Below are 72,089 nucleotides of genomic sequence, written 5' to 3'. Positions count from 1 at the left end.
AGGGAGGTATGTCTCAGGTCATTCACACCAGCATGGACAATGACGGAGTCATATTTGTACTTGCTTTGGAGTGACTTGAGTGCGTGTGTTTTGTGGCAGATCCTAGCTCCCGATAGGCAGCTCACAGTCACCTTCTCCTTGTTCAGCCTGGTCAGCGGGACATCAGTGTGTCTAACTATAGAGTCACCTATTACTAGTGTATCAGGCATGGTGTTTGGCCTTAAGGGCTGTGATTGGTTGACACACTGATTTATTGAAGTATGTGTTGCATGTGTTTTGTTTTGAGGTGGTGGATTTTTGGATGTTTGCTTTGGGAGCCTCTGTTGTTTTGGTAACGTCTAACTCCTCTAGTGCATACTGCAGTGTTTAGGATAAACCATTTTTTTTCATCTTACTTTTAAGCATCTATTGCAAGACCACAAGTTATTGGAGAGCCCACATTCTGCCTCACAGTAGTCATCTTGGGATTAGTGTTTCTGTTTTCTCCTGGTGAGAGGAGTGCAGTTACATTATTTCCTGGAGACTGCTGATCACCAGAAAGCTTAATAACTGCTTTATATGTGACAGCTTGGAATCTGTGATTATATTCTGATCCTGGTGAGAGTAGGAGCACAGTGCATTTTTTTCTGACTGTTTCTGGTTGGAGAGTGAGTCTCTTTGCTTAATGTACCTGGTTAGTCTGGTTGCTATTTGAGTCATCTACCAGAAAAAGGCTACAAGCCTGCAGACCCTTGCATCATCTGGGACAAGACTGTGGATCATCAAACAAGCTGTGGCCTGCTTCTCTTCTTCGGATTGGTGCTAACATTTTGCTTCTGGTGAGAGAAGAAGCAAAGGAGTATTGTATCCCAACAGAATGAAGCTGTGCTGAGAACAGCATTAGTAGTAGCCAGGCAGTAGCCATTCATGTGAGTCCCCTCTTTTCATCATTCATGACAAGCTAATTCTTTATTTTCAGTAAGTACTGCTTGATTTCTCCCTAACTTCAGAATATCTGCCTAAATACTTCATCCTTAAATTTTCAGGGTCTATGTATTGGTTTCTCCTCGAGTGTTTGGCAGTACTCTGTACAGACTCAGACACTTTGAGTAACATTTTTCCTGTAAAAGGCTTCAGTACTTAATATAGTGATCTCATACCCAGGCATGTCTAAAGGTCAGTTCTCTGTGCTTTCTCCTGTCCACCTGGTGAACTTGGCATCCTGAAGCAGTGTAGCAACTGCCTCATGTACACAGACAACCCCCTCCTCTTACCTCCCAACACTATGAATTGTGAGAGATGCACATATATAGCCAAAGTGGAAGCCAAGCACTCTCCAGTCAAGACTGGATTAGCCAGTCAAGAGGAGAAGGATAACACCTGTGTCACACCACATTCAACACATAGCTCTCCAGAACATACACCACCACGACCGTCACATAGTAACACAAAACACACACCTACATTTGCGGAGGCTCTCAATAAAAATCTGCCCAAACAACAGAGACCTCTGAGGCAGCAATGCAAACAACCACTACATCTCAGCACAAGCCATGAGACACAGCTCACATAAACAGTGTGCCACTCAACCAAAGCCCATAAGGCAAAACAACTTACCCAATACACAAGTCATAGGTGACTCAATAGTAAGGCACACTGATGTCCCACTCACTAGGTTGAATAAGGAGAAAGTTATGGTCAGCTGCCTGTCAGATGCCAGGATTGGTGACATAACGCACGCACTTAGGTCTTTCCACAACAGGTACGAATATGAGTCTGTCATTGTCCATGTTGGTGTGAATGACCTGAGACGTACCTCCCTGGACTACATGAAAAAAAACATAGAGGAGGTCTCTGATCTTGTAGCCCAGGCAAGTATGACCCTAGCTCTGAGTAGCATCCTACTGTCACCCAGAATGATACCACAGTACAAGCAGAAAATGATTGACTTCAACAATTGACTAAGTTTCTGGTGTCATTCTAAGGGGATCCAGTATCTGTCTGCCTGGGATGATATGATCAATAGACCTCGATGCTTCACCAGAGATGGCCTGCACCTGTCACCTTAGGGATTCTAGGTACTGGCCAAGGCTCTTGCCACCCCTATAGTGCCTTTTTTATACAATGCTCTGAAGACAGAATTACCACCATAACAGCCACAAGCAAACGAAATCTGAGCATTATGCTACTCAACGCTAGAAGTCTAAATCTCAAAATGCACTCACTCGAAGCACTCTATATAATGGAGAACATCGACATATGTGCAGTGATCAAGACCTGGTTAAAGGCTCCAGAGAGCACCCCAGCACTACCAGGCTATAATTCATACCACACCTTTCAGCCCCTAAACCTGGACTGAAGCACTAAAGGTGGTGGTGTCTCAATATTCATAATGCTCACCTCCAGAATAGTAGCCCAACATAACGCATCAGAGATAATTCAGGTACAACTAACACTGGGTAAAAGTGCAATCCAGGTTGTAGCCTGCTATAGATCCCCACTATGTCCCAAAACTCTCAGTTCACATTCCTAAACACACTGGAAAATATTAGAGTACAACCCAATACACTTATACTGGGAGACTTTAACTACCCCTCCATTAACTGGAAAAATGACTCTTGTACCAACCCACCTGCTCAACGTTTTCTGGAATTCATTAATTCCAATGCACTGGAGCAACTTATTCTTACCCCTGCCAGGGATAGAAACATCCTTGACCTGGTCATTACTAACATGGGTGACCGTTGCTCTACACCAGTAATCAACTCCTCCCTAGTCAGATCTAACCACAAGCTAATCACCATGGATATCCACATCCCACCCTCACCTCCTCCCTAAATGAAACTACCATAAAAAACTTCTCTAAAGCCAATTTTGGGCTTCTAAAAACAGAGGTGGCTAACTTCATGACACCCATGCAAATGGAAAATAGGTGCATGACTGCTGAATCATACACCGATGCACTGTATGAGCACATACACAAGTGCATGGAATGGGCCATACCAAACAGAACCAAGATGCTCTCCTTCAAAAAAAGGAAGCCAATCTGGTGGTCCTTCATTATAACCAAACTATACAACAGAAGGAAAAAACTGTTGCAGAAAAGACTGAAGTCCCAAGACTAGAAAAACTCCTTTGTTCGCCTCAACAAAAAATTGAGATCCCTCATCAAATCCTCTAAAGCTAGCTATGAGAACAAAACTGCTGCATATTCTAAAGACAACCACAAGGCATTCTATAGTTATGTCAAGAATCTACATGGCAATACTCAGATCTGCTCTGAGTTACAGCACAATGGCAGTACATATACAGAACTAACTGATATTGCCAACATATTGGCTGACAGGTTCAGTGCAAACTTTACCCCCTTTTCACCCCTAAAGGGCCTATCACAATACCTGAGGAATGCCAAGTCCCTATTATCAGGGCTACACAGGTAAAGACAGCACTGTCCAAAGCCAAGAATACAGCTGCCATGGGACCTGATGATATCCCTGGCTGTGTTCTACATGAGCTACAAAATGAATTGGCACCACACCTGAGTACCCTGTTCAATCACAGCCTCATTTCAGGCTCTGTTCCTACCGAATGGCACACTGCTATGGTCATCCCACTCCGCAAAGGGGGAGCGACTACAGATTCTGGGAACTACTGCCCCATTAGCCTGACAAGTCTGATATGTCAGGCTATGGAGCGCAACATCACGGACCTTCTAAATAAGGACATAGGGAATCTCCAAACTCTGAACACCACGCAGTATGGGTTTGTGAAAGGTAGATCATGCCTGCTCAACCTGATAGACTTCTTTGAGTCTGTCACCAGAGCTCTGGATGAGGGCAAGGTAGTTCACACAGACTACCTAGATCTTGCCAAGGCCTTTGACACCATCTCTCACTCAGGAATCATAGATAGACTCACTAAACTAAGCATAAACCCCTATGTAATAAGATGGCTTGCCAACTGGCTCACTGATAGAACCCATACTGTGAAAGTGGGGTCTATATTAGAAGACCGAAGGCGCATTCTTTCAAATGCGTCTTGGTCGAACTTAAAAGGCTAAAAATGCAAAATATTGAAGCGGCTGCTAAGCAAATTCTTTTCCAGGGAAATAATTTGCTTGGCCGCTTCAGTACTTTGCCATTTTCGGCACTGTAGTGCAGTCTCGGAGTTGGTATATTTAAGTAGGGGGGTGTGGGGGGCAAAGCCCCCCACTTAATGTAATGTTTGAAATTGATTTTTATTTATTTATTTTTTTGTTTTTTTTGTTTTTTCCCTTGGAAAAAATTGCTGTTCTAACACTTCAACATTGTAAGCTTTCACTTACATAGGGTCAGTCAATCACCATTCGCTTTTTAAGCATTCAGTGATTTAATATAGACCCAAAGTAGCGGACACCAAATCTGACTACCGACCAGTTACAAGTGGAGTCTGACGAGGAATGGTCCTAGATCCTCTCCTGTTTGGCATCTACTACTCTGAAGTTCAAGCCAATACAAAGGGACTTTGGCTGACAAAGTTCGCAGATGATTGCAAACTGGGAGCCATTATTGATTCTCCAGCTGACATAGACATTCTACAAAAAGGCCTCACTGACACCAATGACTGGTGCCAGAACCATGGCCTTAATCTCAATGCCAAAAAGGGAATTTTCATTCCCTTTGGGAAAAATTTGGTGCCCATGAACTATCACATAGGCGGTAGTACACTAAACACCGAAGGTTTGACAAGAAACCTAGGTACACAGGTTAACAGCAACCTCTCCTTTGATCACCACATTACCACTGTAGTCAGAAAGTCCTTCTATGTGGCACATCTCATTAGAAGAGGTTTCTCATCCAGGAAGAAAGAGGTCAGTATCCCTCTCTACTCGTCCCTCATTAGGCATATTATAGAATACAACACCCCATTTGGTATGTACCACACTAGACACTTACAACAACTGGAAAGGCCATAAAAATACCTCACTAAGAGGATCTTAGGCTTTAGACACATGCCCTATACAGACAGACTCAAAAAACTCCAGTTATACTCTGTCTGTTATCATCTACTAAGAGGCGATCTGTGCTTGACCTACAAAGCCATGTTTGACCCAGAGTTGCTAGATATACTACACCTAAAGGAATCCCAAACCCTCCATGCCACATGCTCCAGGGACCTTAACCTCATTACCACAATAAACAGAACATGCTGGAGGGACAAGTTCCTAACCCAGAGACTTCCCATACTCTGGAACAAACTTCGCATTCACGTCAAGCAGAGCACTTCACTGGCCCTCTTTAAGAGAAATCTTGATGATTTGGTGGACAATAGGAAGTTCACCCCGGGAATCACTTCAGTGGCCTTGCTTGGCAGGGGCACTGGGAACTAACTTTGGGCAGCATGATGCCAGGGAATCTTCTTGGGCTAGGCTTAAATAGGCTCCAAGGCCATTTGCCTGGTACACACCTATGAACCTATAAGCAGGCTATTATGTTACATTGCCAATGCTCACAGACTTGCCAATGGTTTGGCTGACATAACACAGGTATATGTGTATGTGACTACAGATATCAGTCATAAATGTGCTTAATGCCCAGAAGAACACTGTACAGTTGAATGTTAATAATTCAGTATATCACATTCATTTCAACACTCATGTCTGCAACAGTACTTTACTATGCACATGCCCTGTATAGGTCTCTTAGATTTACAAGACAAACATGTATCATACTCATATTCACAGGAAACATATGGATATGGACAACATCCAGGTAAGTGGCCTAGCAGTGTCACAGTCACAGCTGTTAGACAGACACCCCAGCGGTTATCATATGTCAGCTGTCCTTTCCCAGGGTGAGTCAGGCTCCTGAGCTGTGATCCTACCTCACAACCGCTTAAAGCATCACATCTGGACAAAGCCTAAAATGATGGGGGGATAAATAGGGAAAGACTTTAAATATTCCTGTTACAAACTTAGAAACTTTGTAGAATAATACATTTTGCATTACCGTGAATATTCTTAAGGATGTGGTGTCTTAAACTCAAGTGTTTGTCATTATATGATGACATCAATCCTAATCCTCAGCTATTTGCCAGAAAAGTACAGATTTCAGGAGGAAAAGACAAAAAACTATGATGGGAAAATCTGGACATTCTGTGAAGATCTGTACGGTTGAGAGGTATGGCTGTGATCACTCCCACTGCAGAGAGGGCCAAATGCTATGGCCATAGCAGCTATTCAGCAGGACATTAGTACAGCAAGTCTTGTTGGGACATATATTCTACCAAATAATATTTCCCATATCTGAGTTGTTGGCTGTCTGCTATCTACCTGCATTCACCTTTACTATAAGCTTAGTTAAGGATAAACTCCCAGTGTTATAGATAGTACTGAATTTTATGTTTTTGCTTATTTACTTGTTCACTGAATATTGTGTGGTCTGTCTGCCTCTCTGCAGTGTATTGTTGTGTTCACTTCTTTTGACATTTGGTTTTAACCCTTAGCCTAGAGGGCTTCTCTGTGCTTATAAGTGTTAGCCAGATACCTGAGAATTTAATTTCTGCTGAAATATCTTGACTTGTTGGCTGGCTGCTATCTACCTGCATTCAAGTGTATTACAAGCTGAGTTAAGTACAAACTCCCAGTGTCATAGATAGCACTGAATTTTATGTTTCTGTTTATTTATTTATTTTTTGTTTCATTGAACATTGTGTGGTCTGTCTGTCTCTCTCTCGCTCTCTGCAGTTACCTTCCTACAAGCGTACAAAATGGTGTCAGTTTATTGTTATTTTAACTACTTTTGGTATTCAGTTTTACCTCTTAGCCTAGAGGGTTTCTCTCTACTTGTAAGTGTTAGCCACATATCTGAGAATTTAATTCATGCTGAAATATGTGAGTTCTTGGATACTGCTATCTACCTGCATTCAACTGTATTACCAGCTGAGTTAAGTATAAACTCCCAGTGTTACAGATGGTACTGAATTTTATATTTCTGTTTATTTATTTGTTTAATTGAACATTGTGTGGTGTGTCTGTGTCTCTCTGTAGTTACCTTCCTACGAGAGTACAAACTGTTCTCTGTGCTTATAAGTGTTAGTGAAATATCTGAGAGTATAATTTCTGCTGAAATATCCCAGTTGTTGGCTGGCTGCTATCAACTGTATTACAAGCTGAGTTATGTAGAAGCTCCCAGTGTTAAAGATAGTATTGCATTTTATGTTGATGTTTATTTATGTGTTTCATTGAATATTGTGTGGTCTGTCTGTCTCTCTGCAGTTACTTTCCTAAAAGTGAACAAATTGGTTTCAGTTTATTGTTGTTTTCACTTCTTTTGATATTCGGTTTTAACCCTTAGACTAGAGGATTTCTCTGTGGTTGTGTTACCCACATAACTGAGAATTTAATTTCTGCTGAAATATCTGAGTTGTTGCCTGGCTGCTGTCTACCTGCATTCTAGTGTATTATAAGCAGAGTTAAATATAAACTCCCAGTGTTACAGAGAGTAGTGAATTTTATGTTTCTGTATATTTATTTGTTTCATTGGATATTGTGCGGTCTGTCTGTCTCTCTGCAGTTACATTCTTACAAGTGTACAAACTGGTTTCAGTTTATTGTTGTTTTCACTTCTTTTGATATTCGGTTTTAACCCTTAGACTAGAGGATTTCTCTGTGGTTGTGTTACCCACATAACTGAGAATGTAATTTCTGCTGAAATATCTGAGTTGTTGCCTGGCTGTTGTCTACCTGCATTCAAGTGTATTATAAGCAGAGTTAAGTATAAACTCCCAGAGTTACAAATAGTAGTGAATTTTATGTTTCTGTTTATTTATTTGTTTCATTGAATATTGTGTGGTCTGTCTGTCTCTCTGCAGTTACCTTCCTACAAGTGAACAAACTGGTTTCAGTTTATTGTTGTTTTCACTTTTTTTGATATTCGGTTTTAACTCAGCATAGAGGGTTTCTCTGTGCTTATACGTGTTAGCCACATATCTGAGCATTTAATTTCTGCTGAAATATCTGAGTTTTTAGCTGGCTGCAATCTACCTGAATTCAATGGCATTACAAGCTGAGTTAAGCATAAACTCCCAGTGTTACAAATAGTATTGAATTTTATGTTTCTGTTTATTTATTTGTTTCATTGACTATTGGGTGGTCTGTTTGTGTCTCTGCAGTTATCTTCCTACAAGTGTACAAACTGGCTTTAGTTTATTGTTGTTTTCACGTCTTCTGATATTCGGTTTTAACTCTTAGCCTAGCGGGTTTCATTGTGCTTATAAGTGTTAGCCACATTATTTTATTATTTATTATTTTACATTTGTTGACCGGGCTAGTCTAGCTGAATATATGTCCATTTTCAGTAGAGGCCCGGGCAGAGCCATAGGGAATTAAGCAAAGTTTTAAGATGCTTCTTGAAAGTATTTAAAGAGGTAATTGTGGTAATTTCACTTGGAAGCTTGTTCCCGGCAGGTGCAATACAGTTGGCGAACAAACTGTTCCCAGCTTTGTTGCTGGATTTATAGGAGTCCGCTAGAAGCTTGGTGGCAGAGCATAAGGAAGAGATGTTTTATAAGGAGTAATAACAGAGCTAAGTATAGTAGTATTAGCAGGCTGATAGAAGATTTTGTGGGTGATGGTTAGTTGCTGTAGTAGAATTTGATTATGAAGTTCTAGCCAGCCTAGTTGTTTAAGATTAGAGCAATGATGGGTACGAAAAGGGGCTCCTGTTGCAAATCTGGCTATATTGTTATATGCTGTTGCGAGTTTATTGAAATTAGATTTAGATAAGTTTGTAAAAATTGGTGAGGCATAAAGAAGGGTAGAGAGCAGGTGTGTTTGTGCTAAAGTACTTCTTGCTAAGGTTGTAAGGTAGGGTTTAAGCCTATAGAGAGATCCAAGTTTCCTACTGACTGACTTGACGGTTAAGTTAATATGGGAATCAAAGTTGAGATTGTGATCTATTGTGACACCAAGAAGTTTGGTGGTGGGGTCAGGGGATATTATAGTGCTATTGTTAGAGGTAATATTGAAGGTAAAAGAAGAAGACTTTTGTGTAGGTGTGAAGAGTAATAATTTAGTCTTTTTGGGATTCAGTAATAGGCAATATTGGTGGAACCAGTTTTCGGCTGCTGAGAAGACTTTTTGTGTAGTAGCATGAAGCTCAGTTGGGGAGGGAGCTGAACATATCAGTGTAGAATCGTCTGCATATTGTATACAGATGGATTGTGGAATGGACTTATTTAGGTTGTTAATAAAATAGAAAAGATGAGAGGTCCCAGTATTGAGCCTTGTGGTACTCCTATTGTGATAGGAAGAAGAGATGATAAGTGATTTTTCCATAGTACTGCTTGCTGTCGATTGTCTAAGTAGGAATTAAACCACTGGATAGCCTGAGAGTCTAAATTGAAGGATTTAAGGATATTTAGTAAGAGAGGATGGTTGAACATATCAAAGGCCTTAGAGAGGTCTAAGAAAAGAGCTGAGGAAAGTAGGTTATTATTCCGATTTTTATTAATATTGTCAGAGAATGACAAGAGAGCAGTGGTGGTACTGTGATGAGGTCTAAAACCGTGTTGGCAATCTGCTGGGGGATTGTTTCGGAGGAGATGGTCAAGTAATTGCCTATGAACACATCTTTCCATGATTTTAGCTAGTGGAGAAAGTAAAGCTATGGGACGGAAGTTTGAGACCTCGTTAGAGTTACCACCCTTGTGAAGTGGAATGATATGAGAGACCTTCCAGAGAGTAGGAATAGTACCTTCAGTGATGGTTCGGTTAATTAAAATGGAGATAGGAAAGGCAAGTGCTTTGGCTCCTATTTGTAGGTACTCAGCTGGGATAAGGTCAGCTGAGGGGGTACAAGGTTTAAGCTTTGTAAGTAAGGTATAGATGAGATCTGTTGAGACAGGTTGCAGTTTGAAAGAGGGGGGTTCATTGTTTAGGGAGAGAGGTACTTGAGTGGACTGAAGAGATAAGGTTGATGCCAGGGTAGTGACAGTGTCTGAGAAAAATGAGTTGAAAGTGTCAGCAATTTGCTTGGGTGTAGTTTGAGTGAGGTTAGAAGGAGTGGGTGTTTTGGAATTGCCTGGGTGTAGATGTTTGTTGATACCGGCCCAGAATTTCTGAGGATTTTGATGCTGTGTATGTTGGAATTTCCAGTAGTAATTTTTTTTATCTTGGAATATTAGTTTCTTTGTTTCGTTTCTAAGTTGTTTAAAGATCAGGTGGTCAGCTAGGTTTTTGGTAGATCGCCCTTTGTCCCAAGTCCTATTTCTAAGTAGCATTTTTTGTTTGGTTTCTTTAGATAGCCAAGGAGCAATCTTTGCTTTGGTTTTTATTAATCTTGTGGGGGCATGGTGGTTGAGAATTTGGAGGAATTTGTTGTTAAAGTATAAAACAGCGTCATCAAGAGGTAAGTATTTTAGGGGAGACCAATTGCAAGCTTTGAGTTCTAGTTGGAAGTTGGCTTGCTTGAAATTAGTTTTGCTCCTGGTAGTTCTGAGTTGTATATTATTGGCAATAGGGCTCTTTCGTCTGTTGATGAAAGTGATTAGATGGTCACTAATATTATCAGATAGTGTTCCTGTGACATAAGTCATGCGGTTGCTATTAACTAGAATCCAGTCCAGGGTGCTCTGTTTAGAACTTGTTTTATTTATTCTTGTAGGGACGGTAATAGTTTGATTAAAGCCATAGAGGTTTATATGTGAAGTGGGTATTTGGGAAATACAACAATTCCAATCAATATTAAAGTATCCTAGCAGTATAGTTTCCTGAGGGAAGGAGGTTGAGGGCCAGCTGAGAAGGTTTTCAAGGGTATTAATGTTGTTACCTGGTGGGATGTAACAGCAAATAATATAAATGGATTTATTTGTATTAATTTGTAATTTGGTGATTAAGATTTCAGTATTACTTAGTGCGGGTGGTTTGATATCTAGTAGGGTAACCAGTAGTTCAGTTTTGTAAAGTACCGCTACACCTCCACCCTTTTTGATATTATGGTCAAGTCTAATGATGTCATAACCTGGTGGTAGTATGTCATTGTCCTTGGTGTTTGTCTTTAGCCAGGTTTCAGTTAGGCAAAGGATATCAAAGGAATATAGATCAAGAAGGGCATGTAGTTGAGTTATTTTATTATTCAGGCTGCGAATATTAAGGTGGGCTATCTGTAGAGAATTGGGATTGGTGGTAAGACTTGAATAAGTAGCTTGGTTTATTGAGGGGATAGTAGGGTGGTAGGGGTTTGGGTCTGGATCTGGTCTGAAAATTTAATTTCTGCTGAAATATCTGAGTTGTTGGCTGGCTGCTATCTACTTGGATTCAACTATATTACAAGCTGAGGTAAGTATAAATTCCCAGTGTTACAGATAGTACTGAATTTTATGTTTCTGTTTATTTATTTGTTTCATTGAATATTGTGTGGTCTATCTGTCTCTCTGCAGTTAGTTTCCCTGCCCTCCCTCCCTGTTCTTGTTGTGATATTAGTCTTGGTGGCTTTGGAATTGCCTGCCTCTCCTGTAAATTTGTGTTTGAATACTCCTCCTAGTTCCATTTCATTTGCTCACTCAACTGAGCACAGTGTGATCATATTTTAATTTTAGGCACTCCTAGCAGTCCAATCTCTTCAGTCTTAATATTGCTACACACTCAAGTGTGCTAGCTTGCACTGCACTTGAATTGTTTTAGTGTTGTTTTAGCTGCTTTTCTGTAAAAAATAATTCTAGGCTTGTTTTCTGCCTTTCCTGTTACTAGTCTAGTCCAGATACAGATTTGATTAATCCAAGACTGTTTGTATGCTTCTGAGACGCACAAGCCTTTTTGTGTTGGAGGGAAGCCTTCTAGCTTATCAGTGGGAGAGATAAGCACTAGGTAGCCTATCTTCCACAAGAGGAGTGGTCTCTGGCTCAGAGATTGTAGTTTATTAGCCGTGTTGGCAACTTTTCCATCTCTTTTAACTTTCTGTAAAAAAAAAAAATTCTAAGCTTATTTCCTTCATTTCCTGTAACTAGTCCAGTTCAGATACAGATCTGCTGTATCCAGGACTATTTGTAAGCTTCTGAGCCTCCCAAGCAATTCTGTGTTGGAGGGAAGCCTTCTATCTTATCAGTGGGAGTAGTAAGCACTAGGTAGCCTATCTACCACAAGAGGAGTGGTTTTTGGCCCAGAAATTGTAGTTTATTGGAAGTTTGAGCAGTTTTTCCATCTCTTTCAACTTTCTGTAAAAAAATATATATATTATAAGTTTGTTTTCTGCCTTTCCTGTAACTAGTCTAGTCCAGATACAGACATGCCATATCCAGGACTGTTTGTAAGCTTCTGAGACCCCCAAGCCTTTCTGTGTTGTAAGGAAGCCTTCTAGCTTATTAATGGGCATGGTAAGCACTAAGTAGGCTATCTGCCACAAAAGGAGTGATTGCTGGCAGAGAAATTGTAGTTTATTGGCTGTTTCGGCAGTTATTTCCATATCTTTCAACTTTCTGGTTTAAAAGTTCACATGTCCACTTGTTTCCCACCTTTCCTGTAACTAGTCTAGTCCAGATACAGATTTGCTATATCCAGGACAGTCTGTAAGCTTTGAGCCCTTAAGCCTTTCTGTGTTGGAGGGAAGCCTTCTAGCTTACCAGTGGAAGTGGTAAGCACTAGGTAGCCTATCTACCACAAGAGGAGTGGTTTCTAGCCCAGAAATTCTAGTTTATTGGCTGTTTGGGCATTTTTTCCCATCTCTTTCAACTGTCTAGTTTAAAAGCCTGCATTTGCACTTGTTTTCCGCCTTTCCTGTAACTAGTCTAGTCTAGATATAGATTTGCCATATCCAGGACTGTATGTAAACTTCTCAGCCCCCCAAGCCTTTCTCTGTTGGAGGGAAGCCTTCTAGCTTATCAGTGGGAGTGGTAAGCACTAGGTAGCCTATCTACCACAAGAAGAGTGGTTTCTGGCCTAGAAATCATAGTTTATTACCCATTTGTGCATTTTTCCATCTCTTTCAACTTTCAGTTTTAAAAGCTGGTGTTTGCGCTTGTTTCCTGCCTTTCCTGTAACTAGTCTAGTCCAGATACAGATTTGCTGTATCCAGGACTGTTTGTAACTGTCTGAGCAGTGCCAAAGTCTTCTCTTCAATTTTTCCCTTAGATCTGCTAGTTCTCTCCTCTCCTGCACTTTTACTAGCTTATTAGTCTAGCACTATACTAGACTATTTGTAACAATTATTGTAGCACACAAAAGAGCTACCAGCACTAAATGTTCTACAAGGAAACAGCTCCAGTACTTATTATTAGCCTCCACCCCTCCAGGCATGTCTAAAGGGCAGTTCCCTGTGCTTTCTCCTATTAACCTGGTGAACTTGGGCATCCTAAGGCAATGTAGCAACTGCCTCATGTATACTGACAACCCTCTCCTATTACTTCCCAGCATTCAGACGTGTTAGAGATGCACTTGTATAGCCAAATTGGAATCCACGCACTCTCCAGCCAATACAGGGATAGCTGGTCAATAGTAGAAGGTCAACACTTGCACCACATCACATGGAACACAATGCCCTCTGGAAAACACAACTGCCTTCACATAAAAACACAAATCATACACCCACCTTTGCGGAGGCTCTCAATAAAAATCTATCCAAACAGCAGAGACCACCAAGGCAGAAATGCACTCAACTACCACAACACAACACTAATAACAAGACACATATGTTTCCTAAACAGTAAGCCACTCAACCAAAGCCCCTAAGGCAAAACAGCATGCCCAACACACTAGTCATAGGTGACTCGATAGTGAGGCACACTGATGTCCCATTCACTAGGTTGAATAAGGAGAAAGTAACAGTCAGCTGCCTGTCGGGTGCCAGGATCTGTGACATAATGCACGCACTCAGGTCCCTCAACAACAGGTACAAATATAACTGTCATTGTACATGTGGGTGTGAATGACCTGAGATGTACCTCCCTGGACTACATGAAAAGAGACATGGAGGAGCTCGAGGATTATGTAGCCCAAGATGGTATAACCCTAGTCCTGAGCAGCGTCCTACCCATCACCCAGAATGATCCCACAGTATAAGCAGAAAATGATTGATTTCAACAACTGGGTAAGTTTCTGGTGTCATTCTAGGGGGATCCAGTATCTGTCTGCCTGGGATAACATGACTGACAGACCTCGATGCTTTGCTAGAGATGGCCTGCATCTGTAAACCCTGGCCTTCTGAATACTGGCCAAGGCTCTTGCTACCCCTATAATGCCTTTTTTAGGTGATGTTCCAAAGATCAAATTACCACCATAACAGCTACAAAGAAATTCAATCTGAAGGTCATGCTGCTCAACGCTAAAAGTCTAAATCTCAAAGTGCCCTCACTCAAAGCACTCCTTAAAATGGAGAAGATCGACATTTGTGCTGTAACAGAGTCCTGATTCAAGGCAGCAGAAAGCACCCTGCACTACCAGGCTATAACTTATTCCACACCTTTTGGCCCCAGAATTTGGACCTTAGCTCCAAAGGCAGTGGTGTTTCCATATCCATAAAGGATGCACACACCTCCAGACCGGTAGCCCAACATAATGCATCAGAGATACTTCAGGTGCAACTAACATTGGGTAAGTCAGCTATTCAGGTCATAGCCTGCAATGGGTCTCCGACCACGTCCCAAGACTCACACTCTACATTCCTAAACACCCTGGAGAATATTAGCGTCCAACCTAACACTCTCATACTGGGTGACTTCAACTACCCCTCCATTAACTGGAAAAACTACTCATGTAACAATACACTTGCCTAACATTTCCTGGAATTCATTAATTCCAATGCCCTGGACCAGCTCATTTGTACCCCCACTAGAGGTAACAACATCCTTGACCTGGTCATTACTAGCATGGGTGACTGTTGCCCTACACCAATAGTCAACTCCTCCATGGTTAGAGATGACCACAAACTAACCACCTTGGAAATCCACATACCCCCCTCCACAAAGGTAACCACCATGAAAAACTTCTCCAAAGCTAACTTTGGGCTCCTAAAAATAGAGGTGGCTAACTTCATGGCACCATGCAAATGGATTTTAGTTGCACGACCGCCAAATCATATACCAATGCACTGTACGAACATGTACACAAATGCATGGATCTCACCATACCCGATAGAACCAAGAAGCTCTTCTGCAAAAAAAGGAAGCCAATCTGGTGGTCCCCTGCCATAAACAAACTAGGTAAAAAGGTGGAAATTTTAAGAAATAGGGGGCAGAAGCCATGAAGGGCTGCCCCATGGTATGTTGGTTGGTGGGAGGAGGTTGCCAGCTGCCTGATAAAGTGACTGTTAGTGTGTGAGAAACAACTTTAAGAATCAAGCTTGAACTCTGAAAGCCCAGGAATGTAGTGAGACAACCTGTCTTGCTCAGACCTCTTAAGTTGGTGATTGTTTTGGACTCCATTCTCAAATAAACACACACAAGACACTTATTGGAGGAGTGAGCAATGACTTTATTATTGACAATTCATGTTGAATTTAAGATGTACAGACTGTAAATATGAATACTACAGACCACATTGAAACTTATAAACTTAACTGAAATCTACACAATCATGGTCCTATTATCGGGTGGCATGATATAAAACCCTCCTGACAGCCTTTAAATTTATTTGATTATAAAATCCTTAAACCAATCATTTCTGCCACTGCCTGTTAAGCACCGTTATGAACTGAATTTTTCAATTATAAACTATCAAGCAAGATAAGGGGGGGTGGTGAACAGGGAAATGTAAACAAAAGTTGGAAAGTGAGGCCATGAAAAGGCTCACAGCAGGCTGGAATATTCCCCTTTTTTCTTTCATTATGATTTTTTTACCCTTATTTCTAATGACATTAGCTGACTGAGATCTGCTTTACCACACAGTGATGATTTTGTATGTGACCATTGTAGAGAACTTGTACTTACACTTGTTTGTCACTGGCCTGACAATGTTCCTTTAAAAACAAAGTTAAGTTTACATTGAACAGATCCAAACTAACCTCAGACAGATGGATCACATCTTTTTTATACCAAATAGTATCCATGTCATAAAGCTCATAATGCTCACTTAGAAATACCTAGGAGAGGACTTGCTCTTGCTACTCTGTGGTTAACCTTCTGGATTTCTCCATCACTCATGGCTTGATGGCTCCTGTCCAGTTTAGTCTGGACACAGTATCTAACTATGCAGCTGTTATTTCAGGGGAAAGTGTGTTGAATTATTACTAAATCCCGAAGCATAAAATTTAAAAGATGTCTCTTTGGTATAAATCCTAGATCATTTCCCTAGCATGAAGGATGATTGCGTGCAGAGATCTTGCTTGTTGAACAATTTGAAAAAGATGGAATGAATAGTTAACTCCATTGTAATCCAGGAATTCCATTCCAAATGACTTCAAAGCTGGAGCTGGTTTAAGCATTTAGGTTGAATTGAAGATCTGTCCTGGGCTTGGGTATTGAAGTGGTACACTATGAAGAGGATAGAACTTGCTCCTGGAAGCCAATGAAATGTGTGGTATATTAGTCGTGGTAAGGCTGGCATGTATATCTTAAGTAACCATTAAAGAACCACCTGCCTACACGTTTGAGAATTTCAGCAGATTGGCGTGAAGCCACTAAATCTGAAGCCCGACCAATTCTAAATGAGTGTGAAGTATATGGGCTGGAGAAAATATCAAACTGTTTTACAATTTGCTTGAGTTGTTTGGAGAGTTCAGTGATGGTAATCTTACAACCTTCACTATTAAAAAATATCACGCTGCTGTTGCCAAGGTATGAAGTTAGTTCCTTGAGTGTTCTTCACCACAAAATGGGACATGTAAGGATGTCCTCACTTCTCTGTAAGAGGCTCCTCTGTCCATGACCTGTTTTGTTTGTTTTGGACCTGATGATCCAGATTAGGACTCCATCCTTAATGAAAATTACTTCTGACCATTTAAGATTACCAGTCAATTCAGTGAGTCGGATGGATCCAAAGTATTACCACAATAATAACATGGCTTAGAGGCAGTAATTGTAATATGAGTAAGGTAGAACACGCAAACTGTGAAAAATGGATTTCAATATTGCTATACCTGTGGGCTGCCTCCTGTCATGTTATAAACACCTTAAGATGTAAAACAGCTGAAAACAACTCCTGAGGAAGTCTGTGGTGCGCAGATGAAAGCGCTTAACACTTTGGAATTATTTTTACATTATGGTGCTGTGAGCATTTATTAAATGATCTATTACTGATAGTTTTTCTTGCCTTATTCGAGTTTGCCTACCACGGTACTTTTTAAAGCATAGCAGTGACGGTCAGGTTGCCGTCTTGGGTGACTGTTTTAGGAGATGTTTTAAACACCTACAAATAGCCTCCCATTTAAATATTCTTGTTACTGTCCTGTGTTTGGTAATATACTGGTTGCTGTGTAGTGTTTGGTAATCTTAGGAAATTCAAATATTTTGGCAAATACACTTAAAGCAGGCAAGTAGATTCACACTGTACGTGGTATAAAATCTCTTAAATTGCAATGAGTAAGATAGCATAAAACAGTTTGATATGACCAATGACAATCCTGCCTCTCTGAACTATGGAAAAAATTGAGCAAATTGTCTGATAGTTGAGATGTATGCTTTCTTGGTTCTATTGGACCCAGTTTTGCAAAACCAAGATGTTATTATCCTTCTGCAATCAGAAAAATTCTTTCCAGAGTCGTGGTGATGAATGGGCCTGATTGAGAAACCAGCCCTTTGAATCTATGAACTTGTAATCAAGAAAGAGAATCAGTGGTTCATTTTTAGTTCTGTTAATATATACTGCTGCAAAGAACATATTAATATTTAAAGAAGCAGCCCCAAAAATCTTAAAATGGAATTAATCTAAAAATGTTTAAAATACTTTTTGGTAAGAACTTCCACATCTGCTAGGTTGTCTGATCTAAGTATGACACATTTGTTTCTAAGATGATTTTGCCAAATACGGATTGAGACCCATGTGGAGAAAATTTCTGAATATGTGACATCTTTTCTCCTAGACTGAGACCAGCTTTTTGGCCTTTGTTCAGAGAACCAGTGTCCAGTGAAATAACCACCCATATTGAATTTGCCAAAAGCATCCATAAACAGTTGTAGGTTTTCATTAGATATCATGATGTTATCCTGCCAAAAAGATGTACTGTTGTAGTCTAATAAGAACCAGGACCACAGTATGAGATCTTCTTTTGACTCTGCTGTTGATCCTAACTCTGTGATGATTCTTACAAACTTCATGAAAAGGATCCACCATATATCAAATAATAGATCTACCAGATGCTATAGCTCAACATGTGAAGCTGAAGAGACCTAACAGCACTAATGACCTGTCTGATAGTCACTTTTTCTGCAGGCAAAAAATGTTAATAGCCATGGAAACCTTGTCAATCTTTTCTACTGGTAAATAAAAACATCTCTGTGTGGTGTTGATCTGAATGCCTCAGAATATTAATACCTTGACTCATCCTTGTATCTTATCCTCAACTAAGTAAGCAACTAAAATATTGCATTACTTGATGAATGCCAGGAATGTCCTTAGTTTGTGTTTCCCTGATTAAAAAATGGTCCAGGTGCTGGACTCCGAGGAAGGAAGGATTCAGCTGTTTCCAGCACCAAAGAAGGCTCCTACTGAAACAAGTGAACATTGAACATGCTACTGAGAACCCCATTGGTAAGGCTGTATCAGAATGATTAACCATGAATCCCATGCCAAGCATGTGCCACTCCTAATATCAGATGAGGAAAAAGGTAAAACACAGACTATTTGTTCAATTTACAATCCATGGATCTCTGAGTCTTTTTAGGATGGCTACTGCATCTTATTGTGATGTATACTGAGCTCTTGAATCTTCCTCATCTATGCCATCATTTACTGATAGTACTTCCTAATGTGATAGAGGGTGAATTAAATGGTACTCATCTGGTTTCTGTTTGGAAATTAGGCTTAAGGGAGAAACAGTCAAAGGATATATAGGGGTGGGGGTGATGAAAGCAGACCTTTGATACAGCCTAGTTGAATTTCTTTAGAAATGAATTCCTGTACTATATGTTCTTTCCTATTTGCGGATCTTAAATTTTTGCATCTTGGAAGAATGTTCAGGGTTGGATCTTATGGAGAATCCACTGGTGAATTTGTCAATGATAGAGCTGGCAGTTGACTTATCTGGTAAAGCTTTAAGAGTTCTTTGAAAACTTCAAGTTTTGATGGGAGAATGGTTACAGTGGGGCTTATCTGAGCCTGCGAAAATTGCAGGAACTACCAATGACATAAAAATATGTTCCTGGGTGATAGTGACTCAAGATTAGTTTGGCTCCTGCTCTGGATTTCCAAACTATGAGCAATTTTGAGGTCTTTGTGCCAACATGGTTTTGCAGGGTGTCTATGACCACCAGTGTTACATGTGTGAGGGAATCATGACTGGATGATACTTCTCTCACTGGCTGCTTTCCCATTTTAAATGACAATCTTTTGCCTTTAGTTTTCTGAATCTTTAGTCATAATGGTACCATGACATTCTGTCGTTTAACATGTAAGCCTCCCTTATAGTAAGGATGTAATCTAGTAATGGGATGGCCATGGAAGAGTTTTTTTCAGTGTAAACCACCATGAAATGTAGGAAACCCACTACCCAAGATATCCCAAGACTTAACCTTTAAGTGTTTTGGATGTCATCTACTCAAGACTGTCAAGGCTTCTGTAAGGTATTTAGACCCCTTCAGGTCAGTATATATAATCCTCTGGATGCATCTGCATCTACTAGATCAAAAATGTCGATGAAGTCACCTGTACAGATCTTTGCCTTTATCGTTTCTGATATATGAGCAGTGATAACAGAACTCTGCACTGAGTTTTTATGGATGATGTCCTTTGTGATTTATTGCTGTTATTATGCTGTGGGGCTGCTGTGACTCACTGAATCATTGGGCACACTAAGTAATAAAGTAAAAGCTGGGAAACTAACAGTGTTTAACTCTGTGGGACACTGATTGGAGGGGGCATTATTGTTCCTACCTACTATTTGACCTACATTAATTCTGCCTTCCTCATTAAGTGCTTCAGTAAATATTTTAAATATTAATCAATATTCCCATGTGGTCCTCCCCTGGATTAACAAGTATTATTGACTTCTCCATACCTGTTGTGTTCTGTTTTGAATTGTTCTGAGATCCTGATCTAGTGTATCCTTTTTGTTCTTCCTTCTTAGTTTATTAGCAGGAGGCTCATCCTCTACACTGACTGTTCATTAAGTTAACCGGAAGTTCTCTTCTATCACTGTCTCATTCTCCTCTGTCGAAAACTCTTTAAAGAACAATCTGGGTTCTTCAGAGACATGGTTCCATCTCTGTTTCAGATCTTACAATAATGCCATGGTAACAAACCTGTCTTATGCAAGGCACCTTAAAGCCCTCTCCCTCTACTCAGTCTCCTATAGATTGCTGAGGGGTGATCTATGCCTGGCTTACAAGGCTTCCACAAACCCCACATTTATGAATCTCCTACATATTTGTAAGTCAAAAAGTACCAGAAATAAGAGGTCTATGGACCTGTATTTTGTCTGTGACGTAAACAGAACATGCTGGTGAGACATATGTGTCCCAGAGAAACTGCCCCTCCTATGGAACAGGCTTACCATTAATGTAAAGCTGAGTTTGTCTATTAACCAGTTTAAGCACAACCTAGACAAGCAGATGGGGAATAGGAAATTTACTCCAGGCCTGGCACCCATGTCCCTTATGGACAGATGTAGCTTATAAATGCCTGTCCCACAATGACCTGCTTGGATGCAGGACATCATTTTTCTTTCAGAAAAACTTGGTTAGGCTTAGAAAGGCTCCTTGGGTATTAGTAACAGTCTATGAATCTATAAATCTCTATATTTGGCCTGATATTCTGTGTTAGGCAGAGAATGAGGATGTCTTGTTATGAGTTATGAGGAAATTTCTGTAGTGGTATATGAATCAGGGATATAAGTCATATGTGCCTGTTGCTTTGTCAGACTTCTTTCAGAAGAGGCTCTAGATCACTTGTTTGGTCTTGTTTAAAATAAAATTGAGGGAAAGGTGGTTCTGGAGAGATGGCTGGTCAGTGTATTTTAGAGTGTATGTAGTTTGGAGAATTCAGAAAGAAAGTCTTGGAATAAATTTACAGCATAAAGTTTCTGATAAAGGTAAACTTTCATATATACATAAAATTATCAGACAAGAAACTTTTTACAATGTAGATTCATACTGGAATTATTTCACCTCTATTAATGGGGACCCACCAACTCAACAAGATAAACAATATATATTGGAATCTGCTTATAGAACTACATCTTCCATTGTCTGGAGACTTTATACATGGAAATTTTTACATAGATCTTTTTATACACCTTTGATGATGAATAAAATTAATAATAAAGATAATCTATGTAAGAGATGTAATGTAGAAATTAATGCTGACTGGGCTCATATGTTTTATGACTGTATGAAGTTGAAAGAATACTGGAAGTCAATTAATGAATTTTTGCAGGCTCTTTTACAGATAATTTCATTATTTCTAAGTCTCTTATATTATTCAACACACCTGTACCTCAATGTGTTAAAAGATTAAGCTTCCCTTGTTATGGTCTATCCTAGCAGTGGCTAGGAAAATAATAACTAGAAATTGGATTTCAGATACACCTCCTTCGTTCAATGAATTTAAAAATGTTATGAATATAATGTGTCATATGGAAATAAGCACAATTAGAATGAGAACAACTAGAAAAACATCACATTTTATTGTATGGGATAATTTACAAAATTTGTTAAAAAAATTCTAATTTCAATAGCACAGTATTTTAGTTTAATTAATTGATCTGATTGTAGTGGATGTCTTTGTAAATACTTTAGTTGTTTTGTTGAATATTATAATAATACCTATTTTTAATTATTTGTATAAAATTGTTATGATATTTCTCTTATATGTTAAAACAATAAACTTGTTTTGAAAAAAAAAAAGAAAGAAAGTCTTGGGGGGGGGGGGCAATGTAGTTATTATTGGAAGGTTGTTTGCAATATCCCTTCCTGTGAGTCTATCCACTTTTCAGAACTAGATTTAGCTTACAAATTTTGAAAGGTTTTCATATGCTGTTTTGTTTATCTCATTGTATGTTTTGTCTTGTGAGGTTTCTTGCTTTGTATGTATTGTTGCCTCTTGGTAGAAGAGGAGGCATTTTTTCCATGTTTGCAATGTAGTACTTATTATTTCTAACTGTTAAAGGGTATTTAATTTCAGGATAAGCCAATCATTTCTTTTTTGTTTGTAGTATCAAAAAATGATAGTGAAGAATGCATCCTGGAAGGATCTCAGTGTACCAGTGAAAACACCCATGCCAAGGTAGTGTTGTTTCGCTTTAATATGAAAAAGCAGTATGTGTTGGACATAGTTTTTTATGTTTTTTTATGTTTGATTCTGTCTTAGGTTTGAATGAGATTAATTTGAGGGTCTTGTTGTTGTGGGGTATGTATTTTGAAATGTATTGTGCAATGGTCACTAACTGATGAAGGATGGAGGATAATATTTGAGATTAGAATGGCATTGTCAGTGATTATTGGATCTAAATGAGAATGATTGCCAGTATGGAGGTTAGGCAGTGTGTCCTGTTTCAGTATTTTTAAAGTTAACATCAAACATAATTTTGTTGATGTCATGCTAGAAGGAGTAAAGCATACTTAAGTTGAAGTCACATAAAAGGATGTGGATGCTTTTCTTGAATTAGTGCTTGAAAGTTTATCACACATTGAATAAGGAACAAGCAATCTACTGAGCTGTACATTTTTTTTTTTTTTTGCATTTTGTTGTAATTTATAGAGTGGCCAGTTAGTGGCAGTACCGCATGTTAGCTAGGACAGTGAGTTGGATGGTTAGATGATTCCATAGAGTAATACAATTCTACAGCCACCATTTCTTGGGACAGTGAATTGAATGGGTTGATGAGGTTATTTCCATAGGAAATGGAGGATATAAATGAAGAGTTGTATATGTGTGGTAGTATGTGTGTTGCAGACTAATGTCACATGTATTGTGTATATGAATAAGTAGAGGAAATGTGGTTTGGAGTTTGATGTGTATGAAAAGTGTCATATTTGTTAGGTATGATATGGAGTATGGTAGTTGAACTGTGTTAGGTTAGTTACGGTGTGTGATGTGAGTATAATATGGAATGGAGATAGATGTTAGTTATTATGTGCAACAGTATTTGTATGCTAGTGTTATGAATTGTGGTACACTTTAAAGCTGGCTTGTGATTTATGTAAAATAGGGAGGATACATTTGACTATTGATTTGAGGGATTGGAAATGGGAGGGGAGTGAAGTGAGCCATGGCAATTTGACTTGCATAAGCCAAAAAGTCTGAGCATGCTCAGAGCCAATAGAGGCAAGCACTTTTGTGAAAAAGCAGGTAAGCGCAGTATGTCTTTATAAGAAACCTAAGTAAACAGCAAATAAATAGGTTTACTTTAGCGCATGCAAGTCTGAGCAGAAATAATCCAATACATATAACATATACAACTACAAGGGAACCTGTAACTCATGAAGCAAATAAGCAGTGGGGTGGAGGGTGGAATTATAGCACAACCAGGAACTTTCAGAGGCAAATGCAATATAACGTTATTGTAAATACAAATTGATAAGAGTTCAGTAATCACGTTAAAAGTAAAGCAGATGCTCATTTGCTTTACACCTAACCTTACCACACCCACACCTAACCCCCTATCCCTCAGCCAATCACACAAACCAACACCACCCCTCCCCCTCCTTTGCTCTCATATTACACATGCTACACTTAGTACCTTCCCACTCTCAAAGTTGCTACAATCCATCCAAACTACAGAAGCAGATACTCATTTGCTTTATACCTAACTTTACCACACACACACACTTAACCCCTATTCCTCAGACAATCACACAAACCACCACCACCCCTCTCCCTCCTTTGCTCTCATATTACGCACTCTACACACAGTACCTCCCCACTCCCAAAGTTGCTACAATCCATCCTAACTATATACTATCAAGACCCCTACACATTTCACAGGGTTATCTCTATACACTCCTACCTCTTCTGACAAAGCAAACATATACTCCCATCAAATAATGCTAACACTGGCACTCAGCATCATAGCCTATCTAACCTCACCCTACTTGAACAACATTACAATCTCCAGCATAAGGCACTCCACCTCATCCTCACTTCCAACATTCATTAACTATCCCTTACTCATCTCACCCTCACTCTTTAACCACACCACCTATGTCCAACACCCCTACAAACTCCTACATTATCAAAGCAAATCTAGTGTAGGCATACAATGTGACTTAGCCTTCTCCAAATACCTGCAAACTATAATAAACATTGCCTCTCACCTACTATGCAGTGGTGATATCAACCCCAACCCAGGTCCAATAACAAGTCTCACAAATCACCAGAATTAGCCTAGAAAAAATACTAGCCTACTTAAGAGAAAATCCGATATTCTAATAATAAATCATAACATAAGAAGCATCCTTAACAAAACCACTGAGTTCCATGCAACCATAGCATTATACTTACTTGATTCATCTTCCTCACAGAAAAATGGCTTAAACCACACATTAAAAACAAAGAAGTACTTCCTCCTGGTTATAGCATTCTACGAAAAGGCTGTACAGCTAAAAGAGGAGGCGGAGTCGCTCTCCTATATCAGAACACCATCACTGTTGAATTATTTAACATAGAAATCCCTGCATTTAATAATACAGATATTCTACTTGCTAAAATAAGGCTAAATACACAAAAACAGCTAAATATCTTAGGATCATATATCCCTCCAGGAGTTAACATCAAAACCCTAGAATCTCTTCTCTAATGGACATCAGAAACCCTCCCACATGAGACCATTATACTAGGTGACGTCAATATTGATTGGACCTCACTTAAATCACCCCAACCCTCAAATCATATTAACCTTTATGGATTGTCACAGCTTATAAAACCCCTACTAGGGTAGACAAAACCTCAAAAAAAGAATCAATACTAGACTGGATTCTCACCAATTGCCCATCTTCATCCCATAATTTTGGTACACTACCAGACATTCTAAGCGACCACCTCCAAACCTTCTTCATCAGAGACCAAGCTAAGCTCACTAGAACTAGCTCTCTTAATCACATCAGATACACTAAAAACTTCAGGGCAAATGACCTTAATACAGGCCTTAAACACTTTAACTAGTCCCCTCTTTTAACACTTCCTTTAGATGAAGCAGTTGAGTATTTCAACACTATCTTCTTAGGCTTTCTCAACCAACTTGCTCCACCAAGACAGACCTACACTAAAACCATCTATGCCCCATGGCTTACCAAGAGCACTAGGCAACATATAAAACAAAGGGACAAAGCATGGGACACCTGGCGCAAAAACAAAACTACTCCTAATAGGCAAACATTCTTACAACTGAGAAACACTATAAAAAGACAAATCAGAGTAGATAAACAAAAATACTAGACTGAAATTCAAACTAACCATAAAAGTTCTGGGCTGCTATAAATAGTATTCTCCAACCAGGTAAATCACCAACTCCTCATCCAAACATAGACACCACCTCTGTAAACACAGCCACCCAATTCAATGAGTTCTGTACCAACTTTATATTAAAGCTGTCAACAGATCCATACTCCTCAACCCCCACTATACTATATAACCCATCAAATAATGCTAACTCCTTCACCCTTCAACCTGTACCAACTTACACAATCTATAGACATCTAACCAAACTTAAACCCACCACCTTAGCAGTAGACAAACAACCTGCCACATTCCTACAAATAGCCACCAAAGCCATTTCCTACCCAGTCTGTATAATCATTAACACATCAATCTCAGAACAAAAGGTGACGCACTCTTGAAAATTTCCTACATTATACCAATTCACAAAGGGGGCAACTCCACTGATCTAACAAACTACCACCCTATAGCTATACTTTCACCACTGGCTAAAATAATGGAAAAATATATCTACACCCAGGTCCTAACACATCTTCTCTCCAACAATCTTCTTGTCAAAACTCAACATGGATTCTGCCCCAACCACAGCACTACCACTGCACTCATCCATTTTAGTAACCTAGTAAATATGCAACGCAACAATGGCCAACTAGTGTCTGCAGTTTTACTTGACTTATTAAAGGCGTTTGATACAGTCTCCCATACAACACTAATAACATCACTCTCAGAATTTAAACTAACTACCCCCACTCTATTATGGTTTCAGGACTATCTCCCCCAACATCAACAAGCTGTTCAGTAGAAAAACTCCCTTTCCCCCCTACTTCCTGTAAAACTATGAGTACCCCAAGGATCAATTCTAGGACCCCTAATTTTCATTATATTTACAAATAATCTTCACAAAGCCACCCCTCTAGCAAACCTGGTTCGATATGCTGATGACTCCACCTTAATCTGCTCTGCCCCCACCCATCAACAACTTCAGATCAAGACCCAAGAAGCCATTATATCCATTGAAACCTGGCTAATAAACTCCCAGCCAATACTAAATCCTAAAAAAAAAAAAAAACTTATGCTCTTTCATCTTTCTAAAGCAGCAGCACCTACTCCCCCATTCTCTATTTCTGCATTAGATAATAGCCCTATCTCCCCCATCACACAAACCAAATTACTAGGGTTCACTGTTGACAATAATATGAAATTTGACAAACACATAACTCATACAATAACCAAAATCAACAAAAAACTAGGTACTCTTTACAGACGTAAAAACTTCCTAACCAGAACAGTAAAGTTACCCTGGCTTGTTCCCATCTTCTCTCTACCTTACTGTATGCTTCTCCTGTCCTAAGAAATCTAATCAAGAACAATTTTAAACAAGCTATGAGTATGCTAGAACAAAATATCTAAATTCACCACATCCTAAAACACCCACCACTGTCAGGCCCTTAAAGAGCTTTCCTGGCTTGAACCCCCTAACACCTTAGCTCTAAATCAACTGATTCTAGCTCACCAAATACTGTACCAACCTAATAAAAGTCCAGCCTTACAAGACCTGAACATTCTCTCTTCCAAAAACTGAGAACTTAGAGCCACTACCAAGGCACTAATCACAATCTCCAAAAGCCATTACAGCTCTGGTGACTCCCTGTATTCTGGCAACATTGCCCAGACTTGGTTCATAGGTTCATAGGTTGGTACTAGGCTATCAGCCCTAGGGCCTATACAAGCCTAGCCATAACAATTCCCTGGCTATTTCTTCCCACATTATTTACTTTCCTGGACCCCTGTCTAGCAGGGCGACTGACGTGATCCCTGGGGTGAATTTCCTTTCTCCCATCCAATCGTCAAGGTTCCTCTTGAAGAGGTCCAAAGAGGCACTCTGCTTGACATGTATGGGCAATCTATTCCAGAGTCTGGGGAGTCTCTGGGTCAGGAACCTATCCCTCCAGCATGTTTTGTTTATTGTGATGACAAGGTTTAGATCCCTGGAGCATGTAGCTCTGAGGGATTGGGATTTCTTTAAGTGTAGCATGTCCAACAGCTCTGGGTTTGACATGGCCTTGTATGTTAAGCAGAGATCGCTTCTGAGTAGACGATATGCAACAGAGTATAGCTGGAGTTTTTTAAGGCGGTCAGCGTAGGGCATCTTCTTTAGGCCTGTGATTCTTTTAGTGAGGTATTTCTGAGGCCTTTCCAGTTGTTGCAGATGTCTTGAGAGGTACATACCAAATGGGGCATTGTATTCTATAATGGGTCTAATGAGGGATGAGTACAGTGGGACAATGACCTCCTTTTTTCTGGATGAAATGCCCTTCGTGATGAGGTGTGCCACATAGAAGGATTTCCTGACTGTTGTGGCGATGTGGTTATCGAAGGTGAGACCACTGTCCACCTGTGTCCCTAAGTCTCTTATCACACTTTCTGTGTTTAGTGGACTGCCACCTATATGGTAATTCATGGATACATGTTTTTTCCCAAAGGGGATAACAATACATTTTTTGGCATTGAGCTTGAGCCCATGGCTCTGGCACCAAGCATCTGTTTCTGTAAGGCCCTTTTGTAGAGTATCCACATAATTTGGGGATTCAATAATGGCTCCCAGTTTGCAGTCATCTGCAAACTTTGTCAGCCAGAGTCCCTTAGTGTTGACCTGTACTTCAGAGAAGTAGATGCCAAACAAGAGCGGCCCCAGGACTGAACCCTGAGGTACTCCACTTGTCACTTGTCTGGAGCTGGATTTGGAGTCGGCTACTTTTACAGTGTGGGTTCTATCAGTAAGCCATTTAGCAACCCATTGGGTGACATAGGGATTAATGCCCAACTTAGTAAGTTTATCTATGATTCCAGAGTGGGGATGGTGTCAAAGGCCTTGGCAAGGTCTAGATAGGCTGTGTGGACCACCTTACCCTTGTCCATGGCTCTGGAGACTGATTCAAAGAAGTCAATCAGGTTCAGGAGACAAGATCGGCCCTTCACAAACCCAAACTGGGTGGGGTCCAGTGTTTGAAGGTTGCCAATGTCTTTGTTTATAAGTTCCATGATAATACGCTCCATGGCCTTGCAGATAAGGCTTGTCAGACTGATGGGACGGTAGTTTCCGGGATCCAAGGTGGATCCCCACTTGTGGATTGGGATAACTGTAGCTCTGCGCCACTCAGTGGGCATGAAACCTGATGTGAGGCTATGATTAAACATGACACTTAGGTGAGGTGCCAGTTCATATTGTAGTTCATGTAGTACACAGCCCGGGATGTCATCTGGTCCCATGGATGCTGTATTCTTGGCTTTAGAGAGTGCGTTTTGTACCTGTGTGGCCGTTATTACTGGAATTTGGCAATCTTCCGGTATTGAGATGGGCCCTTTAGGGGATGGGAGGGTGAAGTTGGCACTGAATGGATCTGCCAGGGTATTGGCAATATTCTTCGGATCAGTATATTTAATGCCATTCTGTTTTAGCTCAGAGCAGATCTGAGCATTGCCATTTAGATTCTTGACATAGTTATAGAATGCTTTGTGGTTGTCTTTGGAATCTTTGGCAATTTTATTTTCGTAACTAGCTTTGGAGGATTTTATGAGGCATCTCAGTTTCTTACTGAGGCTAGTAAGGAGTTTTTGCATCCTGGGATTTTCCTCTTTTCTGCAAAAGTTTCTTCCTTTTGTTGTAAAGTTTGTTTATGGCAGGGGACCACCAGATTGGCTTCCTTATTTTGGATGAGAGCATTTTGGTTCTATTTGGGATGGCACGATTCATGCATGAGTGGATGTGCTCGTACAGTGCCTTAGTGTAGGATTCAGCAGTTGAACTTTCAGTTCCCGTCTGCATGGGTGTCATGAAGTTTGTCACGTCTGACTTGAGTAGCATGAAGTTGGCTTTGGAGAAGTTTTTTATGGTGGTTTCTTTACTGGGGCGTGGGGGTGGGATGTGGATGTTAACGGTGATTAGCTTATGGTCAGACCTGACTAACGAGGGGGTGACCATAGGTATGGAGCATTGATTTCCCATGTTGGTAATGAGCAGGTCTAGGATATTGGAGCCCCTGGTGGGACTATGGATTAGTTGATCCAGGGCATTGGAATTTATGAATTCCAAGAACCGCTTGCAAAGGTGTTGGGACATGAGTAGTTTTCCCAGTTAATGGCAGGGTAGTTAAAATCACCCAGTATTAGGGTGTTTGGTTCTATCTTAATATTTTCCAGTATGTTTAGAAAGGTGTAGTGAGAATCTTGTGGTATGGTGGGGGATCTGTAGCAAGCTACAATTTGGATTGCAGTCTTACCTAGTGTTAGTTGGAACTACCTACCACTACAAATTAGGGTATAACCTAACAAAACCATCTTTTAAAACAACTTATTTCCCATCTAAACAACTCCTGGACTTGCAACTGCTTAGCACCCGGCTGACATATTCTAACTCCTTTCCCCCACCCACTATCCAACCTCCTCTTTAAAACTCCCACAGATGCACTATATATTATCACACGTTACTTGTAACTGCCTAGCACCTGGCTGACATATTCTAACACCTTTCCCCTACCCACTATCCGACCTCCTCTTTAAAACTCCCACAGATGCATTATATATTATCACCTGTTACTTGTAACTGCCTAGCACCTGGCTGACATATTCTAACTCATTTCCCCTACCCACTATACAACCTCTTTAAAACTCCCACAGATGCACTATATATTATCACACATTACTTGTAACTGCCTAGCACCTGGCTGACATATTCTAACTCATTTCCCCTACCCACTATACAACCTCTTTAAAACTCCCACAGATGCACTATATATTATCACACGTTACTTGTAACTGCCTAGCACCTGGCTGACATATTCTAACTCTTTTCCCCTACCCACTATCTAACCTCCTCTTTAAAACTCCCACAGATGCACTATATTTTATCACACATTACTTGTAACTGCCTAACACCTGGCTGACATATTCTAACTCCTTTCCCCTACTCACTATCCAACCTCCTCTTTAAAACTCCCACAGATGCACTATATATTATCACATGTTACTTGTAACTGCCTAGCACCTGCCTGACATATTCTGACTCCTTTCCCCTACCCACTATCCAGCCTCCTCTTTAAAACTCCCACAGATGCACTATATTTTATCACACGTTACTTGTAACTGCCTAACACCTGGCTGACATATTCTAACTCCTTTCCCCTACCCACTATACAACCTCTTTAAAACTCCCACAGATGCACTATATGTTATCACACATTACTTGTAACTGCCTAGCACCTGCCTGACATATTCTAACTCCTTTCCCCTACCTACTATCCAACCTCCTCTTTAAAACTCTCACAGATGCACTATATATTATCACACACTACTTGTAACTGCCTGTCACCTGGCTGACCTATTCTAATTCCTTTCCCCTACCCACTATCCAACCTCCTCTTTAAAACTCCCACAGATGCACTATATATTATCACACGTTACTTACCAACTCACTGCCACCCACTCCCCACTGTTACATCTATAACTACTAACTCTCCCCTACACTAAGTTGAAAATCTTTCCCTTAAAATGTCAATGCCCCTCATATGAGCTTGTCTATATTCTCTTCCTTTTTTAGTTTTCCTTTCTTGTATTATCTCCAGTACATCTTCAAGATTATCTCTATTAAACATACTGTATAAACAACAATCATATGTTACTACCTGCTATACTTTTAATTGTATGTCTAAACCACTATGCTTATGTAAACATCTTATGCAATCATATGTTATTGTCTGCTATATTTTTTATAACTGAATGTGTAAATATCTTATGTATAGTATGTTAGCAATTGTTCTGGAGCTTTTCTCCCTGGGCCTCCGCTGAAAATGGATAGCTCTGTCCAGTCGGACCTCCCCGGTAAACAAATGTAAAATAAATAAAATAATAACCAAACAGGACAGCCTGCCTCATACCAGTGTAATCTTGATGTAGTCATACATTTCAAGGAGTACAGAGGATTTAAGGGTGTGTTCTACTTAGGTGAGAATATTTAATCCAAAGGCACCTAAACACAAGTAAACAGCACTACTTAAGGGAAAGAAAACAAAAGGAAGGAAAAAGCTTAAATGATAATGCAGCTAAACAATTTTCAACAGTCAAAGCATGCAGGACAATACAGCAAACAAGGATAAGACATAACAAAAGGAAAAACAGCTACCTGACATTACATTTTGGCCATTAGAGTAGGAGTAAATTGCAGCTAAACATTTAATGTCTATACTATCCGTGCTTGCATCTAAGCAGTATCCAAAAGTCCTTTTTAACAACAGTGAGCAAATGCATTTAGAGGTAGAGAATAGCATAAACAACTGAAATTCAAATGAGTAATAAGGTACTGCTAGTTTATTTATTTATCTATATTTTCACCTTACAATTTTCCTTCAGGCACTCCTCCAGGACCATGTTGTCCAATTTGTTTCCTCAAAACATACTGAGATCCAGTTCTTCTTGAGATCAGATGAGAACCATATAACACACCTTCAGAGGTGACAGCCAGGTACTGGAGTAGGCCGTTATTCGCAAGTGGGCTTCTCCCTCTTTCAATGAGTTTGGCTTATTTCTTTGATACTTGCTGCGGAGATACATGAGTGCAGTAAACACCTGACTTATTTCCCTGGGTAATGTGCAACACAGTTCTCACATGACCCATAGTGTTGCACGCTCTACCCTAATACTCCTGGTTAGGAAAACATTGCAGTGATTTCAGCTGCTTCTCTCCAGGGTGTTGAAGCCAGCACTGACTGTTCACCCCCCCCCCCCTGCATTCTAGCACCTCAACAACTAATCAAGTTTGAGACATAGGGGGTTTATGTCTCTATGCCTTGGAGCCAGGCTTAACAGTATTTTATTATATAGCAGTTTTAACTCCTGAAAGTAAAGCTATATTCAGTTTTCCCTTGTGGTATGGTCAATATTATATAGTGGAGAGAGGAAATAAAGTACACCTAATATCAAATTGCCTTTCTGAAGAAGCACTGCCAAATAGCATAGAATGCAAAATGCTTGAGCTTGCTACAATTATTACACAAGCATCAATTTCACAAAGAAAAAAAACCTCCAGTTTGCAAAACACTTTCCTGGCCCTAATATATTGTTAAAATGAGGTTTGGTAATAAACCAATTTGTCCAGGGACATCTTCAAGAGGAGGTTAGACAATATTAGTGTGAGTTGAGAGGGTGGGGGGATGAAAGGGTTATTTATTTATTTTTTTGTGCTGTACTGTCTTTAAAGCTTGGGGTGACAATGCGGAGAGAATGATAACCTGTCAATTGGTTGTTGGGGTTGGTTTTGTAGTGATAGTAATGGCGAGTTTGGATTTATGTTGAATGTGCAAAACCAAGGGACAATGAATAGAAGATCTTGGTTTGTTTGTTTAATGCTGGATACGCATTTGGGAGCTAAGTGTTATGTTGCTATTCCTAATTGGGTTGTTTCGGTATTTATGGAACCTCATGAAGTGGGTGGCCGTAGTTTACTTTAGACATGGTTTATTTTGTTGGTGGTAGTGGGTTGTTTGTATTTTAAATTAGTCAGGCAGAAGGCGTATGGTAGATGGTCCATTCTGAATTGGGTGCTTAAGTGCGAGAGTGAGGAAATGAGTAATTGTTCCAAAACTGATCCCATTTTATTGGTGGTGGTTTTGGCCTTGTAACTCTTCATTTGATTCATAATGGTAGGGCTACAGCCCTGGCTTGCAGTGCAGTGGTGAGGGACCCTTTTGCGGGTTTAGGAAAGTGGTGGGTAACATTCATTGTGGCGCAGGCGCAGTAGCAGTACAAAAAAACCTCATGATTAGTTGATATTTAGCTTCCCTGTGGTACTGTTGGTTTCTTGGTATGCTCTTACCTGTTATCATAGCAGTGCACCATGTATTTGCTAACAAGAGTTATAAAGGCATGTACAAGACTGAGAAAAAGCACAGACCCTTAAATTGTACATCTCAGAATTAAACCGCTAACAATGAGGAACGATGCTTTATAAACCGTGTTCTTTGCTTGCATTCAAGATAATATGGCAAACATAATTTATGAGTTACACAGCAGGCTCCTTACCAGTCAATAGTGCAAGCACTCTTATACTCATGTATGGATGAAATAAAATCAAAGTAGTACAGAAAGAGATACGGCTACAAAATAAGATGGAGTTCACAGAAAATTTGCAGTTCGGCTACTAGTGGTTGTAGTTTGATGCATCGTGGGATCCCAGACTCATATAGCTGTGCCTGTATATCAGTGCATTACTAAGTTTCTTGCTGCAGTGTACGTGAATTGCTGATGGGTAGATTATGGGATCTAGTACTCTTATAGCTGTGCCCTTATATCAGTTGCATTGCTAAGTTTCTTACTGCAAGGTACGTGAATTGTTGATGGGTAGATCGCTCTGGACCAACCTGCCAAATGGCAAGGTGCTTGAGTTTCAGTCTCACTACTGGCCATGTACACTGCTTTTCTGTGGTGGAGGAGGGTAGCTTCCTTGATCGTTTTGTTAATTTCCTCATGGGCAGAATGTTTTGTTTTATGAGTTAGTTAATTGCCGAGGGAGGCTGCTAGTGATGTCTTAGAGGTAGTTCCTCAGGTTATTAGGCTAATGGTTCCCTATAGTGGTGGATGATTTTTGCTGGCTTTGGATGAAGAGGAGAAATGGCTGCTGCCATGCATTTGTGGTAGGTGTGGGTGCTGTATAGTTTGCATGAGAGCTGTACAATTGGAGATTGTGAGATTTAAGAGGTCAGTGAAGATGGAGCTCAAGGGTACATAGTAGTAGTAATTCTTAAGTAATCGGGACACAGCAATAACTAAGAGGGATTAGGCTCAACATGGGACAATTTTATAGATTGCTCTTATAGACTTGAAGGTTGATGGAGTACCAGTTTGCATTGGCATGAGTTTTCTGAAGGGTTTTGGGTGTTTGTCATGCTTTCGGCCTCAGTCTTTAAGTGCTGCCACTGATTTGCCGGAGAACCAGCATTTTGTAAACACAGGACATACATGAGAGTATTATGCCCTACGGTTATTTTACAACCCTACAGATGTAAAGAAATTGTATGAAGCTTGTAAGCTGAAGCTTTGGAAGTAACAGATAATGCATTGAAAGCAGGCATGGTGGATGTTAGAAAAGGGGCTAACCTTGTGATGGAAATGTGCTAATTTTGTTTGCTGACATGTCAAATGGTTTGTCATTTTTTATTTTTTATTTATTTATTTTTTTTAATAGTCTGGCATAAGGCTAGCTGGTATTATATGTAACAGCCTGTGAGAAGCTTGGGCTACCATTAGGCTATCCTTTGGAATCAAGTACTGTATGTTTTTTTCATTTGGAACAATGCTTATTGATGTTTTTTTTTGTCAGCATGGTCTTGGATGCATGCCTTGTTATACAAGATAGAATTCTTTCTCACTAAGAACAGTCAATGGTTCTTTAGTGGCAGATGTAGTGACAGTCTCCTGTTACATAACTGATGGTTGTGGCTTCATTTTCCAAGATGTGATGAGCCAAAAAAAAAAAAATCAGTTACAAGTGGTCTCTGCTGCAATTTTTGTTTTTTCTCTCTGTGATGTGTGGACTGCCTTCCAGATGACAGACAGTGGTATAAGAGTCATCAGCAGACTTTGTATAATCAGTCATGGTAGGAGTCAGCTGTTGTCAGTTAGATGTTGCCAAACCTACAATACAGGGGAGAGTCTATAATGCTTCTAAATGATGCCTGTTCATTGCAATAATTAAAGAAGTATGCTACATGGTAGCACGCGAACATGCAGCTAAACATGTGCCTGTGTGTTCCATGCATAGCTCTCAGCCAATCAGGGACAAATCCAGGAAAGGTCAGGGACACTTCTAAAATAATAGTACTAACTTGAGACTTTAGCAGAATAAGAGTGTGCATTTTCTGAAGTTAAAGAATTCTTTAACTTTTAATTATTGTCATTATTTATGATTGTAATTCACCACCTTTCCCCCAAAGTCACCAGTTTTAAGAGGGAATAAGAAGGACAGAGCTAAAATGTGAGTCAAAATCAGGGACAGTTTTCAGACATGGTTCCACACATTGGGCAAAGTCTGCAGTACAGTAAATGGCAACGGCAAAACAAACAGGTCATACCTTTAATTAACAGATACTCCCCAAAGCAGCCTAACAAGACATAACCCATGATGGACAATATAGCCACATTCAAAAAGCATATTCTATTACATAAGATGTCATGTTGCACATATATAATTTTACATTAAATGCTGCATTTCATTGGACAGTGTTATAGCGGGAGTTGATGGGAAGAAAGCTGTTATGAGGCAACTGTAAATCATTTTCAAGAGCAACTAGTTGGGAGGCATTGGGAACTGAGATTAGAGGATAGTTTTGGACATTTGAGTTTGTCATTTGCTGCCATGTAGGGGATTTTTTTTGTTTGTTTTGTGAACGCTCATTGCTCTAAGAGGTAAAGGATGGGCTTTGTCCACATTATCTGGGCTAAGAGGTTGGGAGTGTTTTTTGTGAGAGTTTTTACTGGTCATTGCTTGCAAGCTAAGGGGGAACAAATGGATAGAATGTGGTGCACCTATTAATGGCATATTAACAGCCTTGACTGGGAAGGTTAAGCAAGCTGTATTAAAGACAAAAGAAAGAAAAAAAGAGAGAGAAAAGAGTAGAAGGGGAGTCCTAAGTCGTAATTACATTGGAAAGAGTGCTTGGGGGAATATGGCTTTGGGTCCTCTTGACAGCACTCAGTGTTAAGATAGTTTGGTTGTGGCAGTAAATTTACAGTCTCTCTTCATTTACAGATCAATGTGAGATGAGGACACAGACATTGTGCCAGCAGCTGGAGTGATGGGTAATGAGGTCGTAAAAGGAGGTGTGCAGACTTGCATGGGTCGGTAACCTGTAGGTAATAAATGCTGTTTGGCTGTAGTGGTGCCCAAGGAGGGCACAGGAGATCTACCTGTAAGTGTTCATTAATCTATGTCAGGTTTGTTGTGGTAGGGACTAGTATGGAGGCAAGTGAGGCTGAGGTGAGTAAGGGCAGAGTAGAGCGGGTTCACTGGGTTGGGGGAACTGGAGTTGTTCACATGTGGGGCAAAGTCATGATATAGTTGTGGATCATTTTTGTGGGGTATGGTAGTGGGTTTGACCTTTCTGTGGAAAGGTTTAGCAGAGGGGTGCTGAGTGGCTGGTGCTACTGTGATTAGATTTGGAATCCGAGGGCAGGTAGTCAGAAGTATGTATGTGATCGGGCCCCCTTTATAGTTAGGGAAGGACAGAGCATTGTATGGTGAGGAGGGGGGCTCATAAGTTTCTGCAATGCTTTAACCAATGGGTGTGGGAGCATGTGAATGGGATTTCCATCTGGTACAACTGTGACAGGAGGTGTTGGGTTAGTGGTATAATTTGGGAGGTTGGTTTTGTGGGGCTGGCAGAAAGGATGATTGATGGTATCTCTAACAGTTTGGAGTGTTTTTTTTTTGGTCTGATGTAGGAGGCTTATTATGACAGCGACTAGGTTAATGGGTGTTGGAGACTAGAGTCACTTCAGTTGCGTAAGATGGCTGTGGTATGGGTGGTGTCTGTTTGTGGAGGTGTATCTTGCTGCATTAAGGTTAGAGGCTTGATGCTGACTTTGTGGTACCTCTTTATAAGGCAAGCATATGGTAGGGTGAGGCTAGCTTATTTAGGTGTGGATTATAGTGGTCGGTGGATGAATTGTGATGGAAAGATTTAGTTGTGTGGCAGGCTTGAGAGGGTGGTAAGGCAGTTCAGTTGGTCAGGAGGAGGTAGCTAGGACTACTTCAGCTGCATGGGAAGGTTGAGTAAATTAATATGGTTAGTGGTCATTGGTTTGAATGGTCATGGTAGGTTGAGAAGGAAGATGGATAGACTTTGCCTATTGTCAAGATGGGTTTGATGTGGGGATTGGTGTTGGGATTGGGGTTTACAGTTCTTTGGCATTTATGTTATGGCTGTATTTAGTTATTCCGAAAGTATTTTGAGGGTCATCAAAGATTAGGATGGGCATTATGTGTTATGCTTGTACTGGATAGCTGGAAAAGATGGAAGGATTGCTTTTGAACTTTGGTATAGGGCTGTTGTTAGGCTGATGGTAGGCAGTTTGCCTTGTGTGGTTTCATGAGGCATGTTCCAAGGCATTACAAGGTTAATATTGGTAATGGAATGAGAAAAAGTTAATGTACAGAAGTTATGCAAATATATGGTCATTATTTAGTATTGGAAAAGGGATCATTGGTTTAACCGAGTCAAGTGGCAGCTTTCAGTGCTCATATGACAGGGTTTTGGGGTAGTTAAGGATTTAGTTGTGTTTAGAGATAATGGGTACACTGAATAATGTTTGACTGAACTACCCCTTTCCTTTGGTATGGGTGGTTAGGTTGTTGAAAGTCTGGCAGGAGAGAGGGTGAACAGCCTGGTCAGGCTGGTGGGCAGAGAAGAGGGATAGGCTTGCCCTCTTCTGTTCCCACCTCTTCTGTTCCCACTCTGTTGTTGGATGTTTAAGTGGTAAAGATAAGCAAGCGGAGGTAAGGATGCTGCTTATTTGGTTGGAGGTGTAATTCAATAAATGGTATATGAAGTGAGTTGTTGGATGCTGCTTCATGAGTAAAGTAAGTGAGTAACGGTATGGACACTGCATAGGATGAGACATCACACTGTCCTGATTAAAATTATATGGATGTTCATGCTGTGATTAAATCAGCTATACTATGTTCAGTTGTAATTAATAAATACTGGCTATTAAAGCTATGTTATGGAAGTTTAATAAAGGTTGTCAAACATCATTTGGTGTGATGTGTGTTTATTGAAGGGGACCGGGACAAACATTTTATTTTCTGGTAGAGTTATTTAATATCTGGGTAAAATATAATTCCTTCAGCCACAGAACCAGTGGCAAAAACCATACTCTAGCAATATACTCAGAATACATTGTCACATTCAGGGGCAGGGACTCTGATTTTCCATTGTTTTGACTCTGATTTTCCATTGTTTTTTGGAAGAGTACCATAAATATAAACATTTTAGGCCAGAACATTAATTCACCATAACTTGTATTTTGTATTATGTTTAGCATTTGTGAATTTGGCACTTTGATTTAGTTAATGTTCTACACTCAGAAACTGTTTTCAGACTGCTTATTCATAGAACCACTAAACAATTATAACAGAATCATGGTAATGAAGTAAAATGGCTATACATCCTGAGTATAGTTCCTAGAGCTTATGCTCATGAAAATGGAATGCCATTTTTACTATCCATAAACCAATGTCCATATCTGCTGATCTACATGTGTGTTGTATATCCTTTAAGCATCTCAGTTAACTTATATCAGTCTAGAAACAAAAACAAAGGAATAATTTTTTTCAGAATTTTTTAGTAATGCCATTGTTTAACAACAATTCAGAGTGGTAAGATTGTGGAAAAGTTATATATATGCCTCATATTAAGGAGATATCTTGTTTGATAATTTGGGCTGGGCCCTCATGACCAATAAAAATGCCCCTCTGCCAGTAAAGTCTGACTTACCAATACCCTTTATCGGTGTAATTATATAACATGATGCCCTTTATTGAGTCTTCTTTTGCACATACAACAAATCTGAAATTAGCATTATGTGTAAAATGTGGGATCACAGCAGGTCATATATAACTGTAACTCCGAAAAACTATTACTAGAGGAATATATTATTCTGATGCCATTTATGTATTAGACTATAAGTTTAATATTCATCCCCTCCACTCTCAGAACCTTGCCTGGTGATTCCCTTTTATATGGCCATTTGAACCATTTGTTCTCTCTTAGGGCAGCAGTTAGGCACCTCAGTTCATGGTAACAGAGTTTCGGTTTATCTGTTTTCCAGCTGGAGGGTGTTTTTAACCTAGTCATTCTAGGGAATGGTGAGAGTCATATGGTAGGGAATGGATCAGTCTGCCTGGTCCTGTCCATTTCCCTCCCAAGCCATCTAGTTCTAATCCTTGCAGCAGCTACCTTGAGCCCTACAGGTACCATTTGATCCATGTAACTTGCTTAGAACCTTATATAACTTTCCTAGTCTGTGTGGCTTCCTGCTGGCAGTGCATGGTATGTTTTCACTTCATGAGTTCAACATTTAGTACTTCCTCAAGCTGTCACCAAAGTCTTGGACCTGAGATGGTTGCCCTTCCACAAGTCTGCAGAGCCAACAATGACTGCTCACTGACATCAGATGTCTTGAGATAATGAAGCACTGGTCATTTATTTCACACTCAGGGCTTCATTCATCTCTACACTATGACCATATAGTTTCACTTTCCTTTTGATTTAGCTGTTAATTGCAAAGATAATCAGGTCTATTTTTTTTTTTCAAAATTATCAGTCATATAGGCGGCATCAAAAAAGCAAAGAAAAGTAACCTAAAATCATCCATCCTAAGACTAAATCCACATACCAAGCAAGAATTTTCAAAATAAAGGCTAACCAAACAGTTGAAAGAAATGACATCAGCAAAGAGATGCTAACTGGTGTTGTATATACATTCTGCACAAAAGTAAGTATTAATGTATTGATTAAATTGTAAGAAAGGGATGACTAAAATAGTTATGTCAGTTTATTTCTTTTTTTACTGTTTGAAACAAAAGTGCTAAACTGTTTTTTTTTTTTTGAATTTATAGTCATTATTTTATGGTTCTTCAGTTTGTAAGTGTGATTTATCATTTTATTTGTTAGAAAATTAACACACTTTTTTCTGGACAACAGCTGTGTTTTTGGACTTCATTGTGGTATATGTTTTGTGGTCTAACACCATTCTGATGTATCTGAACTGCAGTGCCTTGCAGACTTAATTGCTTTGCTGGAAAAGCATTTTATTTCACCTTGAGGAAATGAAATGAAGTCAGATAATGCCACTGTGCTAGCAACTTCTGCACTGATCTGCTAATAACCTGTATAATGAATTTATACCAGTCAGAAGGGTAACTTTATGGAAGCATTTGGATGCCTTCAGGGGAGGTGAGAAGTTTTGCCTTCCCCAACACAGTTTTCAAACTGGATGTCAGGAAAAAGAAAGCCATCATCTGATTTACTTTTGTCCAGTCTAAATGCTTTCAAACACTTGAGAGTCACATTTATAGAAGAACAACCATGGTAGGGCTTGCCACCTGGTGGTGTGAACATTGACCCTAGATGATTTTCACTGTTGCGTAACACCCTAATCCCATGTGTAAAAATAAGAAAATGTTTGGGGAAGGATGGATGGATTTATATAACAAAAGCATTATTACATTTGTACTGGGGGATGTGGTAATATTTTTATCAGCTCCTTATTTCGTGTGAATCAGTGCCTATTTGCTCTGATTTCCCTCTCAGACCACTGATCCATTTTGGCTATTTTTATTCCCTCATGGTGAGAGACCTACAGCCTATTCAAAAGCTTAGGGTGATGGGTGTGCTTGTCAATATTAGTGCTATCAGCACTTGAGGTTGAGGTTTTCTTTTACTCATTTCTACAGAAGTACACACAGTACAAGCTCAAGGATGTCCCCGAGAGCAGATAGTAAAGGATGGTACACACTTCCACTACTGAACTTACCTGCACTACCTCCACCCATTCTCTTAACAAACACCTCTACATGGTCTCATGTTTCTATCAGGACATTTAACATGGACCCTGTGCCCTTCATAAACATACCTACTCCTTTCCTTCTGAGAAAGGCAAGCAGGCAGGAAGAGCCTCATTGTTTCACTCCTCCCTCTGCCTGCTTCTCCAATATCTAAGCTGCAAATTTAACTCATGTCAACAAGTCATAGTCTTGGCTTTATTTCTGTTTATACCACAGAGCGTTTTGAGATGAGATTGAATTTTGGCACACAGACAAATATGACCTCATTGTGACATCACTCTTGTATCAACTGTATTTGTTATGGTCACATTTACACTGAAGACAAAGTAATGAATTGTGCTTTTCACAATGCAGACATTCACTGGCATGGTGGACCTGCTTTCCGTTCTTAATATTTGGAAAAAAAGACAGTATTTTTGATTGTCAAACTATTGCACAAAACATATTTCCATATTAGCTCTGTAGTGCAATTCTGGTTCATGATGAACTTTATCCCCATCAGCGGCTGGCCCATTTTCATTATGTCCTTAACTGTAGTCCACCTTCTCCTTTCCATCAAACAAAGTGCAAGACCCTTGTTTACATTTGACAATTTTAGTTAACTCCATACAGTATATTAGATTCACCTACAAGCTGCATGTATGGTGCATCATTTCTCATCATCAACAGGTTGCTTCATTCTCTACCCTATTCCTACTCCACACCCTTGGTTTCTCTATACGTTCACTCTCTCCTTCCTCATGGTATAATTTTCACTCTTGCAGTATTCTACTTCATCTTTCCATTGCCTTTTAACATTTACTCAGCCACCCATTCACTAACACTTTCACTCTATTATTTTGATATGCTGACATACACACACTCCTAATTCTATTACCTATTGCGCACTTTTCTGTAACGTCCCACAAAGCATCATATCCTATTGTATCAAATGTCTTACTAATATCACCTTCTATAAGTTTCAAATCTTTCTTTACTTATGATACCATCCACAATTTCTCACACCACTAATAATAATCACAACATGTACTGAGGATGTCACCACCCTGAAGAATGTAACCATCAGAGCCAACCAAAAACCCTGGCTTACCACTGAGGTATACATATTACTGAGAGCATGTAATGCTGCCTCTAAGACTGGAGACAGAGTTGCATCAAAAAAGGTCAGGGCCAACTTGAACAAAGGTGTGAGAGTAGCAATATGGACATACAGTCAGAAAATACAGAAAAACTTCACTGACCAGAAAGATCCCAGGCAGTTGTGGAGAGGGATCCAAAATATCACTGACTATAAGCCACGATCCACGTGATGTGGTGATAGCCCAGACTTTTTAAACAAGCTAAACATCTACTTTAGTAGATTCGATGAATCAAATAGAACCTCACCAAAGAGACTACCCACCAATGCAGATGCCACATCACTATGCCTCAACTTGGAAGAGGTACGCAGGGATCTATGTAGGGTTCATCTGGCAAAACAGCTAGTCTGGATATGATCCCAGACAGGCTACTTAAAAACTGTGCTGATCAGCTGGCACCAGTCATCACAGACATTTTCAATATATCTCTCAGCCAGAAAAAGGTGTCCAAATGCTTTGAGACCACCGACATGTCCTCTGGCCAAGAAACCATCTGTAGCATCATGAAATGATTACAGGCCAATTGCACTTACCTCATGTGATGAAGTGTTTCAAAAAAATGGTCAAGGATCACATAACATCCTGCCTATTTGCTACATTTGATCGTTTACAATTTGCATACAGGCCAAATCATTCTACTGCGGATGTCATAGCCTTCCATAGCCTTAACACTTCATCACACCTTGGCCAACTGGAAAATAAGGACTGTTACTTACACATGCTGTTCATAGACTTCAGCTCTGCCTTCATTACGGTAATGCAACAACAACTGCTGTCTAAGCTGAGTAATTTTGGAATAGAAAACAAAATATACAACTGGATCCTTGACTTCCAGACTGAAAGGCCACAAATAGTTCGAACAGGAAAACATCACTCAAAAAGCATCACCCTAAACACTGGGATCCATGGGGTTGCGTACTCAGTCCACTTCTTTACACAGTTTTAAGACATGATTGCACAGCTATGCATCAGTCCAATCGAATCATCAAATTTGCAGATGACACCACAGTAATTGGCCTTATCAAGAAGGAAGATGAGGGGGCTTACAGGGAGGAGGTGACCCAACTCATTCATTGGTACACTGACAACAACATAGCACTAAATGTTGGGAAAACCAAGGAAATCATCATTGATTTTAGGAAGGAGAATAAGCCACACACCCCTATCATCATCTATGGTGCCTCAGTGGAGACAGTAAATAGCCCTAAATTCCTAGGGCTACATATCTTGCAAGACCTAAGTTGGTCCACAAACACTTACTATAAAGAGAGCCTAGCAACATCTCCACTTCCTTCTGAGACTTTATAAAGCAAACCACCCCCACAGGTCCTACTTACCTTCTACAGAACCAAGACTGAGAGCATACAGACAAACAACATCATTGTCTGGTATAGAAATTGCTGTTAAGCTGATCAAAAGGCACCGGATAAGATGGTTAAACAAGCCACAAAAGTCATTGATGCCAAACTTAAATCCCTACAGGACATATATTCAAAACGTTGCTGTGGTGCAGTCAGAAAACTATTGAGGGATATACACCCTCCAGCTTATGGACTGTTCAAACGCTTGCCAACAAGGAATTGCTACAGAAGCATTAAGTGCAGGACATCCATTTTCCATAACAGCTTCTTCCTACTCGCTATCAGACTGCTGAACAAAAAACATAGCCTAACCCACTAAATGGGTAAAACATTATTTATGCGCAATATGTTACTGTCATTTATGTAACTCTCTGCATAGCTCACTTTATACGTCTCTTTCTGCACTAGGAAAACTGTAAATTTATGGCATATATCGGTGGTAGGTAAGTTTTACATGTGTCTTATTTATTTATAGTACTGTTTTTTTATATATGTTTATATCTCTACTGAGTCTGTTCCTGTTGTTGTTGCATTTGTTTTCTTTCTGCTGTGAAAAAAAAAGCTTTCAGTTTTTTACTTTATTTATTTTTAGTATCTTATTTTGATTTTTATTTTTACTATTTCATTTTTTATTAATTTAATCTAGCTTCCTTCTGTAAACTGTCATTCTTATGGTCCGAGCCTGGGTGTCGAAATTTCATGCAGTGATACACACTTTTACCTCTGTGTTGATGTGTATAATAATAAAGTTTACTTTGACAATGACTTTGACTTTGAATAATTCCTGGCACCCCCTCCCTTTTATACTCTTCTAACTGCCCTTTCATACTTTGAACTACATCAGCATATGGTTTTCCAGATTGTATCCCCCTGTATCCTTATGTCCAGCTAAGTCATGCTTCATTTCCTTTCCTCCCAACTCACTATCCATTCCAAAGAGCTTTTCCATCATGTCTGCTCATGAAATCTTAGACTCTTCTCTAGGATTACCTTTGTTCAATAAACCAACCAGCTTTTTATCAGGTAGAACTCCAGAAGCAATTTTAGTTATGCAAACTTATTTAAAATCCTAAGTTTAAAGTCAGCCAGACCCTGATTATTTGTATTATCCACTCATTTCTCAACAATTTTATGTCCAGCTGACAGGACCACACAGCTATCACTGACAGAACTATTCTCTTTTCCCTCCATTATTGCATAGCTTCACCTAGCCACCTCCATACTAGGAAGAGAATCTGAAAGTACAACTGTACGAATGTTCTTAACTTCTCCCTCACAATGAAAAATGTAGTTCCCTAATGCCCTGTCTGAATTTCCCCTGCTAGTATAAATACCACTTTGTGTCATCCCTGAAAAGAGGCTTAACTAAGTTAACAAAGGAAAAAATGAATAGAATCCATCTATGCAGTATTCTCAGGCTTTGCTCTCCTGCTCTGAGAATTTTCTGCATGTGCCTCTCTGGCAGCATTGTCTTTTTCCAGTATTCTGCATCTCCCTTCCTCCTTTCCCCAATTCTTTCTCATTCACTCTTCTTTGACTTTATCCCTTCCTTCCTATAATGCTTCATAGAATCATTTGGTCCTTTGATTATATAACCTTTTCCATTTCCTCCAAAGTAACATCTTCTCTCCTTTTGTTTTCCCTTCTTGCATGTTCCTTTCTCCCTTTGCCCACTCTATATTATTTTGCTAGGTTTGCCTGAGTACCAACTAGTTACAGCTCTGGGAATTAACTCCTGCATTGTTTTAAATATTTCCCCGACATCCTTTTTTCTGATATCAAAGCTTCCTCTTGAGATATTCCAATTCTCTACAGATTTCCTCATTTTCCTTCCTATTTTTGCCCGTCATACTTTTGCTCCCCATACTTTTTAGGATTATCTTCACCCCATTCCATACATCCCCATTCTTTTAGTGCTGCTTGTTTCTTGTCATTTAGTAAGCTTCTCCATATCTCCCTCTACCATACTCCCCTTTGCTTAACCTCCTTGTCATCTGTATCTGTACAGTGAATGATGCTATACGTCAGTGCATATGTTGAGATATGTGACAACCCCCACCCCCTTTTCCTATTCATTCAAATTTTTGCCCTGATCAGTGTTTCTCCCCTTACCTTTTATAAACCCAGTCCTCTATGTATTTTGCTGTTGCCATAGCATTCTGTCTCTAGGGTCTATTTTTATGTTTCAGAGTAGTTGGAGGTTTATTGTTAACATCAGCATCTTTCCTGCATTATTTCTCCCACGCAATGTATAACTCTTCTTTCCCTCTCTCTGGAGAGTATACCTTACCTTTTGTCCAGCTTCCTCTGGGTTTTTCCAGATTGTCTCTGGCACCATATTCCCAATGTAGAGTTCTACACACTTGGGGAACTCTGCTTCTTTTATTTCCACTATTCACCTTGTCCTCTTCTCTAATGTTATTACCACTGGCTTTTAGTTGTTGCACTTGAGTTTCTCCAATTCCTTAAACGTCCTTAATATTATTCTTATACATCTCACTGCTATAGCCACATCCTTAGACGTTACTCTGAAGTCATCTGCATATAACACAAACTTGAAATGGTATCCTGTCTTTTTTTCAAATTTTGCTAAATTGTGTCTGACTTCCACAGCCAGCTCCATAATCACAAGCATGAACAGGCCTGGGAATAGGGACACCCTTAAACAGTCTCTCTCTCTATTCTTTCTATTCAGATACTCCTCCATTTATGAATATCTCATTTTCTGGGTCTTGGTATATTGCCTGTATCTATCGTATGAACAGTTTCCCTTCTTGACTTTGCTGCAGTATCTTCCATAAGACTTACTACGTCACCATATCACAGGCTTTCTGCAGGTCAAAGATCGCAACCTCATCTTTATGTTCCTGCTTTTTTTCCCTCCCAGTGCATAACTTTCAGTAGTTCTTACCAATTTTGCTTGCCTTCCTTCCCATCACAAAGCCATTTTGCCCTGCTTATATTATTTTTTGCAATAATTTGTCAACTCTTCTTGCCAATACCTTTATTAAAATCTTGATATATTCTTTAATCAAAGAGAATGGCATATACTGTAATATCCCACTTCTTCAATGTCTCTCCCCCATATAGGTATCATAGCTATCTTGACCCTCCTCTTACATTTTCATATTTTTGCAAGAGTCCTGTATTCTCCTGTATTTCTCCCCTAGGACCTTCCTCATTTCCTCCCCTTGCCATTTGTAGAACTCTGTTCCCGCCATCTTTCCTGTCCTTCATCTTATATATGGCCTTCCTTTTCTCAGTCCTTGTCACCTGTGCATTAAGTTTGTCTCTTAGTTCACCCTCCAGTATATATCCTGTACAATCTTCCCAGTTTCATTCTGAGACTTCTTTCCCTTCTTGTTGTTTGTAAATTTCCCTGTAGCATTCCTTTAATCTTTTTTTGATTTGCTCATCATATTCTAAACATTCTCCATCATATCACCTTATTCTCTGTACTGCTCTCTCTGCCTCCTTCTTCTTCTATTTCTTGACTAGTTGTTTCTGTTTTGCCTTTCCCATTATCCACCAATAGCCCCTTCAGTACCATTGTTGAATTTATTCCTCCATAATAATTTTACTTGTAGACTGATTTCTTATTGCTTTTTCTCCAATCACCAGTGCTTCCTTTTTACTTTCATTTTTTCCAGCTTTCTCCTGTACCACCTTTCCCCAACTCCTCATTTGTCCTTCATTCATTCCTTCTGCACTCATCAGTTTTCCTATGAAAATGACCTTGATCCCATCCCACCAGTGCTGTTTGTTTGTGTTTGTCTTTCATACTGTGCTAAATTCACTCATTTTTCAGTCCTTGCAGTGTTTCCTTCTCCTGTGTCCCTTCCATTTATAGACTGCCCACCCTCATCTCCTTCTCAGTGTTTTCTGTTACTGCACACTTACCTTAAGTCTCACTGCTGCATAATCTAATATGTTTCTCTGCTGTATTTGGACCGCTTCTATTATTTCCATTATTTATGTCATGGTTTTCTTCTCTATGAACCTGCATAACCTACTTGCCTGGAAAAAAATGTTTCTAGTAAAGGTATAGTCTGTCTCATTTGGATACAGTTACCCCCCCCCCCCCCCCATATGTCCTGCTACTTCCCATTTTTCATTCCTTGGGCTAGCTCTTGACTCATCTTTGTGTTATATTGCCTCTTTCCACACAACCTATCTTTTTCCAGTTTTTTGGTGTCCATTTCTCCCTGTGAGTAGTCATAACACAGTATCTTCTCCCTATGTGATTATCAGTTCTTTTTTCTTGTAACAGAGCAATGTCTCCCCATATTCTTACACTTTTCCTGTATTCTCCTTCTTCTGAAAGGATTTGATGCACTCCCAATGTTCCAAGAAATTAAATGCATTCTCCTTGTTGTTTTTGCTCTCCCCTGCCAGCTTTCCCAGTTGCTGCAATCTTTTTATCTGGGCCTACCTTCTGAAATGAACATTGTGTTATTTGACAGCTGACTATGCTTGGATCCCTCCTCCCATTTCTTACCTCCAAATCCCTGTCTTTTAGTTCTTGGGTATGCATCAGTATGCCCTGATTATGGGGCTTTTATGGGTTTATTTTGTTCTCTGCCCGTGTCCTTCACAATAATCTATTTCATGCCAACCCAGTTATGATGTCACAAAATTTTTTTTAATATTAGAGTATTCTCATTCATTGTTCTATGTTCACCATTGCTGCTCACCAGTCTGGTATGCCGGCTTCATTAGAGAGATAATGAAACATCTTTTTAGCAGTCTTACAGCTGTTTATATACCACTACTGCTTTATTTCACATTTGTTTCTGGGTTGTTGTTTGCTTTTACCTTGTTTTTCTTCATATATTGCCCATTCATGCCCCCCTGAGTTGTTACAGCAGTAAATATTACTTATTATTTTCTAAGTACTATGAAAACATTTTCACTAACCTTGGAGGCCTGCCCCTTTGTCCCTGTTGACTGCATTGCCCATGATTACCCAGAAATTGACTCAGTTCATTACATTGTTTATAAAGCTTTGATATTGTGTTCTATGGGGCATGTTTCTCATACTTCATGTACTGTCCAAAGTCAACTGCCTTTTGATGTTCATTCCTTCCACTTACTTATTGCTTCTTTCTTTCTCTGATCACTTTTATTCCTGCTTTCTACCTCTTCTACTATGTTATCCATCATAAATACTGCCATCCAGCTTTTTCAGTCCCTAGTTTGTCAGCTCACTTGTGAGTCAATCGACCCATCTGACACACCATCATTCCATCTCATTAAAACTCTCCCTTATCTCCCTTTGCTTCTGTATCTGTTTTTCTGCTTAAATCTTGTTTTGGACAAGCTTATCCTTCTTCTGTCCTTTTGATATATCTGTTACACTTGTTTCCCTTCCACCAGCTTATCTCTTTTCTCATCTCTTTGTGGTTATTTAGGATTTGTTCATTTCCTGCTTGCCTAAAGGAGATGCCCTATGCTGACCATCTAAAAAAACTCCAGCTATACTGTCACATATCATCTACTCAGTGGCAATCTATGCTTAACATACAAAGCCATTTCAAACCCAGAGCTGTTGGACATGCTACACTTAAGGAAATCCCAATCCCTCAGAGCCACATGCTCCAGGGATCTAAACCTTGTGATCACAATGAACAAAACATGCTGAAGGGATAGGTTCCTGACCCAGAGACTCCCCAGACTCTGGAATAGACTGCCCATACATGTCAAGCAGAGTGCCTCTTTGGCCCTTTTCAAAAGGAACATTGACGATTGGATGGGAGATACGAAATTCATCCCGGGGATCACGCCAGTCGCCCTGCTAGACAGGAGTCCAGGGAAGTAAATATTGTGGGAGGAAATAGCTAGGGAATTGTTATGGCTAGGCTGATAGCCTAGTACTAGCTAATGAGCCTATGAACTGGCATGTGACCTCTTTACACTTCCTCTGTGCTTTCTGGTTTTGTTTTCATCTCTGTGGGGATTTCAGCACCTGGCATTTCACATCCTTCCAGTGTTTCTTTGTCATGTCTCCTACATCTATGGTGGCTCTCCTAGTCTATGTCTAACAGATGATTCAGATTTTTACTGCATGGGTTGTTCAGTTCTCTGTGATGTCTTTGTTTAAATGTTTGAACATCTTCCATATTGTATAGCCTGATCCATTTTCCTTCCCACTGCACTTCCAGAATTACAAGGTTATTAAACCCTCAGCAGTTTGATTCATTCATAGTTCATTTTTCTTTTACTCCAGCATAGATTTCCTTCTCTTACATGCTACTGCTGAGTAATACTCAACCAAGTTTATGAACATCCCAGCAAATGGGATAACTTTAAGTATTTGCTTGCCTTATTATTTTATTTTTCATAGCAAAGGAATGGAAACATGTCAAAACAAAACTTTGTCAAGGCAGGCCATGGTTACTCAACCTGGTGAATGTTTTTGACAAGGCTACCAGAGCAATGATTGAAGGCAAAATGGTACACACTGCATTCCTCTACCAGCCCAAAGGTTTTGACAAAATTCCCTACTTAGGTATGGTAGAAAAGCTAAATTAACTGGAGATAAACCCGTGTCACCCACTGGATTGCCAGCGAGCTTACAAATAGACCGTAGATAATCAAAATAGGGAAAGTTACAAGCACAAAGAGACCACCCACCAAAGGAGTTCCCCCAGAGTTCTGTGTTGGGACTTTTCATGTTTGACATCTACTTTTCTGAAGTAAAAGCCAATAACAAAGAGCTCTGTCTGACTAAGTTTGCAGATGACTCTATGCAAGAAGCAGTCATTTAATCCACAAATGATATTGCCTGCAGTAAGGTTTGCCTCAAATAAATAACTGGTGTCAAAGTCATAGACTGATACTAAATGCCAAAAATGCATTCTTGTTTCCTTTTGGAAGTCATCTACGCTAGGCAATACCACATTGACAATATGCCCCTAAGAGTCAACCCAGTTGATCGGGAGTTGGGAACTTATGTGGAAAGTCACATAACATTTGTCCAAAATGTGTCTATTGTAAGGAAGTTTTTCTATATTGTACAGCTTATAAACAAAGGGATTGTGTCTAGATATGGGTATGTCATTGACCTCCTTTATTTAGCCCTCAGTAGGCCAATCATTATGCATCTGTCCAGAGACATGCAACACCTGGAAGTCCCACAATGATACCTTAATAAAAGGATACAAGGCTTAAACAACATCTTCTACATGGGCCAACTCAAAGTGTTGTCACTATACTCAGTGTCCTACAGACCGCTAAGAAATTACTTGTGTCTGGCATTTAAGGCATCCTCTGGCCCAATACTGATGGATTTACTGCACATAAGCAAGTCAAATGGCATCAGAAATACTCACTCTAGGGATCTAAATCCCTTCTGCATCATCAACAGAATAGTTTGGGAGAAACTGGTATAACTTGCTGATGATACCACTGCATTCACATAGAATGACTCGCCATCTAGATAGATCAAAGATCATCTCTGTCCATATTTAAGCACAACTTTTATGTATGTATGGGAAACAGAAAATGTGCCTGCCAACTGCCCACTGTAGTACTAATGAACAGAGGCTTTATTCCATGCATAGGTCCCCTCAGATTATCTATGGTATTATCCCAGTTATTCTCATTTTGGTTAATATTATAGCAATAACTCATGCCTGGGTGTGGGTAATGCTGGATTTACCCATGGTTGATGTGGTTTGGTCATGAGGGAGAAGCCCGAGTGGCCAAACAAAGCCAACCGTGGGTAAATCCAGCATTACCCACACCCAGAAGTGGGTTATTGCTATTATACAATGACATTATTTAAGGAAAAAAAAATTACTTTTCTTAAATAATGGCATTGTATAATGCCTCCTTGCTGCCTTTCTGCAGCTGTCTGGTATTCTGCGGCAGTTCTGATGTACTGCGCATGCGTACGCCTAAGCAGTACATCAGAGCTATGGGCAAAAGCAATGGAGAAAGCAAGATCTCCGTTGCTTTTTACAAACTGTTTTGCTATGTTAAATGGGTTTAACATAGAGAGACAGTTTTGAAAAAAGCAACGGAGAAAGCAAGATCTCCGTTGCTTTTTACAAACTGTTTCGCTATGTTAAATGGTTTAACATAGCGAGACAGCTTTAAAAAAAGAAACAATGAATCTTCGTTGCTTTTTTTAAAGCTGTCTCACTATGTTAAACTTGTTTAACATAGCGTGATAGTGTTGCTGTAAGAGTTATAGTAATGGAAAAAGTCTGGGCGACCGGACCTTTTTCCATTACTATAACTCGGATTTACAACATGCACACTGACCAATCAGCGTGCACATTTTTGAATATTAATGGTGGGTCGTTGTATAATTCACTATCAACCATGGGATGGGTAAGGCCAGTCTATAACCAGATGAGAGGTTATTTTGAGCCCAAAAGTGAAATTGCCTAGGGTTAAAATGGCCCATAAGGGCAGATAGCCTCGTACTTACCTATGAATCTATTAACCTACAAACATGCATTGGTCTGATTTCTGCTGCTGCTTGCTGCCACCCTGCTCTGTGTACCCTTTATAGTAGTATTTCTTGATTTCCTGGTATCACAAATCTCTCATTATTTATTTATTTAGTTATTGACATCTGATTACAGGGAAAGCCTGACTGGGTAGAAGCCTATTTTCTTTGGAGGACATGGGAGAAAAGCTACACATGATTACAAAACATTTTAAGAACAGTCATTTTACAATCTTCCGAATTAAAACAAAAACATGTACAGTTTAAATAATTATAGCAATTTAGCAATAACGTAAAACATTGGTTAAGAATTGATACAAGTCATTTAATATTTATAAACATTTTAGGCAGCTTTTAGAGAAATTAAAGGTAGGTTAGCCTAATACAAACAGGAGTCGCAATTTGAAGTGAGGGAAAAACAGGCATGGTATATTTAGATGGAAAGTCAGGGAAGAGAATTTGATAGTGATGAAGTAAGAGAAGAAGGGACATTAAGGAAGAATGGGGATTAAAAAGATAAGGAATGAAAAGGTGCTTGTTTACATTGAGGGATATAGTTTATCCTGGTTTTGAGCAAGAACAGAGGAGCATTTTAGCTAAGAAGTCTTTAGACTGGTTTTGAAAGATATGAGGGAAGTTATTCATCTGATTGATACAGGTAAGGAGTTCCAGGCCTTAACTACCTTATATGAGTACAGACAATGCTTAGCAGAATTGATAGGTTTGTAGACAGGAGTTTTTGGTCACTGGATCGCAATGACAGACTGGGAACATAGTTGTATAGAATATTTTTTAGTGCCAGACAGGCAGGTGGATGCTGGATAATTTTATAGGTGGTAAGAAGCTTTGTATATGTTAGTTGATGATACAGTTCTAACCAATTTAGGCTTTTTAGTGCTATCCAGTGGTGGGTTCTGAAAGGGGTATTTGCTGCAAATGTATCAATAGGGTTGCCACCTTTTAACAAGGCCAAAGTGGAACATGGACATGTGGCCAATAGGATAGGGGTGTGGTCAATATGGCACTGGCCACACCCCCACCACGACATTGCCAGAGGTGTTAAAGGAGATGCAGTATTACAGTTATGGATGCAACATTGTGACATTACAGCATACTGAAATACTCAAACCATTTAAATGAAGTGAACTATTACTGCAAAAACACACATTACTCAATTGTAACAGTAAATAAACTTTAAAGGAATAAAAAACACACTACTCATTAAACAGACACTTGTTTATTTAAAAAGTTAAAAAAATCATAAACCAACCATGACTATTCAGAAAGAAAACTTAAAAAAATCTACATACCACATACAAGCCAAGTATAAAATTAAAACTTTTTATTATCAATTAAAGCTAAAACAAAGAAAAAGCAGAAAACTACATACTGTACCCTAGTACTACATACTGCACACTAGCAAATTAACGCTAAAGCAAAGAAAAACACAAAACTACAAACTGCACCCTAATACTTTATACTGCACACTAGTGCACTAAATAATTTTTTTTTAAAGTGTATTTTGAATTTGATTTTATGGCTTGAAGAAGGGCCCAATTTGAAATATTTGAGTAAAAGTCACAACATTTCATCCGGTAATTTACAGTCATCATTAGTTCAGCTTTTAACAAGTCCACACTACATCGGTTTCACACATCTGTCCATTTACCTTTCACCAAAGAAAAAAACTCTTTCTGCAAATGCGTTTGAGGTCGGTATAGATAAAACCCTAGCAATTACCGGATATAGTGTAGTCAGGTCAGGCCCTTCTTTGAAAAGCTTCAGCCACTTTTCACCTGGGGTCAAGCTTTGTGTTACATAATTGTTCCAGAAAGGGCCTAATTGCCAAGTAGTCCCTAAAAAGATAACCTTCATCTATATCCTGCAGACTCAGGGCAGTGGTCACATTAAGTAAGTCACTGAAAGCAAAGGGCTCATTTAGAGATAATTTAGATAGTGTAAACAAGTAGTTGCTTTCAGTATAATCAAACCACTGTTTCAGGTATTTCACTGCTGTCTCCAAGAACACAATGAAGTCTGTTTTCAGTTTGTTAGCAGAAGTGCTATCTAATGTGCTCATAAGTGCCCTAAGTTTCCCTCCAAAGAAAGCACCTTCAGCTCTTGCCTGCAGTTTTTGCTTCAGAGAGACCATTACACAAAACGTTTCCATGGCAGTAAGTGCTGATTTTTCTAATGTACTAATATGTTCATTAAAATCAACAAGAACAGCACAGAGAAAGTGCATATAGTACTGGGGCAGCGTAGGCAATTCATTCTCACCATTTTCATTAGCTGAAAAGTACTGCCATATCTGCCGGGGGGTCTCCTCTTCTCCCTGGGAGAGGAAATAGGACCGGAGCACTGGGAGATTTTTCGCTACTCTTTCAATGGCTGGGAGAAGTGACAGCCACCTTGTTGGCACATGTCTTAACAGACTCTCAAATTCCATGCCACAAAACTCAAAGAAGTCTTTCATGTCTTTGGTCCCTGTGGCAGAAGCTGAGAAGTGGCTGAAAAGTTTCATTCCAAATACTTCCACATCGTACGGTAATTGTGCTGCAGCTATTTTGGCTGCATTGTAAACGATGTGGGTAACACAGTTAGCCTTCTGGAGTGATGGGCACTTTTCTTTTAATCTGGTATATACACCAGATTTCTTCCCATAGTTTACACTGGCATTATTAGCCCCATAAGCTGAAATGCTGTTCAAGGGCAAGGAGTGCCTTTCCATAATGTTGGAAATTTGCTGTGAAATAGCCTGTGCAGATTCATCAGGGTCTTCATAGAAGTCTAAAAGGCCATTCACCACCTCTTCTTCTTTAGAAAATTACCTCACAACAAGTGGAAATAATTTTATGTTCCCCTTGTTGGAAGCATCTGATGAAATTGCAAATGAAGTGCCTGTTTTTTGAAGGTCATGCAGGAAGCATTCCAATGAGTGCAGTCCCAAAACATTTTCAACTATGGCTTCAGCCTTGGTTCTTCCACAAGATAGTTTCTTTGCAGTGTCTGAGTCACTGTACAACTGGCTGGCAAACTTTACTGCACAGTCCAAGCTGTTATAGGAAATATTGTGCTTAACAGCATGGAACACCTCAGAGGCTTCTGTTGCAATGATCCTAAGTTCTGGTCCGTCAAGGTTTGCATTCCTTGACCACTTTGCCATCAGGTGAGTGGATTTAGCTTGAAGAATAGCAGTCTTATGTTGTTCAGTTGCCTCATGTCATGCGACATCGTTTCTTCCACCATGGTTCACTAGAAATTCTCTCTTGCAATACCTGCAGAACGCTTTGACATCACTGCATCTCTCGATCCAGTTGAATTCTGTTTTCCAAACATCCTGCCACTTGCACATTCTCTTGCTGCTGGTTGACTGTGATGAACCTGCTGCTCTATTCATGCTTGAATCTGTACTTACCTGATATGCAACATATTTACCAAAACTGTGTTAGTAGGGTGCAGTAACATACTGCTGCACAGCACAAATGAACTGGATCAAAAAACATTGGCACACGAAAGAACTGGCTTGAAAAACATTGGCATGCAAAAGAACTGGCATAAAAAACATTGGCACTTGAAAGAACTGGCTTGAAAAACATTGGCACTTGAAAGAACTGGCTTGAAAAACATTGGCACTTGAAAGAACTGGCTTGAAAAACATTGGCATGCGAAAAAAAAATGGCTTAACAGTGGCACAAAAAAATGGCTTGAAAAACAGTGGCCCTTGAAAAAACTGGCTTGAAAAACATTGGCACTCAAAAGAACTGGCTCAAAAAACATTGGCATGCGAAAGAACCGAGGAATGGAGCAGTAAAGAGTTATTAAAAATAGTTTGTAAAAGGTCAAATAGTAAATGAGGTAATGTAGGGGGCATTTTGGCCATTGAAAACTAACATTAACACAGCTTGTAGAAAATGAAATGCATTATTTTTACCACCGAACATGCCCACTTCACCCCACCCCTCAAGAAAAAGAAGTTAACCACATTCACTGAACCAAAAAAACACTAAAATGAATGAGCATGCACAGTGGATACCATAGACCTGATTTAGCTTTTGACCACAGCAGTTAAAAGAAATGTATGGCACTAATTTACACAGTGTAATGATCTATAAATGAACATGCCCAACAGCAGCATTGGTCGTAATCGGATTATAATGAAAACAGTACATTGTAAGTTTATTGAAGACACCACTAAAACACAAAATACAAACTTTGCTACTTATAAAAGCAAACTACCCTGTAACAACGACATGGTTTAGCACAATCTCAGATACACTGCATTAACTTCTGTGCATGCATCCGCAAAAAATAAAAAATAAACAGGAAAAAAGTCCATAAACATTTTAACTTTTAAAAATGCTTTTTGCAAGAGAAGTAAAATAAACTACAATGTACAGCAGACTCCACGGGCTCCTTTTACCTCAAAACATAGCAATTAAGAGTAATTTACCCAGCACAGCGATGCAATAACCAGGCCCAAGTAAAAGCAGCACACCCATATTCACATTACAAGCAAAGCAGGACATTTTAACCTTATTAAAAACACATAAAAAATTAAATGCACACATTTACAAGTATAAATGAAAACAATCTTGAAACAGCTTCAGCTAGTTGGCAACATGTACCTACTAGAATAATAAATACACTACATTAACTGTTAACATTCCCCTTCAAAAGGTAGTCTTGTACCACATACACATTGACTTGCAAGAACTAACAGGGAAAAATTATCCAAACAGTATATCCTAACTTCCTGAAAACAGCATTAAATTGCACACATTTGCACATAAAAAAGTGCAAACTATGCTCAAGCATTTTCTATCTGCAAACAGAAAATACTCAGAAAAAGCTACGACAATAGAAATACATCACACTAAATTTATATTTCACTGCCCCCACCAGAAATAAACAACTAATATACACACAGTTCAGCCTTTTAAAAGTAAAGCTACCAAATCATACCCCCAAGAACAATAACAATTACATATACATATACATACAGGTTTTATACCTTTAAAAACTACTACTCAAAAATCTCAAAATAACCACTGCACAGATTTAAATACTGCGTACTGCACCCCCCGTCTACCTCTAAACATTAAAAAATTAAACCACAATATATTCCCATTTTACACTACTACTGAAAAATCTCAAAATAACCACTGCATAGATTTAAACACTGCATACTACATCCCCATCTACCTCTAAACATTAAAAACTTAAATTAAGCACAATATTCCCATTTTAAATAACTAAAGCCACAAAATACAATGTTATGTATTTACCACTATCACAGTTTTTGCTGAGCTAGCTTGCTTTCTTCTTGCTGGAATGGCTAGTTGGATGACTGGCTCTGTCTGTTCAAGTGGCTGGGCTGGCTGGCAGGCTCCCTTGCTTGCTAGTAGGCTCCCTTGCAGGCTGACTTCTTTGCTGGCTGGCTTCTTTGCTGGCTGGCTGGCTGGCTTCTTGGCTGGCAGAATTTTCAGATCTTTTTCCCTAATTCCCTTCACAGCTGTAGAGCACTAAAACAAACTGCTCTATAGCTGCGACCTTTATTGGGCTCTTTTAGGTAAATCCCCGCCCCCTCCAATCCCTTCAGCCAATTACTGTTTAAATTACACCACCCAGACCTAGCAGGGAATCCCTCTAACTGCAGGTCAGGGTTGGTGACGTAGCCACATTGCCGTGGAAAAAACGGAAGTATTTTCAGCTTTTCCACGGCAACGTTAATTCGCAAGCGCGAAAAGGGGAAAACGGGACTTTTAAAGTCCCACTGTTGGTGAATGCAGGAAGCGGGATGAGAAAGCTCAACCTGTGAGTGTCCCACTGACAATGGGATGGGTGGCATCCATATGTATCCACTTTGTCATGGCATTATTCAAGTTTTGATTTTTGTGAAGCCTGGAGGTTAGTAAGGATGGGAGCACCATAAAGAAGTGTGGCAAGGAGATAAGTAGTGGCAAGTGTTGTTTTAGTTGCATCAGTGAGGACGTTTTTGGCTCTGTAAAGCATTCCTAGTTTTTGATGAGTTTTTTCTTATGCATTTTTCTATATGCAGGTCAAATGTAAGCTTATCATCTACAATCACCCCTAATAATTTGATATGAGAAGTGACTTCAATTGTTGTATTGTCAAGAGAGAGGACTTTATTTTATTTATTTATTTATTTATTTTTTACTACTGAAAGTGTGGATCCTGGTCTTTCTTTCTTGATATTTATAAATTTATTTTTCATGAGAGAGGGATTTAGGGAAAAGAGTAGTATTGTGGTAATTTTTTTGGTTGAGCATGTCTTGTGAGTTGCAAAGCCATGTTTCGGTGGCTGTTAAGGCTTCTTGAGTAATTTTTTGGAGGTGTACCATGTTGTCAGTTGTGCAAATGAGTGTGAAATCATCTGCATATTGTATTAGGGTGTCTGTTATGTGGATGTATAGAGTTTGTTGGTGAAAATGTTAAAGACGATTGGACCAAGGATAGAGCCTTATGGTACACCATTGGTGACTGGAAGGTAAGGAGGGAACATGGAGTGACATTTTACTGACTGATAACTATTGGACAGGTAGCTTTTGAACCAAAGAAGGGCGGGTTGAGAGAAACCTAGTGAAGTAGAGGTTTGCTGTGACAAACTGTATTGACGACTTTAGACAAGACTTGAAATAAGAAAGTAACTAGTTTGTTTTAATCAATAGCTTTATTAACAGTATCTATATAAGTAAGGGCAGCGCTAGTACTATGGGATAGATGGAAGCCATGTTGTGCAGGGGATAGGAGTTCTTCATTCAGGAGATAGTCTTGCAATTGTTTTTGAATGCAATTTTCAAGTATTTTAGTGAGAGGAGATATGATTGCTATAGGTCTAAAGTTATTACTGTCTGTTGAATTTCCTCCTTTGTGCAGAGGGATGATGTGTTACTTTTTCAGATGGGGGAACATGGGATTCTTGGATTGACCTATTTTTAAGGATTCAGACAGGACAGACAATGCTGTTAGCAATGACAATAGCTGCATTACAAATTGCATGAGTTCACTGTTGGTCACGCTCTATCTGTTCTCCAGCAGTTATCCTTATGTTATATACTTAAATAGCTACATATATTTCAAGGGAGGGCAATAATGCCCTTCTAGCATGCCAACATGCAAAAACAGTTTTTCTCATAATAAGTGTTCAGGCTGTTCCTTAAAATATCTAAACTAGTGCTTGCTTTAAAGGAGCTTGGTAGACTATTCCATTCCTGAGCTACTCTCTGAGAGAACCACTTAGTACATAATCTTCCACATAGGTTACCTGGTGATTTTCTACTACTTTTTGATAACCACAAACATTCCCAGAGGTAGTACTCTCAAAATTCCCTATATACCTGTATAAGGTTTCCTCTTAAATGCATATGTGAGACATTGTACAAGTTCAGATATTTTAGTGTCTTATAATGACTTACATCATTATATTACTTAGTCTTGAGCAAATTTCAGCATCCATCTTCACAGCCTGTCTTTGTATTACATCCATAAGTTCCTGTATTCTGTGAATCTGGTCCTGCAACTCAATTTAGTTGCTACTTTATCCTCTTTGAGATCTCATAATATCCCTTGTAACCTTTCCACATCTATTTGTCACTGTTTTATTGTTTGTTTTAAGGAGATGACATCCTATCTTACAGCAATTACCTTTTAAAACAAACAGCTGTTCCTCCTTATTTGTAACTTTAATGGCATCTATCTGTTCCACATTTTATTCGTCCTCACTCATCTTTCCTTCTGGGTCACTTTTACTCCCTTTGATCACTATTTTTTTCAGATTTCTGCAGGCTTTGTCCAAAACTCTAGGAGTAGGCCAGTTGTCTTGGCTGAGCTCTATAGTGCCTTTTCAAAAAACACAGCGTTTTGACATCACTACCAGTAAGTACCATGATTATCAATATAAAATCATAACAACACTTCAGCTCTGACAGCACTTCAGTAATTGAGCATTTAGTTTTACTGGTTTGGGCTCAATGCTATTCTGATAATTAAACTAACCTGTTTAGTAGTACAATATAACAGCATTTGATCTATAAGTGCAACAAAGCACCTGCTGTAGACTGCACATGTAAGTCTGTACACCAGGCATTGATATTGTTTTGGGAACATACCATCGCATTTTGCTAGACTTCTTTATAGAATAAATGTACAACCATAAGACACTTTAGTACTAAACACCTCTGCATGGGACATCATAACTTATCTGGGTTTAGTCGTAAATTTAAAGTAGTGTTTAACACAGTAAAGAAAATCAGGCAAGATATTTAAACTTTCAGTTCTTAAAAAAGTAGGCTTTCATGAATATATATACTGACAGTTGAATGTTACAGTTTGAAGATAATGTGCACTATATTTGGGTTTGTAACTGCATATTGCAGCATCTTTCAAGTATTTTTTTCTGTTAATCATTTTAGTGTCCTCTGGCACAAAGTTGACAGCATAACTGCTTTTTTGAGATAAAGAAATACATTTTTATGGCTGTACAGCATTTAACACATGCCTTCATTGTAAGGATGTGAATGTATCTGAACTGCCTCTATTTTCACTGCTTCTCTCTCTTCCCCTCTCGGTGTGAAGCTATTGTTAATGGGTTCAACATTTAATGTCATCTCTCTCACTCTGTCTATGCGTTACTGCAGAGGTATCTGTCTCTAATGGAGCTGCAGAACTCTCTGCCCTCTTTTTCAAATGCTAAAGCAATTTGAACAATAACTACAACTGGTACAAAATTATATGTTCTTAAGAGTGCTTCTTAAGTTCAGACTCATGCCTTAGCATTTGTTCTATAACAAGCACTGTGGTAAATAAAAAGAAAGTCAGAATTTAGGAAATGCAAAACAGAGTAATGCATTTTTCATATACAGTAGGCATTCATATATATCTCTTTCTTTTGTTCATTCTACGTACACTGGGATACTTTTTCTTAGAAACTGATCCCTTTCTGGGAAATTATTACAAAGCTATGACAAAAACTTTAGCTTGTAAACAGAAAATATAATTTAGAGGGGGGTCAGGTCAGGTTGGAGGATTGTAGGGCCGAAACATAAAACCTCATCTTTTGTTATGCTGGTATAGTGAACAAGTGTTATTGAGTACTAGCGAACAGCAGTTAGTTTGCTGCTGAAACACACTAACGTTATTTTTTATCATTGTTTGGGTGTACAGCCACTAAGCTGCTGTTGCTGTGGCTCATGAGGGGACTGCATAAAAGGAGAAAGGGCAAAAAAAGTACTGAGCACAGAGGTAGAAGTAGATGACTGTCACTGAGCTGTGCATGTAGGCTTTCAAATAGATTTCTATGTATCATTTTACTGTATCTGTTTTCCTAAGACAACAGGGCCGGATGCCACTGAGCATGACAGGCTCTTACAAAAGCAATTTTGCTGATAATGGTTGAATTTCTTTTTTTAAGTTGGACTCACTGGCAATCCCTCAAGGGTGCACAGCTACAGAGATATAGCCTTCACTAAAGAGACAGCATTTTAGTGTTGGCACTAATTTTATGCTTTCTACTGCTCATTTTGATTGAGTAAAAATGAATAAATCAAGGTGCTTGAGTAAATGCTGTGTAAATACAAACGTATATTTGTATCATAAAGGAAGCAAACATGGTGAGTTACTGATTGAGGCAAATTTATTTTCAAGTATATGGTGTGGAATCACTGTCAGAAATATGCCATCTATAAATTCTTCTCTGGAAATCATTACTATTATGGCCACATATTGTGATGGGAGCTCTGAGTTAATCTCAATAAAGAAGATGCTCTGCATTAAAGCATATCTAATGCTACAAACCTCTAACTGGGTGCCATTTTCACAGTGATTAGTCATTTTGTATTTCTTCATTATAATTGATATAAATTAGTATTTATAACATTAACAGGTGTGATCCATATTCCTGACAACAAATCTTTGTCTCATTTAGGTACATACTTCCTGCATAAATTTTGCTAAAGTTTGAACCAATATGTAGGATGATAGTGTTTGGGCATGAGTACTTCAGGGAGCCACTCATCTTTAATGTGTTGGGAAAATCAGCATATCACCAGAGGCTGCACCAGGTTCCTTTTGTTGCTGGGGCACCATATGGACACAGTAGCTAGATGGTGGATAACGCAGAACATGTGAAAACAAAAATCACCAAAACACTATATCAATAAACTATAGACTACATGATAATATGTTAACAACTCACACACAATCCACTGTTAAAACGGGAAGACCATTTCTGTAACAAAAAAAAGCCAAAACAAAGAACAAATGCCATAATCTTCAAATCCTGGCAATGTTCACAAAATAGAAAAAAAAAACATTAGTTTTGAATGCTCAAAGACCATGGTTTGGATGAAGTGTTGGTATTCTGCAGTGTACAAAGTCAGGGCTATAATGACCAATATAGATGAGCCTGGAAAATATTGTGCACAAAGACATTTGTGCCTCAGTTGAAAAAGAAAAACATATATCATTAACCCAAATTCAAGAAAAGAAAGTCAGATATATCTGTTCTGTGCAGTAATGTAAGAGTACAGATGACATGATGGAAATTATAAAATTATTTTGAACAAATACAGCACATTTTGCCAGCATTCAAGATAAAAAAAAAACATTTTCTGGCTACAGACACTCGTGAATAGCAAAACAGTTTTTTGAAGTAGAAGTAAAAGTGGTCAGTTAACAGCTAATAGATTAGAATAATAGTTTTAACACTTCAAGAAGAACGTGTGAGAAGATCTGTTAGCATGACAAATTTAAAGGGAGATTGAAGTAGATTCTTTGAAAAAGGCATCCAAGATCACTTTACCACAACAGGTCCACTGAATTATAATAACCACTTAATGACTATGTTTCATTAGAATAGATAAGAGTGTAAAGATATAATGGAATATCTGAGATATAGTGGCAACCATAAATAGACCACACTATGAAAGTAGCAGACTCCAAATCCAATTTCAGACCAGTGACAAGTGGAGTACCACAGGGTTCAGTCCTGGGTCCTCTCCTGTTGGGTATCTACTTCTCTGAAGTACAGGCTAATACAGAAGTTCTTTGGCTAATGAAGTTCACAGTTGAATGCAAACTAGGAGCCATAATCAAAACTCCTAATGATGTGGACATCCTACAAAAGGGCCTCACTGAGACAGATGCCTGGTGTCAAAGCCATGGTCTCAAGCTCAATGCCAAAAAGTACATTGTCATCCCCTTTGGTAAAAACTCTGTACCCATGAACTACAACATAGGCGGTAGTATACTTAACACCGAAAGTGTGATAAGAGACCTTGGAACACAGGTGGACAGTAGTCTCTCCTTTGATAATCACATCGCCACAGTAGTCAGGAAATCCTTCTATGTGGCACACCTTATCGCAAAAGGTTTCTCATTCAGAAAAAGAGGTCATTGTTCCCCTCTACTCATCACTCATTAGACCCATTATAGAGTACAATGTCCCTTTTGGTATGTACCTCACAAGACATCTACAACAACTAGAAAGGCCACAGAAATACCTCACAAAGAGGATTACCGGCCTCAAACAGATGCCCTATGCAGACCGTCTCAAAAGCTCCAGCTTTACTCCGTCGCATATCGCCTACTCAGAGGTGATCTCTGCCTAACTAACAAAGCTATGTCAAACCTAGAGCTGTTGGACATGCCCCACTTAAAGAAATCCCAATCCCTCCGAGCCACACGGTCTAGGGACCTAAACCTTGTCGCCACAATAAACAGAACATGCCGGAGAGACAGATTCCTGTCCCAGGGACATCCCATACTCTGGTTTAAGCTACTTATCTATATCAAACAAAGCTCCTCATTAGCACTCTTCAATAAAAATCTTGATTATTGTATGGGATCATGATAAATAGGAAATTCACCCCGGGGATCACCTCTGTGGCTCTGCTTGACAGTGGCACAGGAAAATAATGTTCTTGGGTGGCAAAAGCCAGGGTACCTTCTTGGCTGGGCTTGTATAGGCCCCAGGGCTGATAGCCTAGTACCTACCTATGAATCTAATAGACACATAATGTTAGTTTTCCAGCTACCACTAAGGAAAATAGCACTGAAAAAGACAAAAACTCTACCAAGCAAATGTAGCAACATAGACCACATAGAACTCTGTTTCTGCTTTCCAGTAATACCACCAATAGAAATAATTTAGGTCTGAATATTTGGGGTTAGCACCATATCTCTCAACTTATTTTTGGTTAAGAATAATGGACAAAGTCAAAAGTAACGGGAGAAGGACAAAATTAGGAATAATGTTAAAGTATCATTCTAATTCACTTAAAATGTTAAAAGGACAATAGGTTTTGCATCAGCATGCATGTTTTTAAACAATAAGAAACATAAAACTCTTAAGAATGGCATTACTAAATGACTGTAATCATAAGTGATTTACCAGAAATTCAGAGCATTTTATAAAGAATAGGGCAAACATTTGAAACAAAATCAGAGACTTTCAGCAAAAATAGGGACAGTTGAGAGGTATGGATACCACTCAAAATGGAATTTCTGTGCACAATAAATCATTCCAGGATTTGAATACTTTTTGGTCTACAGTATTTTAAATGATGAAGCTATGATTTTCTGAATGTTATTACAACAGTCTATGAACAAGTCTCAAAAGAAGACTTAAGAATTTATAGTTTTAATGACGGAGATATTTAAAATTACATGGGCCGGATTCACGAATCCTCTGTGTAAGACTTAATAAGTCTTACTCGGACGCTGCAGTTGAACGGTATGACATCAGTGTGCCATGAATATTCATGAGGACATGCTGACTCATCCGTAACTCTTACATGGACTGAGAAGGCAAGCAGGGGGCATGTCCAACTGACGAGCAGTCTAAAAGTCCACGGCCCTGCAAGGTTTTAAAAAGCATAATGTCAACAGACAAAAGCGAGTCCAGTCAAATGTACTTACACCCAACGCCACACTCCCTGACACTGTAAACCCCCATCAGAGTTATAAAATGGAAAATATATATTTTTTTTAAATCCACGATATAGCTGCCCATATTTGTGCTTGTTTGCGCGGGTGTGCCCATTGCTTAACCACAGTTAGCAATTGTGACATAGAAGAGCATATAAGAACTACTCATGCAAATTAATCCAAATAGCAATAGCGTAATGGTAGAGTGTATGCATAAAGAGAAGGCATTCATGGCTTGAGTCCCACCACTCCCCTTCTTATTTATGTTTTTAAATCAGTATTTGAAATAATACCAGACAAATATGATTAAAATGTTATTAAAAGCAGTGACATAGCCAATGTATCAGCGAGCAAAATATATATTTTGAAAAGACCCAGATATATAATAGCCTCCCATTAAGCAACATTTTACTCAGCTAAGCACAGGTGCCCATAGTTTACTAGCGCTATACCCCTCTAAACAGAGGTGCCCATAGCTTAATAGCGCTTTATCCAGCTAAACAGAGTTGCCCATAGTTTAATAGTGCTTCACCCAGCTAAACAGAGTTGCCCATAGTGTAATAGCACTTTACCCAGCGCAATAGAGTTGCCCAATGTTTAAAAGCACTTTACTCAGCTCAATGTGTTTGCGCGGATATGTGCGCCGCGCCAACCAGGGCACCGTAAGGCACAGGGCAGCAACATAGAGCTAAGTTGCTTAAATGCAGCCACACCCCCTAGCCTGTCTAGACGGTATTAAAATAAAAGAATCTCAGGGTTTGAACCCAGGACCCTTTGCATCATAATCAAAGTACAGAACCACTAAGCCATGACAACATAGGGGAAACAGCCACTATTAACATTCATAAACTTAGGAATGGTAGTTTAGCCATTACCAAGCAGGTCTGCAGTCAGCCGAGAATTTTACAAAATGGCCAATCACAAAAATGTGTGGGAAATGTGGCATATTTAAGCCCCACAGGCGGGAATACCCGCCATAATTGATTGTAGCTCACATCTGCGGTCAGAATGTCTGGTGTTGGAGAGGGAGTGTGCTTCCGAGTGCAGAGATGGGGCACCCAGAAGTCCAAATACATGGTTTGGCTCTTAGTCCATTGTCACGAGGCAAGACTCCTGCAGGGCCAGTTCCAAGGGACGGAATACAAGGCAGAGGCTTGGAACCGGTTAGCTTGTGACCTCACCAGTGCCACAGGCGTTCTCCGGACTGGTGATCAGGTCCGTCACCACCATGCGGACCTGAACAGATGAAAGGAGGACCGCCTGAACCAGTGGATACAGAAGGCCCATGGGATGCGGGATGCCCCACAACTGAGTATGTAGCCATGGAATGCAGTATGTAAGGATTTAAAATGGAGTATGTATAACAGATAGGAATGTCTCAATATCCCTTCATTTACTTTACAGCTGCAGGTGGCCGTGTTAAGAATCAGCAAGCCTATGCTGATAGGCTGCTAAGGCTGTGCCACCAGGCAGGTTAGTGATTATTCTGCATGTATTGTTATATAAAATATGGAAGAGAGCATGAAAGAAAGTGCTGTAGACCAATAATACAGCCATAAAATTGACTGAATAAGTCCTCTGCATGTACTGTCAGATAAAAATGTTAGAGAGGCAGAAAAAGAGTGTAGTAACCCATTAAGAAAGGTAACAAATGTCTGGAATAATATCTCTGCAGGCACAGTCATATAAAATAATATGTGAGTGAGTCTGAAAAAAGAGTGTGCTAACCTATTAATAAAGATATAATATGTCATGAACATGTCTGCCATATATACCGTTAAAACAAATAAAGGCATGAGCCTGTGGAAAAGTGTGTAATGTCATTAATAAAGGTTTAAAACCCAGAGTGTGTCTGTTTCACTTAGTATGAAATGTTGTTGTACCCTTGCATTATACAAATAGTAATGTGTTAGAAAGTGCTGGCAACCCAGAGTTCTGCAGTCCCATCTAAAGTGGGTGATGGAAGTGCTAGTAGCTGTGAAGTAAATATACAGTCCTCAACAGTTACTGGCTGGCATGCAAAAGTAAATCTGGAACATGAGTAGCATGCTAATATGTTCCCCAGAAATGTAAGTGTGCTTCAATAAATGCAGGATTCTGTACAATTAGAAGTGAAAATGTCATGTGAAAACATCCAGATATGTAGATAAAGAAATATAAATGCAACCATGAAATATGTAGCAGAAACATCTGCATCCTGGACAGTTAGTATGTGAGATATAGGTCAAGTATAGACTGAACTAGCCAAACCCACTACACAACCTAATTCATGGTGGCAAGTGTAATAATACATGTAGGGAATATACACCTGCAGTCACTAGGAATGTAGTGTAGAGTAAAAGTGTTTATAAGATGTTAATGGAGGTTGTTTCTACACCCTGCTGTTTGTGCATAAACCATGCAATTCCGCACCTCAATGGGTACGTGTAATCTTAAATATTTGTCGGGATATATGTCCTATTGTTCCATAAATATTTGCGCTCATGCTGATGCATGTGCCCTGTTCAAACACCACGTTCATGGTGGCCTGTTGCTACCAATCATCCCTGCATGCGGTTGGAATAAACACTGTTGTTCAATATATGCATGTGTTATGTTTGCTGTTAAACTGTTGGAACTGTGGTGTGTTGGGTTAATGGGAATATTACTGCATGCTGTTACAACTAATCTGGAATGCTGTTGTTTATGACACATGGAATCACAGAACGTATGGGAAGGCGGTCCCAGCGGACCCACCCGTCCCTCCTCAGTTCATAGGTTCATAGGTTCATAGGTTGGTACTAGGCTATCAGCCCTAGGGCCTATACAAGCCTAGCCATAACAATTCCCTGGCTATTTCTTCCCACATTATTTGCTTTCCTGGGCCCCTGTCTAGCAGGGCGACTGACGTGATCCCTGGGGTGAATTTCCTTTCTCCCATCCAATCATCAAGGTTCCTCTTGAAGAGGTCCAAAGAGGCACTCTGCTTGACATGTATGGGCAATCTATTCCAGAGTCTGGGGAGTCTCTGGGTCAGGAACCTATCCCTCCAGCATGTTTTGTTTATATGGCGAGTGCACCTGGCACCAGTGGCTCTGGTGCCCAGCCCGGACTCCCCTCCTCCGTTGGTCCTGTGCGACCTTTGGGTGGAAGTGCTGCAGGGGATGGGGCTCATCACCCCCGTGCAAGCGTGGGCGGAGAAGGGCCACCCGTCACCCTTCAAAGGGTCTGGGCTGTGGTGCGTAGGGAGATCCAGCGTTCAGTCGCTGATCCCCTACGCCAGCTTGAGGTGAGAGTGGCGCATCTCACGGGTGAGCCTGCCCATCCTACTCAGCCCCCAGCACAGCCACCCCCGGGGCTGTGAAGGTGCAGTGGTGACTGCCCATGGGTGGGGATCTCAGTTCCACTGTTACCATCTGTGGGCTCATGGGCTTGCGATTTCCAAATAACCTTCCCCGTCAATTGTGTTCACCCACCCCATGTGTCAAATTCTGCCCCTGTATGCATCTTGTTTGTCTTGTCTGTTTACCTCCCCAACCTACCTCCCCAAATATACCTATTTCCCCTACCTCACTTACCATTCTCACCTGAAAAAAAAAACAAAAAAAAACAAAAAGGGCAATCTGTACCCAAAAAAAACTATGCCCCATTCATAGCTTCCCATTTTGCACACATGTCCATAGGACATGTACACCAATAATTCTAATTGGCAGTGCAACAAACTATGTTGTCCTCACCCCTCTCTCAGGGGTGGAAGGTCTCAAAACTCACTACAAATTTTCAACATATGCACAGCTGTTGCTGTTAAAGAAATGGGCAGCTATGGGCCTTCCCTACACCCTTCCTGCACATCCTGAGCTTGTTTTCCTACTGTCTGTCCCTCTCTGAGCCCCCTTTTTCACCACTTTCCTATCCCCCCATTTTCTTTTCTTTAAAAGAAATTTGCACGGGAGGTAGCGGGAGTAAGCACTTTTAAGCAGTAGTTAGCGGGGGTGCGCGAATGTGAGCTTGTGTGCTCTTTGCTAAGCATTGCTAAGCATCATGCAAACCCACGCCAACCCGCTTACAACTGCTTAAAAGTGCCTTAGTCACTCTGTATGACGAGGCCCTTGCATTGCTCAGCAGCAAAATCAAAGTACCCTTGTCAGTCTCGAACCCAGGACCTTGGACTCACCAGTCTGCATGAAGTGCCACTAAACCACAGCAGATATACAATAACTTAGTGCTGAAAGCAATTTATCATGCATTACCATGAGTGAATGTAAAGGGAAAATAGGAATGGCATAACACAAATCTTGTTCTGCGGGCCTTAACCAGCAGGTGTTGTTGAATTGCATGACATGGCTGTGAAAAGAGAATCATCCATGCTAGTAGGGAATAAGGTTACAGTAGCAGCTTACAAACTCCACACAGTGTCAGAGCAGGATACACACTGGCATATTTGCATAGGTCACAGGCCAGACCTCCCAACTGTGACTGCTCTACAGTGATGACCCTGATTTGTAAACACATGTTAGCTGTGCCCCTCTGACACCTTGTCAAATGTACTAACCGTACGCAGAAAGGTGTTGAATCTCACTTAATAACAAATGTCAATAAGTGAGTGTAGACACCGCTTGCACATCAGAAAAGGTGTAGTAATAGAAATGCTCTGAATCACCCAAAGTCTGAACTGCAATATGTCTGAACTATATGACAGGTGTACCCCAGTTATATGTTCCTTTCCCTGAGGCTGTTCAAATATATATGTAAGAGTATCTGAGGCCTGGAAGAGTCAGAAACACACAGGCATATCAGCTTGTCTGCTGTTACACACTCTGCAAATAGCTGTAGAACGAATCCCACAAGCATGCCCTTATGTAGCAGTACAACACAGAAATAGCAAAGGATGTAGCCATGAACTGCTAACAACCACCTGTGACAATGCCATTGTTCAGGTGCTGAAAAAACTGCTGTGGTGCACAGTCAAAGAATACTAGGCTGACCTCTGTCTACCATCTGGATATGTCCACAGGTGGGAGCTACTCAGACAGACTACAAGCCTTCATAGACGTACCGGTACACAGCAACTCTGCATGTTCAGTAAGATAAACATCACACGATAATAAATAATGCACACTGCAGTTCTGCACCCCTACCCAAAGATGTAGTCAGGCACAACCAAGGGTGTAGGTAGGCATATGCAGTACAGAAATATGTCCAGTCATCCTGAGCAGACTGTGCTAATGTCAATACAAACCACAAACTGTTCAGATGTGAGTAGTGTACTAATGACAGTATAGCAGTTCACAAACAGTGCATGTGCCTGATATTCATAATTGGTAGTACAACATACTTAGATGTCCTCACCCCTTTCTCAGGGGTGGAAGGTTACAAATATCCCACCTAATGTATTGCATATGCACAGCTGTTGCTGGTAAAGAAATGGGCAGCTATGGACCTTCTCCACACCCATTGTGTACATCCCAAGCTACTTTCCCTACTGTCTTCCCCTCTTTGAACACCCTTTATCACCACATTCCTATCTCCCCATTTACTTTTCTGTCAAAGACATGAGCGTGGGGGTTAGCGGGAGTGAGCATTTGTAAACAGTAGTAAGCGGGTTTGCACCAGTGTGTGCATGTGTGCACCTAGCTTAGCATTGCTAAGATATGATAAGCTATGCCAAGCTTAGCTTACTTTTGCTAACATAAAATGAGCTAAGCTAAGCTTAGCTTAGTATTGCTAAAATACAAAAAGCTCAGCTAAGAGTAGCTAAGCATCGCTAAGCGTTGTGCAAACCCGCGCAAACCCGCTTACAATTGCTTAAAAGTGCCTTAGTCACTCTGTATGACGAGGCCCTTGCATTGCTCAGCAGCAAAATCAAAGTACCCTTGTCAGTCTCGAACCCAGGACCTTGGACTCACCAGTCTGCATGAAGTGCCACTAAACCACAGCAGATATACAATAACTTAGTGCTGAAAGCAATTTATCATGCATTACCATGAGTGAATGTAAAGGGAAAATAGGAATGGCATAACACAAATCTTGTTCTGCGGGCCTTAACCAGCAGGTGTTGTTGAATTGTATGACATGGCTGTGAAAAGAGAATCATCCATGCTAGTAGGGAATAAGGTTACAGTAGCAGCTTACAAACTCCACACAGTGTCAGAGCAGGATACACACTGGCATATTTGCATAGGTCACAGGCCAGACCTCCCAACTGTGACTGCTCTACAGTGATGACCCTGATTTGTAAACACGTTAGCTGTGCCCCTCTGACACCTTGTCAAATGTACTAACCGTACGCAGAAAGGTGTTGAATCTCACTTAATAACAAATGTCAATAAGTGAGTGTAGACACCGCTTGCACATCAGAAAAGGTGTAGTAATAGAAATGCTCTGAATCACCCAAAGTCTGAACTGCAATATGTCTGAACTATATGACAGGTGTACCCCAGTTATATGTACCTTTCCCTGAGGCTGTCCAAATATATATGTAAGAGTATCTGAGGCCTGGAAGAGTCAGAAACACACAGGCATATCAGCTTGTCTGCTGTTACACACTCTGCAAATAGCTGTAGAACGAATCCCACAAGCATGCCCTTATGTAGCAGTACAACACAGAAATAGCAAAGGATGTAGCCATGAACTGCTAACAACCACCTGTGACAATGCCATTGTTCAGGTGCTGAAAAAACTGCTGTGGTGCACAGTCAAAGAATACTAGGCTGACCTCTGTCTACCATCTGGATATGTCCACAGGTGGGAGCTACTCAGACAGACTACAAGCCTTCATAGACGTACCGGTACACAGCAACTCTGCATGTTCAGTAAGATAAACATCACACGATAATAAATAATGCACACTGCAGTTCTGCACCCCTACCCAAAGATGTAGTCAGGCACAACCAAGGGTGTAGGTAGGCATATGCAGTACAGAAATATGTCCAGTCATCCTGAGCAGACTGTGCTAATGTCAATACAAACCACAAACTGTTCAGATGTGAGTAGTGTACTAATGACAGTATAGCAGTTCACAAACAGTGCATGTGCCTGATATTCATAATTGGTAGTACAACATACTTAGATGTCCTCACCCCTTTCTCAGGGGTGGAAGGTTACAAATATCCCA

Source organism: Protopterus annectens, chromosome 4.part0 (genome assembly GCF_019279795.1).
Source record: "Protopterus annectens isolate FY-2018-M chromosome 4.part0, PAN1.0, whole genome shotgun sequence".
NCBI classification, from domain to species: Eukaryota; Metazoa; Chordata; order Ceratodontiformes; family Protopteridae; genus Protopterus; species Protopterus annectens.
This window is presented reverse-complemented; position numbering follows the sequence as displayed.